The sequence below is a fragment of the Calonectris borealis genome, chromosome 6 (assembly GCF_964195595.1).
Source record: "Calonectris borealis chromosome 6, bCalBor7.hap1.2, whole genome shotgun sequence".
In the NCBI taxonomy this organism is placed as follows: domain Eukaryota; kingdom Metazoa; phylum Chordata; class Aves; order Procellariiformes; family Procellariidae; genus Calonectris; species Calonectris borealis.
In genome coordinates this window covers 13,390,608-13,461,997 of record NC_134317.1, presented here as the reverse complement: position 1 = coordinate 13,461,997, position 71,390 = coordinate 13,390,608, and the positions used below count along the sequence as shown (strand labels likewise).

General features: G+C 44.6%; 1 protein-coding gene across 1 annotated transcript; it reads left to right on the top strand.

Annotated features, from left to right (window-relative positions):
• The first annotated feature begins 18,861 nt into the window (after nucleotides 1–18,861).
• SLC15A2 (solute carrier family 15 member 2) lies at nucleotides 18,862–61,735 on the top strand. The gene is made up of 22 exons (XM_075152871.1): nucleotides 18,862–19,191; nucleotides 22,458–22,545; nucleotides 23,170–23,311; nucleotides 25,155–25,247; nucleotides 26,353–26,452; nucleotides 31,587–31,677; nucleotides 33,850–33,927; nucleotides 36,584–36,666; nucleotides 37,898–37,984; nucleotides 38,297–38,386; nucleotides 38,736–38,780; nucleotides 40,991–41,023; nucleotides 42,103–42,191; nucleotides 44,220–44,301; nucleotides 46,247–46,372; nucleotides 47,159–47,323; nucleotides 49,968–50,014; nucleotides 51,741–51,851; nucleotides 53,238–53,334; nucleotides 55,809–55,955; nucleotides 56,981–57,085; nucleotides 57,959–61,735. Exons 1-22 carry the CDS (start codon nucleotides 19,060–19,062, stop codon nucleotides 58,133–58,135), a joined length of 2,208 nt encoding a protein of 735 aa, XP_075008972.1. The 5' UTR covers nucleotides 18,862–19,059; the 3' UTR covers nucleotides 58,136–61,735.
• The last annotated feature ends 9,655 nt before the right edge of the window (nucleotides 61,736–71,390 follow it).

The window sequence follows — 71,390 nt, the reverse complement described above, 5'->3', positions numbered from 1 at the left end:
ACTTTATTCTCTCTCTCATTTCTTACATAAAGACAATCTTCTCAATTCCTTTCCCCTGCAAGCCCACATTTTTCACCAGTCTAAGTGAATCCCTACTTTCTGCTTAAAAAAAAATCAGTTGGAATAATTTAAATCTGCTTGATTCAATTAGAAAGAGCTTTTGCGGAGCTGCAAAGTCAGGGAATTTCTCTCTCGAATGCTAAATGTGGCAAAGAGGTCACCACTGGACATAAAATTAACCCTAGAACCAGTTTTTCCTAGCTTCTAGCTCAGTTTTAAACGCTAATGATTCTGTCTTTGGTTTGAGTCAGGAAATCACAGTAAGAAGCCTCATAAAGCACCTAGAAATAATTTGATAGTGAGAGATCAAACAAACAGAGATGCACATCCACATGTTTTGCAGTCCTAACTGCAAGTGATTAACTGCTCATTCACTGGCAGTTGATTCCAAATCCCTATAAAGGGCTTTAAGAAAATGTATGTTCTTGAGATTTACCTTCAGCTAAGTCTCCCCTCATACTAGGGCTTGTAGCTACTTGACTAATAATGTAAGGGACAAGGGTAGGAGCCACCTAACAGCTTAGCACCACAGTAAATCTAATCACTCCTTGCAGCATGTCTTGGTTTTTAACTAGATTTTTCTCCAGCTCTGCGTCCCTAGCACACAGAACTGTCTCGTTAGTGAGAACCCACTGAAATCAGTGGAGTTACACTTATATCTGTGCATCTGGTCCTACAGGCTCCCCTTGGTTTTCTGCAGCCTTGAATGCCATGCCACAACTTCAGCCTGGTGTGTGATCTGCCATTGGGCCTCCTCCAAGGCCAGCATATTAAAATGTCTGGATCATATATTTGTATGTATTTTGATGATATATGGTGTCTGTAATTTTTTGAACAGTTCAGCCTGAGGAGGGTTGAACTGAGGTGCAAAGGAAGCACCCCTGTCTGGCCAAGATACAGCAGAGGAAATCTTTACCATAACCAATGATAATAAACCACACCAATTACTCAATTAAAGCTAAACCCATCTTTAATCAAGACAGTCAATTTAAGAGGCCCTTGGGATTTTTTTGAGAAGGATGAACTCCTAATCAGTGCAAAGGGAATTGTTCCTATTTATTCCAGGGTTGAAGTTGCCCCCAAATTTGCAGATGCTAATTTTGAAAAAGAATCAATCATTAGTTTTTAATAAGGAACGTGCTTCTTGGGAGGTGGGGGGAGAGACTGAAAGCATTTCCTCAGCTGGTTTGGAGTTCATTAGTGCACTGATCAAGGAAAGTGTGCAAGAAAAGTGCAGTCAGATGAATATTCCGTATTTAACCTCTGAACCATTAATTCAGAAAAAAAGCAATTTCTTCTAAATCTGAGTTCCACGTGACTGCTTTTTATCTGAGCTACATTAAATTATTCCCCTACTAAATTCTTATGAAATAGGCTGTTTGCTCCAGTAGCCATTGACTCCCTGAGATCATTTTGAAACCAAAACGTTCTGGTTTTATTAGTAATGATCCATCTTTCACCCTGGTGATGTGAGGGGCTTGAGGAAGGTGTCAACTTTCCACACTGAATCGCTGTTTCTTCACTGGTGTGGGGACAGGCTGGGTGAGCTGGTTCCTGCTTGTCTCCCTGGCTGTGGGTAGCACTGGGGTACAACAGAAAGACGTGAGAGCATCTGGCAGCGGTGCTACCTCCAACCAAGTCAAAAGGCAGTATCCTCGGCCTCATGCTCACTGCACAAACTTGTAGCTAGATCCCTCTCACCCTCATTCCCACCACAAGGTCTCCTCTCTTCAGTCTCAGTTATGATAATTTCTTCCTTCCTTGGTTGCCGCATGTGATTCATCCCCAGGGTTTATTTCTGTGTGGCAACCACCAGACATAATTTTTCTACAGTCTCCTGTTTATTCTGGACTTACACACTGCAAGTTCCCTACACAGCCCTTTTTAAAAACATGGATTTATTTAGTTTTACTGACTGTGGTCAAAGGAGCTGTTCTGAAATCCCATAGGGATGGAGCATTAGTGGCAGACAGATGTGATGAGCTGGGGCTGCTCCACATACCAAGTGCAGCTGGCTGAAAATAGCCTTGACCTTTTTATAAACTGAAGTATTGTCCAGCCCTGTTTTCACTGACCTGACGTATTAATGTGCTGAGGGGCCTGGGCAGGAGAACTGCCTCAGCATTTCCCAGGTGGTGTTTGCTTGGGGCACGTTTGCCTTGACAGATTTCTTCCTGTGCGTGAACTCTGAGGCAGAATGAATGTTTTATAAAGCTTTTTATATCTCTGTCTATGACTTCTATGGCAAATTGAGCTCCCCTCATGTTGTATTGCTTCTCTTCCTTCCTCTCCTTGGTGACTTCACAGTCATCAGTGCCTGAATTCCTACCCTTATGTACCTCATTTTCTCTCTCTGCTGTCTCTGAGGAGGGCTCCATATCCATGACCCGGCATATGTGGCTTTGATGCTAGCTGCTAGGGTCTGAAGGGCAGTTCGCATGGCTTGAGCAGACTTGGGCCTCTCTAGGTGTGTAGAAGACCCCAGAAGTCCGGAATTCCCTGCTAGGAGCAGCAATGGGAACTGCAAGCTTGTTGCAGGGCTTTCAGGCTCCTGCCTCTGCCTGGAAGCCCCCAGATCCCAAGGGTTTGCAGGGTCCTTGCTGTGGAAATGAGCTGGGTTCCCTGGGCAGCCAAATGGTACTGAGGTCTGGGGACCCAGATGTCCTCACTCCAGTGTAGTCCTGCCAACACCCAAGGAGGAGATTCTTCCTATCAAACCATTTTACTACAGGTTTAGCTCCATAGACAAGGCAGCTCCTCCTGCTTCTCACCAAAATAGGTGAGAGGAGAATCAGGCTCTTAATCTCAAGGGATCCAATGGCATCTTATCATGTCCTCTGAATTATTCTGTCACAAGCATCTTGAATGTCTGGTTTATCTCCTCTAAAATGATCAGCACACTGCTCATCAATCAGCCTTATTTAACAACTAACATGCCACAGGTGGTTTAGCAACCTGAGCATTGGGGCTGAAATAATTGCATTCTCTGGAGCCTCGTGCCTGAACCGGGAGGGAGCTGCTGGTGCCTTCAAGATGCTTGGGTGCTGTGGGGATGGGGGCGCGGGGTGCCTGCGTGGATGGCCAGCCGGCCACCTGTATCGGGCTCTGTCCTTCTGCAGCATACCAACTCTCAGGAGCAGCAAATTTCAGTTTTACAGTGGATTATGAAGGCAAGGCTGAAGAAAGTGAAAACTTCTTTTCTCTCTCGGGCAATTAAAGAACCCAGGTTATTTTGCCTTAGGAATACAGCTCTACCTGCCTGACTTGCTCCTACTTCACTGCAAGCTGCATTTGAATGACAAAGTGATTTTTGCATGTGTAGAAAGTGGGGGTGCCTGAGAAGCGTTTGACACTCACAGGAGGACTGGCTTTTTGGAGAACTGAGTAGTTAGTACAGTGAGTTTCCCTCCTGCTTGCCACTCACCAAAGCCTAAATCTAATTTTAGGCATTAAGCTGAATATGAACTTTTGAAAACATCATATGGCATCAATTCTGATTTCTGATCGCTTTTGGTAAGTTGGCTTGATACAGCCAAATCGTTTGAGTTGCTTTCCGTTCCCCAACAGGCAATGTGAAAAAAGGAGGAAGCTCTAGGGCTGAGAAAGACCAGGTCTGGCCAAGCTAACTCCAACACAATTCCTGTTTTAGCTGTCTGTCCTCCCTGTAGGACCAGCTGTTTCTACAGGAGCCCTGCTCTGGAGCACGTGCAAGTCGGAAAGAGACCCCACCAATAACTGTATGCTTACAAAGGCACTGAGCGGTACAGAAAATACAAAAGACTCCCCTGAAGTACAGGAATGATGAATTAAAGAGTTAATGAATCCTCAAGAAGCTTTAAGTTTGCATGCAGAAATCAGAGAGGGGAGGTTCAGTACATTTCTCTGGCCAAACCCACAGATGAAGATTAACTGAAAGCCTTCAGGGACAACAAACAGAACAATGTTACTGTGAGGCCAAGAGCTTGTTTCGCCATTTGTTCTCTGTACGACGCCTTGGTATACAAGTGCTGCTGTGGGTACAAGAAGAAATAACCTTATATTCATTTCCTATATTCATCTCAGACACATCCTAAATTTTAAACAGTTCATAGTGCTCTTTTTTTGTCTTGGACCACTTCACTGCTACCTTCATGGAAATCCCTCCACCTGGGGACACTCCACCGACACGTTTCTTTGAGACTTGCTGCAGATATTTCCGTAAGTAACGTGCTTTGATTGTGTTCCTGTTCTTTCTGTGTTCCCTGGCTGGGAGTGCTCGAGCAAACAGACATCGTGTGAAGAACGGTTGTGGGAGTGGGCTGTTTTGAGGCAATCATCCAAAATATCCGTGAAATGCTTCAGAATAAGACTCGTGCAAATCTGCACTGCGAATCCGTTTCTAAGATGTATGTTCATCCAGGTGAAAAACTCTGAAGTGTACCATGTAACCTATGTGTCCTGTTGTGCCTGCATATATTGCGGATCACTAATGCTGTCGAAGTACCTGAAATTGTTTGCAGAAACTACTTGACAAATACTTCTGAAAAACAAATAAACCTAAGAAAAAACACCTCTGTTCATAGGGGGAAAAAAGCAAAAGGCAGAAAATGAGCAAGCTACTATTATTTTTTGTGAATTAATCACCCATCTTCAAATCTGACAAAATAACTCAGAGGAGGTTGGAGTCTCTTTTTGCTCTATTTTCAGCCGGTGCTGGAAGCAAAAGTGCCAGAAATCTCTCTGCAAAGCCTGTTCTGATGAGATTTCCAGCCAGTTTCATGAATCAAGTTGGTTTGGATTAACTGTGAATAAGCCTTTGGGCAGAACTAGCAAATCATGGGTTCATTGATCACAGACACTTCTGTGCATGGGGTCTGACCCAACACGCAATAAAGGCAGTGAGAAACCTACTGGGGCCGCTTATCCGATAGCTGTGGAGCCTCTCTGCAGTTCTCTCCACGGCAGCTGGAGTCAGCTGTTCCCAGACACTGGAAACTGGATGGGGGTGAATTTTGCTTATGGTCCATTCACCCAATTTATGGGGGTTTGCATCAGGCCCAGGGACAAGTTCTTTCCACCATACACTGCTCATTTAAAAAACTGGTGTAGCCGATGAGACCTGGTAAGAATCAAGCTCATCTTTTCCTCCTGCTGCTCTCATGCTTTGTTTCCTAGCAGTAATTAACAGGGATGGATGCCTACTTCTTCTGGGATTGTTTAACTGTGGGGACAGTTTCAGGGCTGTCCCTGGAGGCTGTCTCCACACGTAACATGTTTTTTAAGTTATGCCCCTCTATTGATCCCCTGTCTGAACAATTTCCAGTGATGCGTGCTCTGAGCCCAAAGGTGTCTGCAGTCAACCCTGTAACATTATTCGAGGAGAGCACTATTTTAAAAGTCTGCCTCTCCTGAAGTGTGCTGTGTGTTTTAAATGTGACAGGCTACATGAGAGGACCTGAAACAGACATTTGAGAAAGCTTGGGAACTTTTAATCCTTGGGTGTGAGCCCAGCCATACTTTCTGACTTTGGTTTGGGAACCTCTGATTCAAACACACCCTTTTCACCTGGCATCTGAGCCTGGAGCTGGCCATGTACCCTCTCCAATCCAGAGGCTGCTAGAAATCTTAAAAAATCAAATTCTATCAGAAGCTTTTGCCTCAAAATGAGTTCTCCAACATGGTAAGAATGACTGATCTTGTGAGATTTCATAATGGTGGAAATCTTGTGAGACTGTCCCCTACCTTGCTTTGAAATGCCCTCCCCTATGCCTGGGTTCCTCCTGTGCACCCAAATCCCAGCCTTAGTCTAAGCTAAGCAGAAAGTTGCAACCACCACTTCAATACATGGGTAAAACCTTTCATACCTCTCTGTATCTTAAGGACATTTCAAAAATAGAAGGTAAAATATCTAGAGAATCAAGCATGGGAAGAACTTGATTTGAGATGAGGAAGAGTGTGAGTTAATGAGATTTGAGTCTTCACCAAGTAATTATGGGATAATTAATGACATACATCTGTGGACCCAGCTGAGCTGTACTTGTGTGGTGATGGTGAGTTTAAAAGGCAGTTTAAAAGGCAGCATGTCCCAGTAGTCTATTTAGGCAGTGTTACTGTGGAGGTTGGATTTGCTGAATGCTCCTCAGGGGTGAAGCACCAACCTTATGGCATAGGGGTTAGTAGTTTTTTCTCAGGTTTGTGTGTAGCCACAATAGTGCTGCTGTAATGGGATTGCAACATGCGTAAGAGCTGCTTGCTCTCTAGCTGCCCCTTATCATACTGCTGCCCTCCTGGTTGTATTTGCTGTGCTGCCCTCAATGTATGCTGCCCTTGAATGCAAATACTCTGAGTTCTTAGTAGCCAGGGCATCCTGAGGTCTTTGCTGTTTGTTTTTTGGGGTTTTTTTGCTTATGAACACAACTGGAGCATGTTTGAAGGACTGGTTTGCATCATAAAGAGGGAGAGAATATAGGTTTCTAGGTTCCCCTTGTATCACAGCTTGACAACCTCTCCTTGCCTCGTAGTCCTTCTGAGGAATGAAAGAGTTAATGTGTTCTCCAGCATCTTTATCGTTCCTGCAGAATAATCACTGTTTTAAAGATATTACAATGTAATACTTTGCCTGACTAAACCCTAAAAATTTGGTGTCTGGTAGATAAAAATCATTGAGACTGATCATTTCATTTGAGGCATCAATAACTTCAGCAGAGCTGTTAGGACAATAGCTCAGCTGCTCAGAAAATGGCAAAGAAAAAATTTGTGTGTCATGTAGCTCACTTTGCTTGCCCTGCAAAACTCCAGCTGAGGCTCCTGGGGGTCAGATTTTCTGGAGATGGAAATCCAGTATTGAATGTCTGATGGGGCATCAGGGCTACCAATCCTGCTTGTGAGGCTGTGTGAAAAGGTAATATGTGCGTTGAGAAGTAAAAGCACTGACTGAATGATCATTCAGGAGTTGTGGCCCCAGTTCTTGTTTCTGTGGCTGGTTTTCTGCACAACCTTGGGATGATTGCTTTTTTTCCTTGTCTTTACATCGGCTCAATTGCTGGACCAGTCTTGCAGTAGGTGGGAAAGAGTAGGAGAGGTCAGACCTCCCATCTGCTTCTTCAAGCAGTCTGGACAACCCCACGGCCAGCAGGGTTTCTGCCTGGAGTGACTTGAATCAACCAAGAGCCAAGGCAGCAGGGCACTATGATCCCTATCTCTATATGGGCTGTCACTGCGCTCACGAGCAGCTGTAGTGCCAAACTGTGCTTGTGGAGCCAGATGCCCTGCTGGAGATGGGACTTGCAGGGAATATCCTCGAGGCACTGGTTTTCCTTCAGAGCTTTTCTTTCAGAAGGTGGATAGTCCTGTGTCACTTCTTCCCAGCCTGGTGGCAAAGTTACTTGGGCTGACAGCCCTTAATTTGGAGGCTAATGCAGGAAGACAGGTTGGAGTGAGCCTGTGTTTGAGGGGGTCTGTGCTGCATAGGGTCAGATGCTATTACCATAGGGGCAGTGAATTGAGGGGGTATCAATAGACAGCAGGCCATCTCTCTCTCTCTCTAATTTTCCTTTCCTGCCTGTTATTTAATAAAACTACTGAGAGGAAGGCTGCATTAACTTTACTTTTATCTTTAATTCTGTGACTGCAGTAAAAGCCAGTATTTGAGAAGTCACTGAATACAGGATAGAATTGGTTTTGTAATAATAATAACAACTTGTTTTCCCTCTTTGAAAATAAATATGGTCCTTAGTAGAAAGATTTATTCGTTGCTAGCAGTCAATCAGCCAGGACAATTTGGGCTCTGAGTACTTGATTAGAATAACTTTAAGGAAAATTGCCTTCCTGAATCAAGTAAGGATCCATTAACCTGATGAAACAGGGTTTGCTTATCTGAGAGGTTAAGACTCAAAACACAGCCTGGGCTGCATTAGATGAGGCCTCTTTTAGAATGGCATAAAGGCGGAAAGTAATAAAAACACCATCTGTCACGTCTAGTCAATCAGATCTAGTATAAGAGAGGAATTATTCCTCTGACTTTACCGTTATAAGATCATCTGTTTGTTAACAATGGGAAGTATCGGGAATGCTGAAAACTGGTTTTATTGCCTCAAATTATTTCTAGCTGTCTTTATCTCAGAGAGAATGAATATTAATTTGAATTTATACAGCAAAGAAATATTTCTAGATGAGTACAATGCTAAGGCATTCCATGTTGAATCTCTTTTGTGATTTATTGTTACAGGTAAAACTGAATGAGAGATGGAGAAAAAGTGCCATGTACACTTTGCTTCTGAGAGGGATTATTTCTATAAACAAATCTCTTGCAAGTTCCTGAGTACTCAAAGGTTCTTTGAAGTCAATTGAATATATACCTCTTGAGTGGCCCTCTGCATCTTAAAGGATTCACATGGCTAGATCTTCTCATGTAGCCTAGGTATAGCTGGAGGTCATGGAAAAGGTGACTGCTTTTTTTTTTGCATGGGTTTATTAAAGCTAATAAATGTTGGCACTAATGGATTTCTCTGTCACCAAGTACCAGCGTGCTCTCCTCTGTTTACTAAGGGCTATGCAGGAGCACTTGGAGACATCTAAAGGCTGAATGCCAAACAGCAAAGACATGCCAGCTGTGGGCACAGGAGATGGAGGGGGTGGTGGAAAGCCGATACGGGCGTATCACCAGCCCCGTTGCTCATCAACTGGGGCGGAAACACCATCTGCCTTTGTCAGGCACCACAGATGAGACTGCAGTGGATATATTAACAGACCTGAATGGGCACATCTTCATCATCTAGCAACTCTTGCTGTAGCTGGTACATGCTTATGTTACCTCACAATCCACGTGTACCATTCCCATCTTGCTATTGCAGCTGATGAGCTTTTCCCCATTTGCCAGGGAGACGTCCTCTCCAGAGAAATAGGTTTAAGAGAGCAAGTGCTGGGACTAGTGAAACATCTGCTAGGGCTGGGCATTTTTCTTTGCTCAGATACAGATGGGATTGGCTGCTGGTGAGTAATAAATGTAAAGAAGGACCAGATCAATAGCTGATAGCTCACCACAGGAAGATACTGGAAATCTGCAGAGGGTTTGTATCCTTATAGTGTACGAGGAACTGCTTAGAAATAGATTAGGAAAGCAGAAGGGCCTGGAGGTGAATGTAGTAGCCTGAAGAGTGAACGTGGCTTAATCTGACTTCATTAAACCTCCTGCTGTTGTGTAGGGCTCACGCTCTGAGCCTGTATCTGCAATCATTCAAAATGCATGGGGCTGGCTCTGCTCCTGGTGAAGCCAGCAAAGCTCTGGTGGCCTGCAGGTGAGTAAGAGCAATGTACACCATTGCCTGCTGCTTGGACGTGTGCCGTGCTGCTGCCCTGCTTGTTCAGCACTGCTCTATAGCTCCTGGGTGGCCACAAGCTGGAAGACACCAGAGGTGGTTTTCGTGTGCCTGTGGGAAAAACATTTCTGTGTTCAGGGTTGCTGTTTGCACAAATGAAGCATGCAGAGTGTTTGCAGGTATGTGATGCAGGACTTGGCTGTTGTGTGATGGGCACAACCCCATGCAAGATCCCAGGAGGAAGGAGACAGGCTGGGGATAGAAGAGGAGGGTTAGAGCAAGTGCCTGATTCAGTATTCGATCAGAGCCAGAAGATGCACTCCAGTTAAGCTGCTGAGACAGGAGAGGTTATTTCTGGGAGACAGGCACATTGAGCAGAGGGAAGTTAACATGTACTGTGGGGGTGGCATCTGGGAAAGGCTGAGCACCCCTGGCCCACTCATGTCAGGTGGATCAGAGGCTACTCAGCTCCTAGGAAAAGTGGACCTCTTTGGAGGAGTTGGCATAAGGAGGAAGAGGCACAGATGATTTCTTCCTCCTACGCAAGTTTAACATTTCTCCCCGCCAAACTCAGATGGAATTTGCCACTAGTCCCAGTGGAGAGCAGACTGTCCAGGGCACAGGATGGTCAGGACAAAATTAATTGTGTTACAAAGTGTCATGATCCCTGGAGACCCAAAGGCTGTATGTTTAAAGCAACCTTTTAAAAAAAGCAAAAAAGGTCTCTAATTTTGTGCCTGTCCCTCTGGGACCTGATGCAGGGAAAACCCACGTGACTGGGCTTCCCACTGGAGCTGGTGAGAGCTACTCGCACTTGCCGTGTTAGCAGATTGATCACCATGGTCGCTGCGGGGGGAGGCTGAAAAGAATGGATGGCACTGCAAGCTCGTTATGAAAATGCAGGGAACCAAAGTTAATGAATCTTGGATGAGCCCCTGATCTGCCTGGCCCTTGGTGTGGCAACAGAGGGAGCTGGCTGGGAAGGATCTGATTAACATCTTGGTGGAAATGACAGTCCCTAGAATGCAGGAGGTCGTATCATATCTGTCTGTGCTTGCATCTGGGAGAGGTCACTGTCAGAGAGCTGAGATCTCTCTGGATTAGATGTGCAGGTTTTTTTATCAGAACAGAGATATTTTGGGGATTTACATGTTCTCTGTCCCTGGCAGCTTGCCCTGATGAAACACCGATTACACAATTGCAATCTAACTTAAGCTGTAGTCAAAAAATCAGCTGTGTGCTGGGATATGGTGAGAATACCCTCTCTGTGATGGCAAAGATTTGAAATTGTGCAGTGCCTTATGTCTCCTGACATAGAGAAGCTTACAAAGAATAAAACAATCAGGCTGTTTACTGTGGGTGCATGGAAAAAATTGGAAAAGCTGTAATTAATGTTAACAGATTGATCCCCATGGTCGCTGCGGGGGGAGGCTGAAAAGAATGGATGGCCTTCCCTGAGATACTCCCAGTCCTGTAGTCGGATTAATGAATGAAACCATTCGCCCCAGATGTACAGGAGATTAGTGCTGCTTGACTCTTGTTTTATGGCCAGTAGAGTTAAGGCTAGGAAACGTGAAATATGTGCTCAAGGTGCCTGACAAGAAGTGTAGTCAGAACTGAACCCTGGAGTCCTGCTGCCACATCCTGTAGCCCTGCTGCCTCCTTCACTACCCAACAGACCCCTCCCCAGTGCTGGGCATCCCTGTGCGCTGGCTGCGAGGACTAGAGTAGTTACAGGATTCCTGCTTTCTCATTACCAGCTGCCTCTCACTGAAGGAGAGGCTAGCAGTGAGTAAAAGCAGCTTTTTACTCCGGAGCTGGGTGGGAGTGGGTGCAGGACTCACCACCAGAAAGGAGCTACTGACCAGCTGAGGGGTTAGTGCCAAAAGGGAAATTCCCAAGGCGGTATCTGTCCCAGAGGCTGGAAGCAAGCATGGAGAGGAGGGCAACGCACCCAAGGGATGACTGAGACACTGGATGCGACTGTCTTTCAGCGTTCCTCCAGACCCAAGGCTGCTGCAAGCTGCGATGTCTTCAGTAGCTGAGCTATCCCTCAGAGCCTGTGGCAAAATAAATCAGTAGCTGTTTTTAATTTACTGTGATAATACTACAGGCAGGGGAGCTTAATGGATAGACTGCTGGGCTGGCACGCAAGAGATTTCAGCGGAGTCTGCCTTCATCAGGATGGTTCTTCCCTCTTTTGCTCATCTCTGAAATGGAGATACTGATATCTGCTCAGTATCTCTGCCCCGAGACCTGTTGCTGAAAAGCACTATGTAAGATCCTGCTTCTGATACCACCAGGGAGAAAATGTTCCTCAAGTGGAACGGTCCTCAAGTGCTTTTCCAAAATCCTGCCACACCTCATCCATCTTTCTTCCAGCTGCAGGGACCTCCCACCTTCTCACTCCATGAAGGGGACGACCCAGCCTCAGCCCCAGGCAAGTGAACCGGGTAAACCTTCAGATTTTTCTGTTTCCAGGCTCTCTCTGTTATTCGGAGGTTTTGAACAGAGAGCCTGAGTTATGCCTGAGCCAGACAGCTGTGGCGTTGGGTGTCTGAGGGACTAGCACACCTTTGCTAGGGGCATATAAAAGACATTCAGGATTGATTGCCTACACCCTCGGGAGTCAGACTGACTAGTGTGTTAGAAACTGAGCTCAAGTTCCCTTGCACACCTATCTTGGCTCTCCTTTTCTTCATTTGTTTTTTCAGAGCACTTTCTCTGACTTTACATACCTATGTGAACAGTAAAACTAACTATTATTTTAACTAAGGACTGTCTCTAAGAAGCGGGCAGCATTCCTAAAATGCTTTAAATCACTATAAAGGGGAAACAAAAGCAGGAAGGGCAGAACATAGAAACATCCCAGAGATTGGACATGTTCCCATGGGTCCAGACTGCCTGGGGCACCTGGATGTCCATTTCTCTATGTCTTGAACTTACTGAAACCAGTCAACTTGGAACTGGAGGGGAAAATACCTGGAAAGGAATTTAAGAAGTCACTTAGCCTGTGTCCTTACTGACAGCCTGAATAGTTAAACTATTCCTGATTTTCTATGGAATATATAGCTTCCTTGGTATTCACTTACTGTTAATCAGTAGCCTGTTCCGAAAGACCACAAATCTTATTCTGGAGCTGACTTCCAATTTTTTTGCAGTGGTTTTGTGATACTCCCATCTTGAGAGCCTAGAAGGTAATTTAAATTTGTGGTTGTATTTTGTTTGTGCTGGGTTTTCTTCATTTCCTGCCTCAGCTGATTAGCTCTGTCTTTCCCTGTGTTTTGCTTGGACATTCCCTCCAATGAAGAGAAAAATCCTAATTTTTCCATGCTATAACAGTCTCTTAAAAAGTTGTTCAGAAAGAAAAGCCCTGTCCTGCTGTGGTTTTTTTCCCCCTAATCTTCCAACAGAAGTCACAAGTATTACCAAGTAAAGCTTTTTATTCTTCCCAACAACTATTCTCCCTCCAGCTTTTCTTCCCTATTGCATTGTCTGGCCTGTAGTGCTCCTACTTCTTTTCTGCTTGTTTTTCACAGTGCTTGCCCAGAGTGTCATACTGCTAGCTTTGCCATGCTGTGCTTTGTACTTGTCTATTTTCTTATAATATGACTAACACTCCCTGGATCCTGGCCATACATCCTACATTCTGGATTTAAATCCTTCTTACCATCTATCTTTACTTTAATATATCTTGTGTGAATAGCCTGCTCTTTTGTAGCCATAATTAAAGTTTTGCTTCAATCCTCCTTTCACAAGCCACTTAGGATTTACCATCGTCTTTTTATGAGTTGTTTGTGCTGTTCTTCTTCCTTCCACTTCAGCCTGTGCATCCCTTGTTGCTCTATCAAATGACTCAACACCCATAGGAATTTATTCCTCATTTCATTATGGAATTTGATCTGCGATTGGCTTAGGCTGCTTGCTATTACACATATAAGTAATGTGTATAAGCTATTGCTGCATGTTTTTCTTCACTGTAAAGTTTGGATGTCTCTTAGTGTTTCCCTAGTGCATCTTTCTAGTCCTCCTGCCCAATTCCCTTGGGTCAACCTTTGTTCAGCTAATAGTAGAGTTCATTAGGAACTATGTATCTGTTTGCAGCCTTGACTATATTTTGTGTATTGAGGAGATGATGAGAGATATGGGGCCATGAAGCATGTGGGACTGGGATAACAGTGCAATGGGGAAGGATGCAGGTGGCTTCAGGGCCATAACGTATGGTGATGGAAACCCCATTTTGTTCTACTGCTGAACATACAGAATTTGACTGTGAGCGAATTCTGTACAAAATATCTCGGGCTTTAACTTGCAGAGGAGATGCCTTAGAACCTCTCTGAAAGGAAGTCACAGCAGTTTAGAAGAGGTTATGGGGGAAAGCAGAAAGAAATAAAAAGCAGAGGCACAGTAGCAAAAATGTTGATCCTCCTTCAGGCAGCTCATGGCTTTAAAGTGAAAAAGGGTCTGGGAGGACGGCACGTCAATGTTATGTCTGCATTCCTGTGTGACACGTGAAGAACCAGAAACTGAAGCCAGTCTGTCAAAAGGTGATGGAACCCTGTGTCCTCACAACCTTAACTACTAAAAGAAGTGTATACTTAAGTCCAGTTCTGTAGCTGGTGTACAGCGTCAAAAATTTGGATTTATGGCCAGCTGTAGATCCTGTCTAGTCACAGGTCCAGTCCCTGTTCTCATCCAGAAGTAGTAATTTTATTGAAAGATAGTGTAGCTGCAGCGCAAAGTGATTGATCATGAAGATCCAAGAAAGATGCCATGCAGCCTTAGAGGCTGTATTCAAGGAGAAAGGCAGATTCCTTATGACATTTGGGAGCTGAGCAGAGATTACTTCAGTTTGACTTCAAGATCAAAAATAAATGAAAGTTTAACTATTTTATTGGTGACCGAAGGATTGCTGTTGTGAAGTGAAACATTAACAACAGGGTGACGGCGAGCCAGGATTGCTCAACAAGGTTCATCTTCAGGCGCAACACAGCTGGGGTCGTCCAATGCGCAGGAAGCAGCAGGCATGGCAGAGGGGGACGGCATGCCGCAGGCTGCAAAGGAAGCCCAAGCTGGTGAGAGAATTTTTTAAAGATTTCTTGCTAATCATAGAAGAAACTGAAGGCAAAAAGGCACCAGGAGGGACAAGAAGTTTCTCTGATTGTTACAGGTTGACTAGTGACCAGGTGACAGGCTCTTAAATACAGATTAGGTGCTTGATATTGTTAGTGATATTAATCTAAATACCTTTACAATTCTGAGTCTATAAGGGCTGGTGAATGGAGGAGAGATGCAGGTCTGAAGACTTCTGGCATATTTTCCTGGTTGTTCAAGTGATTTGATACATCATTTTCTTAAATTACTTTGAAGTTTGAGAGAAGTCTGCAGGCAATGGAAACCAGTCTTGATCTGTCTAAATCAGTTAAGCCATCTTCTTTCCCATAATCAAAGAATTGGAGAAAATAAGCCAGAAGAGACCTGGAGAGGTTATTTTGTCCATCCAGGGCCAGGTCATTAAGCCCAAAGTGTTGCTGGCATACATTCATCTAGCTTATTATAACCTTATCTTGGAAAGAGAGAAAGAGGAGAGAAACACAGGTATGGTAAAAGGGTTATAAAAGTATGGCCAGTGTATATGAATTAAAAATAAGACTCATTATTAAGAGCTCAGTGTGGCTGAGCTGAAAATCAAGAAGGGATTGTACCACAAGATGAATGCAGATAAAAATGAAGAGATCAGTTGAGTATAAACAGATTAATGTGCACAGTGCTGCAGCAAGAAGCAGTGAGAATCTGAGGACTGTAAATGCAAAGGGAAAAATGCAGATTGTCTTCCTGTGGATTTGGGAACCAGAAAAAATTAAATGATGAACTGAAAGTCATAGAAAAATGTATTCATGGGAACTTCTGGCTATGCAAGGCATCTGGTAGCTGAATATTACATTTAAGCATGAATCATCCTGCAGATTCCCCACTTGCATAAAGGATAACTCAGAAAAGAGGACATTTTACAGAAAGCAGTCCTTGCTTTCGTGCTTACCAGTTGAAGTTGTTTAGCACATGATTTTCATAGAAATTCAGGAGGACACCTCATCCATCTGCCTGCTCTGGGACAGGACCCGATATTTAGCCAGTCCCTAATATGTTCTTATATAACAGACATTAGGGGTTGCCTGAACCCTGCAGCTCCAGCCACACCACCTCTGTTCCAGTGCTTGCAGAAAGGGAATTTGGCCAAAAGCAGCCCCGAATCTTCTTTACTGAAAAGAAAGTCCGTTATTTTTCTCATCTTATCCTTGATGAAAATGGAGAATAGTTGGTCTCTGTGACTGCTTTTCCTGTTAACGGGTAGAGGTAGCATTTGGTAGTCTTCCTCCTTGAATTTAATCTTTTTCATTCCAGAGCCGCAAAGTGGTTTCTCCCATTTAGTAACATCATTTTGAGTTCATACCCTGTTCTCCCCCAGGCTTGCTCTGTCCTGGTTTCAGACACAAACATGAGCAGCACGCTGTCTGTGCCGGTGTTCTCTTTGCTCATGGAAAAGCTGAGGACCTGCGTCTTGCGTCCGTTTCATGCTGTCCTAATCTGATGGAAAATCATTGATAGCTACTCTGAGAGGGATTTCCCAGTTGCCCACTATATGGGTATTTCATTTGGACCCTCTTTTCCTTGTGAAACATTAGAGAGACTAGAGTTAGGATATATCACATCCACAGCTGCTCTAGCTGTTACACCACTTACCCTATTCCCAAAGAATAGAAGTCTGGTTTGAGAGCATATTTTACAATCCAAAATGGCTGTTTTGTAATCCTTATTCTCCTTTTGGTGCTTAGAAGGAATTATCCGATCAAGTATCTCTCTGGCTATGGAGGAGCATGCCTGGGTTGTCCTAACCTGCCTTCTGAAAGGCAGTAGTGATGCTTGTCCTGCTTCTGCCCTTCCCAAGGGAAGAGGTTTCAAAAACTACGTTCAGTACTTTAAGGTGAACTTCATCAGGCTCTAATGATTTGAGCACATTTGAGGTATCCAAATATTCTTTACGCGGTTTTTGTCTCATTTCACCCATATTCCTACTGGTTCATTTTAATGGTGTTACTTATCTTGTTGCAATTTAGTTTTGTTAGTGAAAACAAACAAAAAGGACACAACTTTTCTGGCTTCTCTGGGTGAGCTTTTGTTTGGTTGTTTTCTAGTTTAAATAACAGATTTTCATTTTCCTTCCTCTTTCTCCAATATTGACAGCATTTCTAACACCTTTTCTTATTGCCTTTTGTGTCCCCCTGCTAGCTGTAATTCATTTTGTGCCTTGGCTTTGCAGCCTCTATCGCTCTATGCTTGATCTGTTTGTTTATACTTGTCTTCAGAAATGCCACCTTATTTCCATTTGTGGTACAATTCCTTCCTGATTTGCAGCCCAGCCGCACAGGTCTCCTTCAATCGAGTCTTATTCTGAATTCATTTGTATCTGAGGTGCTTGCAGATTTATTCTTTTTAACTCGTTTTTGCTGTTTGCCACGAGTTACCATTTATTACCAGACATTTGAATTCCTTTTCTTCCTTTCTGTCTCTGAAAAGCTTCTGGCAGCTAATGGCCTAAACATCTCTGCATTGTATTTTACAAGCAGTATGTTAATCCTACTGACTGATATGGTTTTTCATGCTAGTATTAAAAAAAAAAAAAATCATTTGGGTTATGTGATACACGTGGCTGTGTACACACCCTGGAAATATAGCTGCAGGATGCTGAAAATATTAAGGCATGACATTGCAGCAGCGTGGGACCCCTGCACAAGGGATGGTGAAACTGTTTCTGTCTTCCTTTTGTATTACTCCTTTAATAACTTTGCTGCTGCGTTTGCTCTGCTCGCCTGTGCATGGCAGAATACAGCAGGTTTCTACCGGGAGCTGTCTAGAGATACTTGGGGCAGTAAGAGAGACCACCAGAGGGCTCAGAAATATTCCTGCTGCCTCTAGTGCAGGATCAGACTTGCAGGACACAACAGTATGTGCTAACCTTGGTACGCAGGAGACAGGACCAACGTGGACAAGTCCTGTTCCTTGCACTGCCCCCAATGTTGGGTATGCCCATGAAATGGGCTTAACAAACCCTCGCTCCCTGGAGGCTGTTCGTGGCACCTGAGAAGTGACCCGGGTGAAAAGAAAGGTTGTGCAGGTGTGCAAATCACTGGGAGGGCTGAAGTGAGTAACACTCACTCCCCGGTGAGTGTTACTACGTGGCAGTATGGGGGAGGTACCAAGCTGTTGTTTTGCCACTGCTGTAGAAGAAAAAGGGAAGAAGAAACGAGTAGACCTTCCTGGCCTCATCTGAAGTTTGGGCTTCATGTTTAGCTGCCCGGTTGGCCCCATGTTTAGCTGTCCAGTTAGCAGGAGTGAAACGGGATCCCTGGGGATCTTCAGAGGAAGCAATGCCAGAGCACATGAGGGAATGTGGAGAGTAATTATGCTTCCTCTGGGCACTCTGTCACATGTGAGTCCCTTATCTAAGTGTTCTCCATGTCTTGTTAGCAATAACTGAAGCCAGATTAAGGACCTGTGGTGTGAGCAAAGGCCCGTTACCTGGTTTGTCAACTGCAAACCTGGTTCCTGTGATGCCCAAGCACTAGCAGCAACTCGGTACTGGAGCTAGGGATGAATTTATGGAGATTCCTTGTACCAACTGTGGGTGTGGTCTGTACTTTTGCTGATAAGAGAAGGGAGAAATATTTGGGAAAATTCTTTGAATATTTGCTTTCTAAAGAAGCCAAATGTAAGGGGAGGGAAAAAAAGCTTGCACTGCACCGAGAATACTGCAGAGCCACAGCCACTGAGAATGGTTTGTGGGAAGGTTGTGAATTTTGTTCTGTAATTGCAACTGGCACTGGAAGAGTACGGATTAAAAGCTCCTGTATTCCCACGGGAAGGAAGTACCCGCAGGGAGCTGAGCCCATGTAGCTGCAGGGGGAATCCAGGGGCTGCTAGCACAGCATAGGATGCATTTGCTACATAGGGAGCCCCAAGGTGGCCTTCTGGGTAATAGGAAGTAGAGACGGGGTTTGGGGCTGCTCCTGGGTGCTGGCTGTGCCCTCCGGATTAAACTGTCCCATAGGAAAAAGCAAGGTCTTTCCAGGTAATTGGTGCGAGAATGAACCCTGGGTCACTTCACTCCTGGGACAGCAAAGAAATGATTTAACACAGTGCAGGTGTCCGTGACATCCAGTGTCCAAGGGTTTGGTGTGATGAGCATTTTAGTAGTTACGACTTGGGATGGATGTGTGGCTTTTCAGTGGAATGAGATCCCTGCAGTTCCTGCAGAATAAACCTGTCATTACTGCATCGGCAGGGAGATGCATGCTCTGCTCCTAAATCCACAGGCTGTAGGGGTATCTGGGACCTGGGATTTTTATTCAGCTCACATCTGTTCAGCATAGAGTGATGTGCTGGGCTGGTGCACGTACGATAGCTGGGGGCACGCCAAGCAAATAGGAGGTCCGTGCCACGAAGTGTTGACAACCCCAACCTGAGAATGATTTAGGCTACGTTCCCTGACTCTTCTTGAACTCTGGAGTTGTCTTTCCTCGTAGCATCTCCCTCCCCTTTCTGCCCTGGCTGCACAAATGTGCTCAATTAGGGTTAACTCAAACTGAATCAAACTTCATGCCTGAGGTTGGAAATCTTCCCAGTCAACTCACCACAGCCACATAGCATGGTGGGAGACAAGGCGAGAGGGGAGATGAATGCTTTTCAGAGAAACGAATCCAAGGAAACTTTGTTCACTTTTATTTCTGCAGGAGATGATCCCCCCAAAGGAGATTTCCCTGTTCAGAAAAAATCCCCGGTGAGTGTTACAGCTGATTTCCTTTCCTTTTCTTTGCTTTCTGCTCAGCTTGCTCTAAACATTGCAAGATCTCTCTGTTCTTTCCTCTGTTGTGCTCTGGCTAGAGACAAACACCCTTTCTTGCAGAGAAATGCATAAGCATTAACAACTCAAGGCAAAAATCCCTCCGCTAACCTGATTAAGTTAAGAAAGGGCAGCTTAAAGGGAAAAAATGAACTGTCCGAATCTTCAGAAAAAAGAGTAAGGGTTTTGATTGCTGCCTTTTTCTGAACACTGCTTTCCTTCTGGGAAAAGACTTACTTCTCTGAAGTGGAGGGAGATGTTGTGTGCGGGAGGGAGGGAGTTGGCCTGTGCATTTGCTTAGTGTGGTGAGACCCACCAGGGAAGGGTCCCCAGATGCTGCAGAGCAGAAGGAAGGACAAGGATTGAGCACAGGCCACTGATGTGTGTTACAGAGCTCAACTATAGTGACAGAACCTCAGGTTTACATCTTTGGACCTGATTTAGAGCCAGATTCAGCTGCATATTTTCCTGCATTGCAGCTTTGAAGTTTGTGCAGTTTTCAGGCTAATTCTTGTTGAGTGCTTGACCCCTAAAAACTGTACACTGTATTGACTTTGGGGAGAACAGGGCTTGTATTGCACCTGCTTTGACTTGCAGGACAGTATGGTAATACTTGCTTTTAAAGCCTGCAGTCAGTCATGTCATTAGCAAGCCAACTCACAGTTTTAAGTACTGTTAACTATTTGATATGCAGAGCTCCTGTGAAGTATTAATCTTAGTCCCATTTTGCAGCTAGTCAGCAAGAAGGAGAGGTGAAAACAAACATCTGTCACTGGCACTTTAAATGACCTTTCTTTTTTCCGAAGACACAGACTATCAACTTCCACAGTATCTTTAAGAGCTCCATAATCCTGCAGATCCCAGGCTTACAGTGGTAGCTAAGCACAGCAGACTATCTGTGCGCTCATGAATCCAGGCTTAGCCTCTTTGCTTTCACTGGGGCTCTCTGCTGAGCAAGGTCCTCCTCCGCGAAAGCCAGCAAACTGCATCTGGCTCTCCTCATGGATGAAAGCTGCCCACTTTTGGATGTCCAGGCAGGCCACAGGCAGGTCAGTGATACAGTGGAGAAATACATGGGGTTTCTGCGTGTGCCGATGCCATCTCATGACATACAAGCCAGATGGAAGTACCCCTGCTTGTAAGTCGTTGCTCTGTGTTTGTAAGCACTTTCTCCTGGCTCAGGCGCTTGGGGAGGTTTAGCTGGGAAGTCACCGCCTCCCACTCTCCTTTCCCTGCTTGCCCCTGCTCATCTGTAGGAGGTGCCCGTCCCAGAGCAGGAATGGCTGAAATGGGTCACTGCCAGGTTTTCTGTCACTGCAGGTTGCAGTGTGGCATGTGATTTCTTAAACTGCTGCAGCTAAATCCAGCAGGGCTTGTGCATCGGGTGCGGAGGGGTGGGTTCAGGCAGCAGGGTTCCCGCCACCTGGCCATCTGGGTTTGAACAGTCACGCTCTGCATCTCCATCAAATGTTATTAAATCTCATGAGTACTGGTAGCAAGGTCTGTGAAAGAGAGGAGGAAAAATATCCCTGTTATACGATTTTACTTTCAAGTTTAGAAAATGCCTCCAAGCACCCACAGGAAACATAATTTGCCTCTTATGGCTTTTCTTCTTTATTATGAAAAACTTGCTGGAGAAAGGTATTCTGTGTGTGCATATGTATGTGTGTTTGTGCATTTACAGTTTATATATGCCACCATTTTTAGGCTAGTCTAAAAGCAGGAGGCCCCAGTGCGGTTTCCAAGGGAGCGCACTCTGTCTTATAAACCATATGCTGAGCATGGTGGTTTCAGAGTAAATAATAAATGAAATGGATAATTACATATTTACTCTAGTAAAGCAAAGAGGCCAAGGGTTTCTTAATAAAAAGGCAGCCCATAAATAGCGAGAGAAAAATATGTATAAGAAAGGACAAAAATATTTGTCTTCAGAGATGCTGGGTTAAGTAATGGAAAGAGTTTTTTGTTTTGTTTTGTTTTATTGTGGACAGCCAGTCTCTTCTCTTTTGTTGCTTTTGTATAATGTTGAGCAAGACAGCATTGTTAAGCTAGACTTTTAAACTTGATGTCATTGCTTTGGGAATCCAAATAAGCTCAGGTCTTTTAGTGGTGAAATAATCCTGAATAAACAGATCTATTTTGGTATCTGTATTTGCATGTGGGACTCTGGGAAGAAACACAGGAATCCATTATTTCCTACACGAGGCACAGAAATGCATGTGAAGAGTTCATCTCACTTCACTGGCCCATACCATGGCTGTTTAAAACCACAAATATAAATGCAGCTGTTAATATCACTCTCCCCTCCATCCCTCACCGAGTGCCTGGCCAGCCCCTCTCTCCCTCTAATTGGCAGAGACTGGGCAGTGCTGTGAAAACCTGCTTTCCCTGTTGCGAGGCAGTGGAGCTAAGCAGCTGGAAGCAGCTTAGCTTGGACCGCAGTGGGGTGGCAAGAGGGACGGAGGCCCGCGCAAGGTTGTGCCAATACTCATCTATTATTTAAATGCCTTATATTTCACTTGGAAGCTGTGGATTTTAGCTGGAGTAAAGTCAGATTCAGTGAAAGAGTGGCCACGCTCAGACAGGTTTGACAGTCCCATCGCTGTTTTGTTTAGTTTTGATTAATAAATTGAATTATCCATAGTTATGCCAGCGTTCTTGGAATACGAAATGGATGCCATGCCTGAGCGAGTGCTGGACATGGGGCTGACGCTCTGCTTCAGTGAACGCGGTGGCACAATTCGGTGCAAGTGAGGTGCAGAAATTGAGGGCAGTTGTCGCACGGGAGGGAGCAGCTTCACACAAAAGCAGACAGCAGTTTTAGGCCAGGGTAGTAGCTTTTTGTGAAGCGTAGGAGAAAAGGCGTCCAAAGGTGGGTTTTTGCATTGCAGCGGACAGGTGATAGGACCCTTCCGCTGGAGTTTCTGAGCTACAAGCATGGTGGGCTGCTGACAGCCCACGAATCCCTATGGTGGTCCTTACTGGGCCCATGTCAGCCAGGCTGATTCATTGGGGAGCCTTAACCAAAGCAAGATAGCTGTGGGGTCCCCTCTCTCCTTTGAGTCCAACCCACAGGGTAGTCAAGCAGCAGTGGGCAGCTGGTTTTTGGACTGGACTCCTCTCTACCGCCCAGGCACTGTGGCGATATGTTGCTGGGGTGAAGGCTTTCACAGAGCTGATACGTTCTTATTTGTCTCCTGCAGAAACTCTGCGGCTCCAACTACCCCCTAAGCATTGCCTTCATCGTGGTGAATGAGTTCTGCGAGCGCTTCTCCTACTATGGCATGAAAGGTATGTAGCCTGTGTCTGGGAAGCAGCTTTCCCATCCTTGGGTTTCTATACACACTGGCCTGATGTTCCAGGGCTGTGCTGTATGTGGTCTCAGCTGTCTTTCAAAGTAAATTAGTGTTTGGGGATGCAGGTATGAACAGTGTGCCCTACCATTGATGCTACACCTGCTCTGAGCAGAAGCTGGGACTAGAGAGCTCCAAATGTACCTTCCAGTCTAAATTTTTATATGATTCTCTGTCTCAAACACGGTTTTCCAGTGTGTGATGTCTTTCATAGTTGTGTGCAATCAGCATATTTGGGAATTGAATCATACAGGCACCTAATTTGCAAATAGAAAATGTGCGTAAACAGAACTACAGGTTATGGTAAGATAAGCTAGAAAATATGTTTTCCAGCTAAACATAAATGTTTATGAGCAAAGAACGCATGATACTCATATATCTCATTTTAGCTTTTCCTGTGTCAGGGATTATGAGGAACAGGTCTGAAAGCATAGATCTTTCCACAACAGTGCTCATAGCTGCTAGACAAATCAGTGGTTTTCTTGCCACCGTGATGTAGTTTCCTGCTTACCTGCAGAGATACACATTAATTATCTGATGTGATTTGCTTGTTTCCTTTTAGCTGTCCTGACACTATATTTCTTAAGCTTCTTCCACTGGGATGAGAATCTCTCCACCGCTGTGTACCATGCCTTTTCCGCGCTCTGTTATTTCACACCTGTCATTGGAGCCATCATGGCAGACTCATGGCTGGGGAAATACAAGTAAGTGAAAACATCTCTCTAATTCAGACAGCATATATCTACACCATGCAGCCTGTGCAAGGGCAGTGCTGTGTGTGCTCCTAGTTTTGAGCTAGCTCAGTGCAGCAGACACACTTGCGAAGGTCAGCTCCTCTCTGTTAACGGATGAACAGCTGATTTGTTTGCTTATGCTGTTCTGTGCGCCTCTTTCACCCAAGGGCCAATAGGCAATAAAGTTGGAACAAATTAAATGTCACAAGCACACTTTTCCTCCGCTGTCCTTCCCTACCCACCTTGAGGAAGCTGAGGTGTAGGGTGATTAACCCTCAGCTTGCCAAGATCTGCTTCTGAGAAGGATTCAAAGATGGTGAGGAAGCAGCGTCATCTTCTAGATCTTGCAGTTTCAGGTGAAATGTCGCTAACTATACTATACTTATGCTTTCACAGCATAGGGAGTGTGTGAGCACACCCATTTTTATGCCAGAGGAACCTGGGTTCACTCAAATCATCTTCCTCAGTACATAACAGGTAAACCCTCCCTCAGTAAGTTAGGCAATCTCCCCTTACACTGGTAAGTTGTGGGGCCACCATCGGCCTCAGAGTGGTGGTGAGCAGCTGGATATAGGACTTTCTTTGCTTGGCACTGTTTGTTCATTGTCTGAGGAGTCTTGACTGTCAGAGTGATGAAGTGTAGCCGAACCCTTTTTCTCAAAGACTAAGCACATCTGGCAGAAGAGTCTCAACAGGGGCCATATGCCTTTCCAGCAGAGAGTTCTTAAGGACATATTAATGTTCTTTTTTCTTTGTGCTTGATTTTAGTAATTCTCTTGCCCCTTTGAATGAAAAAAATACAGTGGGGGTTTATTAACTTCATTATTTAAGGTCACCTAGCAATGTTCATTGGTATTTGATGATATCTATCTTGCAGCATGACGTTGTGAGAAGGTAAATCGTTATGCAGACTTTTGTGCATTAGGCAGGAGACTTTCCCTGGAGTAATCCTTATAACTTCATGGGAGGTGGCTTTTGCTCTAGTAGTTGGGCCTTGGCCAATACAGAGGACAGGATAACAGATTAAAGAGGCTTTTAGGAATGACCTGATGTGGCTCTAAATTAGCTGTTGCAACCAGGGTTTGGATGCGTCGAGGACTGCTTCCGTGCTCAGAGCTCATAGGGTTTCTTCTAGTGCCTCTGTCCTAACAAGTCCTTCCATTCCCTCTGTGTGTGTCGTCTGCACATAAATACATGGACATCTCTTAATCCTGAAGGTGATGAAGGAATAGAATACACTCAAAAGCCTGATCCTCCTAGTCAGATTTCTTCTTCTCCCTCACCAAGACATGGGAGGCAGATGGATGAGCTCAGTCCTTCAGAGGTACTTGGGATCTAAAACAGACTTGTGATGGGGAAACCACACTCCTGATTCAGACGTGTTAGTCAGGTGGGTTGAATGTAGGCAACAGTCCCTATAGATGCCTTCCAGTCAAGGGATTCACTTAGGCACATGCTACAAAATGCCAGTTATTAGTAATCTGGAAACTGAGTTGGACCTGAACAGTACTCTTCTATTTGCACTCTTCCATGCACAACAAGACTGGAACATTTTTAATTTATTCTGCTCAGCAACCTCTGCAAAGAAAGCAGGGGCTATTCCTCCTTAATCTGAACCCATTTGCCTATCTCTTTCTTCCAGTGCACTCAGTGTTGAAACAAAACAGTTATAGCTGCCTGCTATACCAGTGATACGAACAAACCAGTTCCTTTTGTATCTGCCAAGTAGACTTGCCATATCAGGAAGCACACTCTGTTTTTGGATCGTACATCACCCAGCACCTTCAGTCACTGCTGTTTGCTTTCCCCACAGGACGATCATCTACCTCTCCGTTGTGTATGTGGTTGGCCATCTGATAAAATCAGTCGGTGCAATTCCATCCCTAGGCAACCAGGCGGTTCATGTGTAAGTAGCTGTTGAAGCCGCAGCGCTGTAGTAGGTTGCGATGGTAGTTGGTTTACCCAGGACTGTGATTTGTTTCACCTCCATCAGGCCAGCAGTTTGGGGGCTGTGCATGGGTTGCTTTTATCACGGAAGGGTTTGGCATATCTGAGTAAGAACAGAAGGGTGGATCTAGAGTGTGAATGCACCAGAAGGAGTTGGAAACCGCCACAGAGACTTTAAGCCCTTTGAGGTAGGGACCTCTGATCACCTCTCTCTGCTATACCATGCTACTGGAGTTTGGTCTTCTCCATCCAATTGCCTGCACCAGGCTCATTCCTCTCTCATTTCCTCATCAGCATAGCTGCCCACCTCAGCAAGGTTCCCCTGTGTGCATGGGAACACAAAACCAAAGATACATTTTCTGATGTGACAGGGGAAGTGTCTGCCTCTTCCATAGGATACTACCATTCTTACCCTCTAGATTCTGAACTGATAGGCTTGTCAGAGTAGTTCCTCAGCTGGCGTCTCTGAAACCACCGATCTGTTTTTGCCTAGGTGGTTACAGATCTAAAAATATGCACATGCAGGCAGGAGCACATCTGATTTACAGAACAGTTTCCTTTAGTCCCAGACCTGGACAGTCCTGACACTCCTGTTCCCTGCAGATGTAATCTGTTGGGCCAACAATGGTATTTTGAGGAGCACTGGGAAGGAGAAAGCACCCAAGAATGAGCCTACTTCAAACAGTTGGTCTGCACTTACCCAGGCTGAAAGGCTACAGAAAAAGGCTTTTTTTTTCTTTTTTTTTCTTTTTTCTTTTTCTCAGTTGATCTCTGCAATCTTTTGTTCTCATATGAGTGAAAAATAATCCCAAGGATCTTTGATCTCTAGTATGTCCATTGGGTCTCAGAACAGCAAGAAACTGACAAAACCAGTTTGGTTAATTGACTGGTACTGAATGCAGAATGAGGATAATTAATTTGTTTTTTGCACTTAGCTGGCTCATCATCACTACCCATGTGCAAAAGACAATGATACCAGAGGAATCATGGTTGGGTGACACTAAAATGCTCTCATAACCACTGGAAAGGTTCTGCAATGGTGATATTTTTGTTCTTGCATGAAGGATCCTGTCTATGGTTGGTCTGTTTTTGATCGCCCTTGGAACGGGAGGTATCAAGCCCTGTGTCTCTGCATTTGGTGGGGACCAGTTTGAAGAGGAACATGTAAGATTTATTTTCTTTCCTAAAATCTGCAGTGTCTGCTTACTTTATGAGGATGTTTATGTGATCAAATCCTGTTGTACTAGAATAAGGGCCAGTTTGCTAGCAAAAGATGTAGCAAGATGTGAGGTAGGATGGTTTGCATAAGACTTGAGAGAATCTGGATGCTTCAGGAAAGGAAAATGACAGCAGAACAGGACTGATATTGGGAAGGATAGGTCATAATTGCATCAAATCATCTAAATGTTAATTGGATGTGACAGTAGTTGGAAAATCCTGTATCATGTAACCATTTCTGAACCAGCTTAACAGGGGTGTTTATAACGTACTGCAATGGAATACGGCAAATGAAAGAGAAAATTGTTTCACCAGCCTATGCTTCCTTGGGAATTTTCCCTCAAATCAGTCATAGTCTGTGTCTTACATCCTGTTCAGAAAGAACTGTAGGAAATGCCAGTCTTTTAAAAGTAGTGCTGGTACCAAATCTACGCAGAATGTTTTCTAGATATTCCAGAATGGAAAGTTCTGAAGAGTTGGGAAAATATTTATTTTGTAGCTCTGTTTGTGCTCTGCATCCTGTGAATTGTAGTTCAGTTGCTTCGTGTCCCCATTGTCTATCATGAGTGCTTAGGCCCAACCTGTGCTAATCTCAAACTCCCATTATGCACCACAGTGGCTCAACCAGGGATAAGGTAGTGCTTAAAGAAGCGAAGCAGGTCAGGAAGTACTAATGCTCAAGCAAAATGCATAATTTTCAAATTGACCTGAAATTAAACACTTAGATTTATGTTGACCTAACACACAAATAAAAATGTCAGTTTTCTCAGTGACAGTATTCAAATCAGCAACTTCTCTGAGTGGCGTAAGTCCTCAAATATGTAGAAGTGTTGGGGTCTGTGATGAGTAGGCTTAAACTCAAGGAGGATTATTTAGGACTGACAGTAGGAAAAATTTTCCAGAAATAGATCTAGAGAAGTACTAAAAAAGATTAGGACCTTTGGGCGATGGAAATTCCCATCAATGGAGGCATTGAAGAAGGACATTAGACTAACGGTCTGTCAGGAAAGGCACTGGTAGAGTTGGACAAGAGATGGCCCCTTGGCCTTGGACAAGCTATGGGAGCCCCGTGGGGCAGTTTGCTGTTTGTCTTTTGCAATGCCCCAGCACATAGTCAGCATTTAATGAATGAATAATATAGACTAGAATGTTTATTTTAAAATTTTGGGAAGACCTGTGCTTTCTGCATGTGAACTGTGTGATGCTGAAAGTGATGAAGCTTATGGTTACTAAGGAGTAACAAAACACAGGATGTTTCACGGTCACTTGTTCAAAGCAGATCCTTCTGCAGGCATGTCCATCCTGTGCTGTCAGTTGGACCCGGTGCTTTACAGGATGCCGCAGAAGAGGGAGCAGCAATCATCTGGTGGTCACCAGCTTCCTCAGTTGGCAGCTGTGACCAAAAGCAGGCTGGCAGTACAGCACACGCGCTCTGGGAATACGCTGCGTGCATACTAGCATGTGGGCATCTCAGCTTGCAGTGCCAATAGTTGTCCCGAAAGGATTCTAACAGGTGTTACAGCAGGGTTTTCAGAAGTGCTACTTCTATGAATATTAATGATTAATAATGTTTATCCAGCATCTTTCAATTACCACCTAATTACAGTATAATAATATGTACCACTTATCTTCAGAGTGTTTTATAGACTTCAGCTAATGAATCTCAGCACCCCAGCCAGGCACATCCCAACTTAGAACCACAACTCAGTTACAGAGAAAAACCTGAATTGCCTGTGGTTGTGTGGGCCTGGGCCCATTCTCCAGCATTCAGACTACACCGCTCCAACAAATTTATCAAATACTAAGGCTTAAACATTCACCTGTGTGTTGCCTTCAAGAAAAACTAATTTAGAGAAAGAAAACTGTAAAAAGCCTTGTGATAAGGACAATGAGTTCTGCTCTATTCATTCTTTTCAGAATAGAAAGGTTTGTATTTTACCATTTTGAAATGACCTGGCCTTTCAGAAGAAAAAAAGGTTTTATGCTATGTGATAGGAAATTTAAGTCTTCAAAATTGGAATGAGAAGTTTTAATTTTGTAAGGAATGAAAGGCTTGGGGTCAACCAGAATATTTCTCCCCTCCAGAGTGGTGTTTGAGAGGACTTATCATGTTTTTCATCTTCCACTCCAGGTAGGGTGAAATAAGTTTTGAAAATTCCCAATGAAATGAAGCATTTGATTCCCCCTTAGTTTTCAGGACACCAATAAACTTCAGCTGAGCCCTTAAGTGCACAGGTTTAGTTGTTCCATCTGGAAACTAGGGATGTGGTAATTCTGTATATAAAATGAATAAATAAATTGTCCTTGCTATTCCCACGTAGAGACAAATTTATGTTTTGAGGTAAATGCACACCATCGGTCTGGTTTTCTTTTAAGTAAGTGCTTTATGAGTGTAATAGTCTTGGATCTGCCACTTTGAGAACAGTGCTAGTACAAACAGTGATGGAGACTGATTCAGCAGGAGGTCAGATAGGGAAAGTAGATTTACCTGCAGGAGATTTCCAAGCATCTTTGTCTATGGGATTAGGAGTCCAAGCTAAAAATGCCTGAACAAAATTATATTTATGATACGTTATATGAATGCGAAGGCTGCTGTGCATATTAATTAAAGACCAAAGCTGCTTTCAAACAGTGTGATATGGTCTTTAAGGTACTAAATAGCTTTCTCTTTGTTTCTGTATTTTCTGGTTGCCAAGGAGATCAGGATTATCATGTATAGTACCTTTTCTCAAATTAGCTAATCCAAATCATGTTGTTAATGTACGGCTGCTTCAAAGATTAAGAAAATAGGGAGGGAATTCTTTTTTCCCATCAGTGTAATTTGCAAGCTGCTGGGTCATTATTTTTGTACTCACTTTCGCTTTTCTCTGACCATTTTTTTTCCATCACTGAAATCTGAAAATGTGTGAAATAAGATGCTCCAAATTCTTTATACATCACTACCCTCTTCTCTTACCAGGACATTCTTTTTGTTAATTGTTGCTGTAGACTTTATCATGTCGAGAGCTGCATGCTTGAGTTTTTCTCAGCTCTCAGAAATTCTGAGTTGCTCAGATACGAAGGGATAGAGATATGGCATGAGAATTTGACTAGAAGAGGGCAGGACTGTGAGGACTGTACTGCACCACTCATGTCAAGCCATGGCAGGGCTACTCTGGGAGCAGGAGAGGTTGCTGAGGCTGTTCATTTCTCTAGATTTCCTTATGATGACAAATAACTAGTCACAAAGGTAGAAAGAAGAAGAAAATATACTTTTACTAGCTTAGCAGTAGAAAATTCCAGGTAATCAAAACCACTGGTAAGGGCAGAAATGGAGAATAAGAGACCCAGTGCTGTTTGCTATTAACCGTGGGAACATGCCATAGAGATGATTATTATAAGGCTTACGAATACTTTAATCCAGGATAAATCATTTACGAGTAATGTATGGATTAGATTGCCTGGGACATGCTAGGAAATAAAATTGTGGAAAAGTCAAAAGCTCAAGTTGATGGGGTCTTCATAACTATGCTGTGGCAAGGCAAAAAGCCCTTGATCCAAGTGAGGGGACCGCCAGACTCCTTGGTGGGTGGCAGTGGGAGGCGATGGGGCTCTCACCCTCACCTTCCCAGTACCCGCTTCACAAGGGGACATAAAGAGAAGCCTTCCCAACGCTTTCCCACCTGCCCACCTTCCCTGGAGTAATACCTTGTGATAAGAGGCTTCTTGCCATATGAAGTAGCAATATTTCCTGTTGGCTGCACCATCAGTCATGGGAAGTTTTGTCACATTTTTGGATCCCAGGCTTCATTGCTTAAGAGCTGTCCTCTTTTAGCTGCCTGTAGATCTTCACATTTTCTCCTGTTTTCTAGCCTTGTGAACATTATTGTCTCAGGGAGCAGAAGGAAGCAGGACATATTAGAAGGAGAGGGGACAGAACCAGGCCTGTGAGGAGCTTTCTCCCTCTCAGCTAAGTTAAAGCTTCGCATTCAAATGATGCCTAGTTATAGCGATGTGGTTCAAGGTGCTTGAAGGAGCTCTCTGCCAGGCACCAAGCCATGTCCCAAGCAATTTGCCCACTACCTTTACAGGACCTGATGACAGCTGGGGGCGAAGCCTAGATACATATGGAGTATATTGGCTGCTTGGGCTTGGGCTGTCCTTAAATGCTGGTTTCACCTACTCAGGTGTCCCATAGCTGGTGATACAGATGAGCATGGGGTAGGTCAGGTAGCCTGCTCTTCTTTCCCCACTCTGCTGGCCCACCCAGGCGCAGGGAGGAGGTTTAGCACTGTGTATGTGCATGCGGCTGTGCATGTATGTCTCCCCCACAAGGAAGGAGAGACTGCTCTTGGTTGAATGCACATTACTCCTACAAAAAGGATCAAACTCCGCATCCAGTTCTTGATTCCTTCCAAATTATGAATTATGCAGGAAGAAAGATGATCAACAGGAATCCTTTGACTGTATGAACTGTAATATGTTACAACATCAGTTAAATTCTGAACTCTTTCTCTTAGAGTTCATCCTTCCATCAGGCTCTCGAATTTGCTCCTGTAGATTTAATTTACCCTATTAGTTTGAGGTTGACTGGCCTCAGCTTGGTAATCTCCTGTCTGATGGATACCTCTCATCTGCTGGCACTCTCTCATCTATGCTGTCATTACCAGCTCCTCAAAATACACAGGTTTCTTTTTCTATTTCTACACAGGAGAGGGGGAAAAAAAAAAGAGCTCAGACATGGGAAGAAATGATGAGCTTGTCCAACCGTGCCAAATTGGATTGAATTAGGTGACAGAGGATCTGAATCATGCTACTTGTTCTGAATAAGTAAATGTTCTCCCCTCCTTCCAATCTCACAACACTCTCGAAGCAGTGACTTTTCCTCTGAAATGCCAAAAAGCCCCAAAGCACTTCTCAAGTAACATGTGATTGTGTGAGCATTTACCATCACCCGAACGCAAGCTTGTTTGCTTAACATTTTATGCACTGCATGTCAATATTTACCCAGCGTTCCTAACAAGAGAATTGATAGTGTTCAATTTGCAAGCCCAATGCTGTGCGTTAGCCGTGACATTGATATTGTGTTCTCTTGTTTTAGACCTTGGAGAGAAGCAAGTTTTTTTCCATCTTCTATTTATCCATTAATGCTGGAAGTTTGATCTCCACGTTTGTAACTCCTGTATTAAGAGGTCAGTGTTGATTTAGAATAAGACAATAAATTAGCTGCCCTCTGACTACTCCGCTGTGCATAGTTAGGCTCTTATGACAGCTGAATGGCAGAAATTACATTATCTGTGGAGTGGCCAGTGTATTGCGTTTACGCCTTGTTAATCCTCTGTAGCAGCACAACAGATTTATAGTACGAGCAGACAAGTCACAGAAACTATATTCCTGGTTGTATTTCAAAGCCAGCCTGAACTGTAGAATTAAAATATGAAAGGTGAAAGCACCTATACGGTCATCTAATCCTCCCTATTGCCAGTGAAGGATTATTCCCTCGTCTTGCCTGCAGGCATCCCTGAGGACGGGAACTGATCTCTGCTGTCCTGTGCAGGTGTCAGGGCCGAAAAACTTAGCAGGGCTGGTTTTGAAGTCCTACCGTCTCCCTCCCACAGGGTGCTGCTGACTTCTGGAGGGCTCTGTCCTGGCACCCAGGCGTGTCTGAGTGGGTCTGCTTGCAAGATTGCAGCCCTGAGCAACTAGCCTTGAAGACAAAGCACTGGCCTATGCCCCACTTAAGACCTACTTTACATTCTAGCCAGCTTGCACAACCCCTTTTAGTCCCTGAGTCTTGCTGCACTTACTTCATTGTATCGCAGCGCCTAGAAACCAAGGGGATTGGCACGCTCTAAATACAGACACAGAGGCAGAGCAGCAGGCCACAGGCGATGGGGATGGGGACAGGGACAAGGTAGCCTTCACACTTAGCAGCATTTTTTTTCATTTCGTCCTGTGGCCTCTAGGAAGCTTTCTTTGTTCAGAGCGGTTATTTTAACAGGCTGTTCATTTCACAAGGCTGTGGGCAATTGTGCTTGTCTCATATTTACAACATGCTTATGGGCAAAGAGAAATGCTGTATCTCGTGCTCTTTCTCTCGCCTGTGTCCCCAGATCAGCAATCTGTTGGGAGGGGGCTTTTGCTCAATATAGCCAGTGGGCAGATGAAAATCCAGTCCCCTTTGAACATCAAAACCTGTGCCAATATAGCCTAGCAATAAACTAGTTGCAACATGGAAATGAGGTGGAAAGGATGGGAAAAGAGTAAAATTTCTGCTAAATGTGAAAGCTTTTCTTGGAAGAGCAAGAAATGCAGTTCACAGACATTTGGCAGAAATGTGGAATATATACTTTTAGGTGAAGTCCAACTCATTTTGCATGTCAGAAGTTCAGTGTGCCCATAATGTCTTGCTGCCAGCTTTGTTGGATTTCAGCTAATTTGCTGAAAATAAGTAAATAAATGCTATGCATATACACAGCTATGCAGCTGACAGTGACTGCCCAGGGACAACAAACAGGAACAACTGAAGGCTTCATGGGTTTCTTGTTAACAGGGTTTCCTGTTAACTATGTTGGCTTATTTTAGCCATTTTGTTATTACTCCATGTAAGAATGCAGTAATTTGTAGCCACTAGCATACAAACACAGACCCCACAGCTGGCTTGCTGTTTGCAACTGGACTTCTAAATTCACATGGTGTGAGAACTAACCTGGTCCAAGAGGTGCAGGGTTTCAGTGAACCATAGCTCAGATCGATCAAAGCCATGCTGTAACAAACCTGGCTTCCTGATGGGTTATTGCAAGACCCGACATTTGGAGCAGGCTGCCTCTAGTGAGATTGGAAGGTGGCAAGAAAGGGAACTGGAGTTTTAAGACTAATCCTGTCTCCCGCTTACATATAGGGGTATTGTCTTCCGCTTTGTCCACTGTAGGTTGCTATGAAATCAGATTCAGGTTTTTAGCTCAATAACTCATGCAGCTGGCACAAATAATGTGGTAACACAGTACTGGTTATTTAGATCTAGGCAAATACAGAATGGCTTCAGGTTATTTTAAATGTTGCGGGTTTTTTCCCAATTACACTTCCTCTACTTCTTTCTACCTATTTGTCTGCCCCCTCCCTGCTACCATTCTCATCAATATCCCATTATCAGCTGCTTTTGCTGGCAGACACTAACCCTGCTTCCAAATTGTCTTCATCAAGGGAGGACAACTGTTTCAAGGAGATTCAATTCACAGTGTCAAGCACCAGCAAAAAAGATTTAAAGCCAGGGGAAGTGACTGATTTAGGGGAAGCAAATCAAAGGCCCTGGTAACATAAGTCTGACTGTAATGAGGTGCTTTTATTTCTGACTTCTTTTTCAGGGGATGTGAAATGTTTTGGAGAGGATTGTTATGCACTGGCTTTTGGTGTCCCAGCAGCACTGATGGTGTTGGCGCTTGGTGAGTGGAAACAATAATGCTTGTAATAGGAGTTACCATTTTTGAGTCCATCGATAGATGAGAAAATGCACAAATTCACTAGGTCTGGATGGATGCTGTGATGGGAAACTCAAGGGTTCAAGGTCATCCAACAATTCCACAGTTCAGAACAGCAAGAAAAATCACTAGTTCACTTAGTGGTGGGCAGACCATGGGTTTACTCCAATCCTTTATCGTGATACTGATGAGAGGGTGGTCTGGTGGATGTTTCACAATACAATTGCCTTGCTCTGTAAAGCAAAGGGAGGCAGCAAAATGATTCTCCTGATGGCTTGCAGCTTTGCCTATGAGCAGGCTTGGCCTTTGAACTGCAATCTGAGTGGTCCTCAGAGTTTTCCAGCTTATAGAACAGAAGCTTAGCATGCCAATTCTAACCTTTCCACAGGCTCTTTGCAGCTTGGGGCCATCTTCAACGGCTCAGACTTTTGCTTCAGAATCTATGCGCCACAGAAATCGCAGAAGGAGCTGAATGAGATGTTACTTTATTCTGAGCTGTCTCACTTTGCTTGGCTGAAGTAATTCCCACAATTACAGTGACAATTTATTATTATGTTGCAATAAAAAGCCCTTATTGTCCAAGTGTCAGGAGGCAGCCGCAATCACCTTGTTTCCTGAAGCTTGCATCATAGCCCCATTAATGTACTTGTCAAGATTTCTTCTTCAACCCTTATAAAATACTCAGCAATTTCCACATTCTTACTGTTACTCGTTTGTAGCCAATACAGAAGACACCCTGTTAGCTTTAGTTTCACAGTTGCAAGCTGCTGAGGGGAGCAGTCCCCTTATTACACTGCATTTGAGAGGTTTTGACACAGCATGGGGTGACTTCTCATTCAGCTTGTTAGCTTAATTGAGAGACCAAGCAATTGTGTGATTTCACCACAGCATCTGTGATTTGAAAACTTTGTCCCCCAGAGAATGTGAATGTTGCTCTCTCCCCTCAGACTTCCATCAGAGAGAAGAAACAGGACGCTGGAGAAATGTCATCAGGCCACAGCTAACATTACAGCAATTATTTTCAAAAAAGTGCATGGTCACGGGCCTGAGAAGCTTCTCTTTTCCCCTGTGGCCTGTTCCTATCAGTTTAAGGCAGCACAGGCTCCTCTGTGCGCCATTGTGTGATGAATGTTTCTAGCAGAGTAGTAGTTGCCCAGGGGAAAATGGATGTGTAAATATTGTCGTTTCGGTGAGGGCATCAATTGAAATGTGTTTTTAGCTAGTGTCCTGCTGCCAGATTGCACGGCCTGCCCAGCAAAGCAGCTCTGTGTTCTTTTGTAACATGCTAAAATGCTCTTGGAAGTGATATATTTGACTATGTGAGCAGCATGCACAACTGGAGAAAATACCCTTTCAGCCCTGACTGGCCCTCTCCCTGTGATGATGGAAAGCAAGGATAGATTTAGATGCAGAATGGAAATCTTATAGAGCAACATTTTCTGGACTGCTTCTGTTTCTGAAAGATGGGGGAGGATTGATACTATTTAATTCCAAATGCCAAACCTAATGCAGGAACCTCAGTTCCCAAAGGAGTCAATGGCATCGCCAGAAGGTATTTCTAATGAGTCACCTTTTAGAGACACCAACAGGTCCACAGGGAGATGCTAAAAATTAGGTAGTGCAACTACGCATTCTGGGTGACTTTGGACAAGTGTCTTTCAGTGTGACTTACCTAAACTGACTTCAGAGGTCTCTCTGACAGTTCTGCAAGTCAGGACTGGATGCGAAGGATCCATTTCATAGTGAGAAAAGAGAAATGGTGAGTTCCCTGCAGTGTCCCAGGCCTCCTGTGTTAGGACAGAGGTGCCCGCTTTTCTCCACTGGCTGTGGACTGACTCAGACAATTGGGTTAGTTTAAAAAGTTGAGGTTGGTTTGTTATATGGATTTCACGCTCAGCTTTTATTGTGCTTCTCCCTGCTAACGTCTTTGGAATTGCAATGTGCTCAGAGGCTCTCAAAGAGCAGGACAAATTATATGTAATCAGATAGCCCCATCTCTGACAGGATTTTGAAGCCTCAGTCCAATATTCCTTGTGCTTTGAGGGAGAAAACCAAGACAAAACAATATCTTAAATTGTATATCCCTTCGTGGAGACCATAAATGGAGGTAATTTCTGTTAACACCAGTGTGTGATGCAGTGACCTTCATGGCAGATTCCACTGAATGTGTGTGAGATGCAAGTACACAGAGCCCGTGTTGGATCTGGATTAATCCTCACATAGTTGCAAGGAGTCAGGGCTGATTTCCAACATCAGGTGCAGCAATTCAATGTGGATTGTATTTTAAGTTTAGCCTACAAAAAGCATAGATGGAGGGAATTTTCAAAGCTTTGATTCCCAGGTGAATCAGATGTGGAGGTGCCTGTTGTGCCAGAGCAGATCATGAGAAGATGACAGTGACTTCCTAGGGATCACACTGCCTCTTGTAGGATGTTGCATTTTCTTCCATCTGAAGGCGTTAAAGGAGTCTTGTATATTTATTTTGTTAAAAGTGCAATCCTGTAAGCCCCAAGGGCAGAGGATTTCTGTTGAATACAGGGGTGGGGGATCCTTCCCAGAAGCCAGTGCAGGATTGAGCCTCAGTCATCTGAGTTCCCATTTGGATTATAATATTTTTCAGTTGTGTTCATTGCTGGCAGTGGACTGTACAGAAAAACGCCACCACAAGGGAACGTCTTACTGGAAGTATGCAAATGCATCAGCGTAAGTGTGTGCCATTCTCTCTTTTTTATGTGTGACTCTGAGGTTGCAGGTCAGAAAAGTGCAAAGGGAAAGGGGAGGTGACACCTGGAGTTCTTCTGTATGCTGCTCCTGGATATCTTGCTGTTGAGCTGTAAGGAATAAGAAACACATTTAGGTCCTACTTTATTTTTTCAACATTTCAGTTGTTTTTCCTTAGCTCCATGAACTGTTCAGTTGATGTCAGTAGAACCACTAGTGGCAGATGCTGGTGGAAACTGAACTGAAAGGAAAATACAGAAACTCACAGAGTATCAGATATATGACTCAATTTTTTTCAGCTGAATAATTTTACTGAAGTTTATCGGTTCAGCAGACAGTAATAGTACACAGTCATATTATGGACATTCAGCATGTTCATGTAAATGCAAGAGACACCTGCTGAAGTTGCATTATAGCCTTATCAATTATTTTTCATAGTGCGTGAGCTGAATATAGTATGTGAAAAAATACTCTCTTATTATTAGGTGGATAATGATATTTCTTTTTCAGGAAGCTGTTGCTAACAGCAGACGTTTTCTTTTTATGTAGGTCAATCCTAGTGACAGAGTTACCTTGGGGAAACAATCCAGATCTTAAAGATAGGATTTCTAAGTGAGATCTGCCACTCTTTTTGCCAGGATGGCTGGACCATACAGCATAAACAAACAAGTTACAAATTCAGTGTTGCTGATTTCTCCTCCAGTGAGAAACCAACTTGAAAACTGGTCTAGGAGTGAATGAGGCATGGGCTGCACCAGGAATATGCAAAGAAAGGTCTACAGAACAAGAAAGGAATAAGAGTTCTGGTTTTGACATTGCTTTGGATAACGGGGCATTTCCTCCCCAGCGCAGTGGTCAATCTGACAGGTGCTTTTTGGAAAAGAACTGAAGAAATTATGTTTAAAGCTTTATCATGTAACAGGTTTTAAATCAAGCATGACACAGTCTTTGGGGGCTAGTGTCAGATTTGTCTCTGAGAGACAAGCCCATGAGGTAGTTCATTCCCACATCATGCCTTTAATCAACCGATGTCACAGAAATTTCCCTGCAGAGAACTGCTCATAAAGCATCCGATCTGAGATTTTGGAAGTGTCCAGCAAAACCCCCACAGTTTTCTGGCGCTGCTACATTTGGGGATGGGGAGGGCAGCCTTGAGTCGGGAATGTGACAAGGGCAGGTATGCTATGAGGGAGTTACCTTTTTTTCTCCCTAGTTTGCTATTAAAAACCGGCTGAAAAACCGCTCCCGTCAGATTCCAAAGAGAGATCACTGGCTGGACTGGGCTTCAGAAAAATACTCGGTAAGCCTGGCAGGTTTAGGAGCGGGAAGGGGGGAGACGAGCAGACAGACAGGGGAGACAGTAAGACTGGCCTGGCCACACCACTCCTCAGATGCACCGGGCTCTCATTTGTCCTGTCCCTTTCCACATCTGTGCTCTCCTGACCCTTAATGGACAGTTTAGGTGCTGCACTGAAATGCAGAAGTGCAACTATGTCCAATATCATGAATAAGGGCAATGAATAACTGCCATGCAGAAAGAAATAGGAGTTCTTATGCTTTGTGGCTTGAATCACCTGTTGGCTTTTCACCTTTTTACCTGTTCACTTTACAGAAACAGCTGATTAGGGAGGTTAAAATGGTGACACGCGTTCTCTTCCTCTTCATACCACTGCCAATGTTCTGGGCCCTGTTTGATCAGCAGGTACAGTACAGCGCGTTGCAGTCTGCTTGCCAGCCTGGGTTTGCACCCTTGTCCTTCCAGGGTAAGACCAAAGCATCCTGGACACAGAGCGCCACGCTCCTACCAGGTGTCCAGGGGCTTGCTAGAGCAGTACCCACCATCACTGCTGGCCATCCCCTCATAGTCCTGCCAGGTGTCTGGCTCAGGAGGGTGAGAAGGAAGAATGTGCCCTGCCTACTGGCAGGTGTTACAAAGAAGGGAAGGAATAGATGGGAAATAAGACTTCCAGCACTGTCGTCTTCTATGGCCCCATGTTTTCTAGTCCCATAGGACATCTTGAAGGCTTCACAGCTGTCTGTTTTCTCCTTAGGGATCCAGGTGGACTTTGCAGGCCACAAAAATGAATGCTGATTTTGTAAGTACTTAATGTCACCGGGGCTGGTAAGACTAGTAGTAACATCACTGCTCTTGCTTTTTAACCGGCGTCTCACAGTACTAAGAGCATCTGCTTGATGAGTCTGGGTGAGTTGCACTTTTGGTGATTAGAAGTGAGAGGCTCTGTGCAGCCGTGTTCAATTCGCCACAGCACATCTTGGCCAGGAGTGAGGGCTGGGGAGCCATCAGCAGCCTGCAAGGTCAGGAGTGCTGACCTACTGGCAACCAGTCACTCTGTGACCTTCCAGCCTGCTACCCCTACTGAAGGCAGAGAAATCAGGGAAAGTTGTAAGCAGCCCTTGTAAGGTGTAACTAGAGCTATTGTAGTTGTATATTTCTGCTCTGGTTTGGTGATACATTAATGAAGCCTCTCAAAACCAGCAGGAATCTTGTGTATAAGGCAGAGATGTGATGAGGATTAATTAGTTAGTCGACATAAAGTTCTTCAAAGATGTGAATGGCAAATGGTGCAGGGTGCAGTGGCGGATAAATGTGGATCAGCTATCTGCCTAAATATGCCACCATACAGGGCTGGTTTCCAGACATATATGTTTTGACAAGCCATCTAGATCTTACCTGTAGGTGCTCACATTAGAATTTAGGATTATAAATGCCCATTTTCCAGTTTAAAATTGACTTAAAGCCCAACATTTGAGCCCTTCTGTGTCACTCCTGTTAAAAATTGGGCTCTCAGCATGTGATACTCATTAGACTTAATTAATTCAAATGAGGCATGAAAAAGACTACACCTTGGGTAATATTTATCCACCTCAGAAACAAAACAATGAAAGTTCACATAGTCTTTGTGACGTGTGTCTAAAAACTTTGTTTTCTGCTGTTTTGCTCACATGCACTTAGTGATCCATTAGCAGAAGATCTAAGAATCATCAGGTGTCACTTATTAAACTCTCCCTGGTTGAGAAGGACATATTCAGGGCTTTTTTGTTACACCAACTTGGATAGATTTTTGGCTTGTGTTTCAATCTCATCTGCTCTCCGCTGGTGAGTTGTCCCAACTCATGAAGGTGGGAATTAACTGCAACATTGGGGTGAACCCAGCATTAGGCTTGTTGGAGTTCGTGTTTGTAATATTCCATGCTTTTCCCTTCTGCAGACAAAGGGCTCAGCTAGGAAGTCTGGAGTTAAACAGGGAATGATTTAATGTGGGATAAAATATTTGCAGCTTGTTTCCTAATGGCACGTTTGTATAGTGTGCACAAAGTAGCAGGAGGGGATATTTGCCTGATATTTTTAATTGTATGACTCCTTTGCAGTGACCAGTGGTTTCCACTCTCCCAGGAGGCAGCTGCTGGCAGAGACAAGCAGGCATTCTAGATTCAGCTCAGGACAAGCCTGGCAGACAGGAGACAAACCCCCGCAGCGCTTTCTTGGAAAGATACTATTTCCTTCCTAATTTTTCCCCCTCTTGTCTTCATCTTAATTTCAAATTAAAAGCATTGCGTGGAGTTCAGACAAACACCAGCCCCTCCCTGGAGACAGCTCATCCCCCTTTTGGGGACTGGGATCCCTCCGTCCATCCCTGTTGATCTTGCCTGATTGTGAGGGCTGGGTACAGTGATGCAAGGGTGAGGCACCCCTTATAGCCTTGAGGATTTTTGGCTCAAACCAAGAAGTCACATTTGACCAAAGTCCATAAGATGCCCTCAGCAGATGGAGGGAGGAAAGAGGTGTTTGTGCAGCCCACTGGCTCAGGGATGGTCTTTTGCTATCCTTTTGGGGTGCCTGGGAGAAATGCCAACAAAGCTCAGAGGGTCCTGAAGCTTGAGAGCACTCACGTATAGGAGTGGGCTTTTCCCGTTACAGAAGCAGGGAGGGAGAAAGCTCTAAACCCAAATCCCAGCTTGGGCACTAACATGCCCATTTGTCCCCACTCACCTAGTTCATGGCTCAGCCAGTCTGAAAGATGGGTCTCAGTACTTGTCATAGGCTGTGTCTCAGCTGCCATATATCAAGGACTGAGTGTAGCTTCCTTCTACAAAATGATTCTCATCAAACACTGTGTCCTTACACAACATGTGTCAAAAGCACTATATCAGCTGCTAAAGCCAACATAAAGCATTTGAGGAAGCCACCTTTGCTGCTAAGGCCTCTACTGGACTAATTACTTATTTCATATGCACTGTTATATTATGGTGTTTATGAATCACTTGGAATATCTTTTTGTTTCAGGGAATATATGTCCTTCAGCCTGACCAAATGCAGGTAAAAGATACTATAGGGGAGGAAATAACCCTTAGAAATGTATTTTCTTTTTCTCTTTCATTTTTATTTTTCTCATGGGACCAGTGGCCTTTCTCTGCTCCTTTTGAAGGTAATAGCAGTGCTCCTGCTGACTGCTGTGGTGTGGACTCTGCCTTATTGCTCTCTAGCTGTTTTGCAAGCTTAGTCTTGGGCTTCAGAAGACCCCAAGGATGTCCTAACACGGAGGTTGTATCCTACAGAATAGTGCAGAGGTGTGAGGAGACAGGCCACCATAATAGTTCTGGAACTAGTGCTGGCATGTGGAGGATACAAGCTGTGTCTCCTTTTAACATGCCCCTGCGCTAGGATGAGCGTTGTACCTGAAATATATTTCCTTTCTCCCTTTCTGCAGGGCAGATGAAAATGTGAAGGTTCCAAGATGGTGGCGTGTTGTCACAGTTGATTACAATTCTTATGCTGAACAGCTCTGGAGAAATTCAAAGCTGTTCTGTTCCCTGAAATCTTCCTTCAAAACTGAAACAGCATTTCTCTCTGCTTGTTCTCCATCACTCTCTATTTTCTTGCTCTGCCACTGCTGGCTGACAGACAAGCTCTGGGCCCCTCCCAGGAGAAATTTAGTTCCTGGGGGATTACCAAGCTATTTGGAAGTATGAGAAATTGCCAATCTCACAGAATAGTGCCTGTTCCTCTGGGATTTTGCTGAAGTGCCAAGATGTTTCCATTATTGCTGATTTGTTGTAAGGTCCCACCACAGCACCGAAGGTCACCTGCCTCTATTGTCAGTGGGTTTTGTACTCTTTAAAAACGTAATGCTTCAGTTCTTTCTTCAGGGAAGCTGGGCCAGCGATGCTTGCTTACCTCTTGGAGGGGAGAATATGAACAAAATGTATTCGTGTCTGTGAAAACTAAATAGCAGAAGCTGTCGAAGTGCAAACTATGATTATATTTTAAAAGGAGGTTTTTAAGTGTTTGTTCATGTCCTTCCTGTAATGGAATTATTTCTGGAGGACAGTGCTTTATGAGTTTAATTACTGAAAGTTGCTTTCTAGTCACTAAACTCCCATTCTTTTGTATTGCAGTTCTTAAATCCACTTCTTATTCTTGTCTTCATCCCCATTTTTGACCTTGGGCTCTACCCCCTGATAAACATGTGCAAATTTAATTTCACGTAAGTACTTGGGGACAATGCAGATGCCTCAGTGCTTTTTCTTTTGCAGCAAGTGTGCAGAATAGCGTTTGAGGAGGAGAAACACAAATTTCCATTCACCTTTCCCAGTATTGCCTCTACTTCAGCCCCAAGAGGCAGCATCACCCTCTTCCATAGGGCCTGCAAATTCCAGAGGGGAAAATTCAGTGATGTTGGATTCTGCTCTGTACAGATTTTTCCTGAAAGCAGATATGAACAGTCCCTCTTTGAATTTGATCAACACGTTCTTCAGCTTGTCTCCTATATTAACCCTAAATAATTCCCTCCCTGAGAGGTCTCTGTGGGGCCAAATTCACTGTCCCATGTGGGCTACATGTGGTATTGTGAAAGCAGATTCCTCACTAGGATCTGAGTCAGTGAGTACATAAGGGAATTTCCATATGGCCCAAGCATTTTATCCCTAGTCTATGTTAGCAAGAAGTGCAGTGTAATAGGACCGGACCTCCAAGTTGGTTCTGAAACCCACTTCTTGCATTTTGGGGGATTTTACTTCAGAGTATCTGCAGTCTGCCTCTGTGGACTGATGCCCTTTAGCAGTGGGAGTATGTTACGTGCACTCATGGAGTGCCTCTGCCAGTGGAGTTTCAGCTGAAAGGAACCAAGTTTCCATGCTCCAGCACCACTTCTCAACATGAACCACAGCATGGGAAGGGACGATAAGTGGGAGATGATTGGCTTAAAAAGCATGTTCCTAATCCAAACTAAAACGCTGGATAGACAAACCACATAAAATGGGGATGGAAGGAGCCTCAGAAGCCTACCCCTTCACCCTCCTGATCCTTTCTCATCATGCTGAATTACTTGCACCTAAAGACATATCAACGACATTGTCCAGCCTTGCGATGGTGCCCTTTGGAGGACATACATCAGAAACTGTACTTCCTCTGTACTCCAGGCTACCTCAGTGAGAGCCCATGCCCTGGACTGAGCCCTGACTGGACAGAGAAATTCCTGCCTAATGACCAGTTCACAGATGAGTTCACCCAGCAGCACAAACCCGTGCACTGGTCAGGACAGAGTGCCATGCTGTTCCTGCCCCCTGGATGTGGGATACTAACAGGCTCCTGTCCAGTTTAGCTGTAGAACTGGCTGTGGAAACACTGTAGCCTGCAGGATGTCAGCCTATGTGGCTGCAAAAGTTTGTGCTACAAAATCCCAATGCAGCATTGAAGATTGAAGCCATTTTTGTATTACAAGATGCAAGCAGTGAATATTTTCTTATCCCAGGGCATGTAACTGAGAATCAGAATTTGGGTTCCTAATCTGGATTTCCCACAGCCCAGTCAATCTGGAATGTGAATCCAGACCATTACAAAGAGTGGAGACTACTGAATCTAGAAGCAGATTTGTTTCAAATCTCAACAACTCAATCCTCAGTTTGGAGCTGCCATTCTGGACCTATTTTATTCTGCTTTATATCAGATTGTCTCATGTAACTCTGTTAGAGTTGCAATAGTTTTGCTCCGAGTTCAGAAGCAAGCTCTTTATTCTCTAGAAATGTAAATGTATTGGCACAAGAAACAACCCAGAATGATGCCACAGATGGTCAGAAACATTGATGACACAAACTACACATTTTTCTGCTCCTCATTCCTGCTGCTAAATAGCATACTACTTTTCTTTTGCCTTTCCCAAAAGGGACTTGAAGATATATAATTTCTAGTGCTCCTTCAAAATCACAGGTTAACATAATGCCATGAGCTATTCCCACTAGAAGAGCTAGGAACAAGATAATATGAAATTGCAAGCAAAGAGCTTTTTTTTCATGGGGTATCAGTTTTAATTGGCCTCAGTGCTGGCCTCATACAGAATAATAGAATAGTTTTAAGTTAAATGATTGGCAATTTAAACAGTGTGTCATCCCCAGTGCCACCTGTTGGACAGTTTATTACATGGTTTTGGCACATCTTTGCCTCTGAGGAATGGTATTCTATATTTTAAATTACTTTTTTTTTTTTCTTAATGGCACCTCTTTCATTTGCTCCATAGACCTATTAGGAAAATGGCAACAGGTATGATCCTTGCAGGGTTGGCGTTTGGACTTGCAGCTGTTGTAGAAGTCAAAATAAATGTAAGTATAGCACAAGGGATTCCTCAGAAATACTTTCTTTCCCTAGGATGTTTTTATTGATGCCTGTTAGATAATCCTTTTAACCATTGTGTTCCTTGATCATAATTTTTAATATGTTCTTTACAATTAAGCCTACTGATCCAGTTGCTAATGATAATTCTTACTTTGTCTACTTTTCCCTCTCTTTGTCTCTGTCTCTTTCTCTCTTTCTAGTCTTTGCAGTTGTGCTGTACCGGTCATCTGTATTGGTCTATATTCTAGATTTCCATCATCAAAGTGCTTGAAAGACATCTAGTTAATGCTAGTGATTAATTCTCAAAAGGTAGTCTGTCTCTCTCCTATTTCTTGCTGTAGCTTGCCTCTATTTTACGGTTTGGGTTTTTTTGTGTGTGTGTGTGTGCGGTGATTTTGTTTTTTTAATTTAATTACTTTCTTACTTTAGGGTGGGGATGTGGTTTTTTATAAGCCAAATTGTTTCTCCAGTGAGGCAGGTGAATGCAGTCACTTCCGTAGTCACAGGCATCCGGGACTGCCAGGCATCCCCAGACAGGATGGCAGCAAATCTCTTGCAAATTCGATGTTAGCCCCTGCAGATTTGTATCATTTGTTTCTGGCCCGTGATCAGCCTTGTGCAGACTTTGGCTGACCTTTGTCTGACGGAAGTTACTATAGGATTAATTTTTAAAGCTTCCATGTTTACTTAAAATGTTCTGTTAGAGTGGCTGGTGCACAGACCTGGATTAACATCTGCCAGTTCCTCAGGTGAATCCGCCGACAAGTCTCCCACTGAAATGAGACTTTGTGGGTTCGGGTCTTCTTTCTGATCTCTTTACATGAGCAAAGAAATGCTCTCATTGCCACCACCAGCAGCTCTGGCCAAGCACTGAAAGTCTGCTCTGGCTGTGGGTGACTCCTCTGGGCAGAGGCAAGGTGAGTTAGAGGTTCCTCCCTGCCTGTGCATGGAAATTTTACCCTGAAGGCCACTAAAAGCTCTAGCAAAGAGGGGGATAAGATGGCCTGCCTTGGCTTGGCTGTGGGTGGCGCAGGTGAAAAGCCACAGTAATGGAATTTTCTGGATAACATTAACAGGCCTGTTGGTCCGGAGCAGCATATGGGTATGGGGAAATCAGTGTTGCCCTGTCTTCTCTGACAGTGTGTCTCCCCACCGAGGCAGGTTCAAACTGCCCTGCCTGCAATACCCAAATTATAGGATGAGATAGAAAAAAATTAATAGCTCTGAAGTATTAATAGCAGCTATTTGAAAATAAAGTAAGAAAAAGAGAGAAGTTTTTTTTAAAAAAAAAATTCATCTTAGATCTGCAGGTAGTACAAGGATGACACTGATTGATGTATTCTTTTTAGGAAATTATTCTTGACAGAAAGAGATACCTCTGTGCTGCAGGCATCGTTTTGCCTTTCTCAGAAAACAGGGAATAAGATCTATACAGTTGGCTGTTAGATAGCATGGTATCAAGTGATGCAAAAGCACTGATTACAGACATGGAGCTGGACTGGACTGCTTAGCTTCTGGCCTAATTCTTTTCCCAGTCACTGACTGCAGTGGGAAATAATTATTCTGGTCACTGCTTTTGAAAGCTAAGCACAATTTTTTCCGTTCTGATATGGCAGTTGGTTAAATCCAGGCACTAGGGAGCTGATAATGAAAGCAGTGACATTGTTCTACCTACCCAGCAGTTGTGTAGCCTGTACGCTTAGCAGTGTGAAGAGCAGTTTTTGGGAGGGATGATAGGTTGGCTATTGAGCTACTATGAGGAAACCTCCCTAAATAAGATTTATGTTCAGTTTTCTCTCAGTGCAACTTCTGATGAGGAAGGGATGGAAAAGTGTCATTACAGAGAGGAAAACTATTATGGCTAAAAATAAAGAGATATTAAAGTGCTAATAAAGCATACAGATGGCACTTAAAGCCTTTTACTTTAATTAGGAAACCGATATGCCTCGACTTGTCCCAGAAGAAAGTTTAATTCGGGTCCTGAATTTGGCAAAAAACCCTGTTCTAGTGACAATCCAAGGCCGGGACCTATTTCAGCAGCCCGTGGAGGCTTTTCAGGTAAGCACGTATGCGGGGCTGGAAGGCTTGACTTGCATCCCATTGAAGAAAGGATGGGCTTTTTTTCAGGCATTTTTTAATAAAGCCCACAGATGCTAGAGCTTGTTCTCCTCCACCGCCTTAGAAGTGCATGGAACTAGCTTTAAAAATTGAGCATATTATCTCTGTTGATGAGACAGAAATGGAAAGTTTGGAGACATATTTCCATGGCAAAGGAGGAAATGGCTAACAACATTCACCTGTAATTAGGAATAAAGGATAATTGTCCTGAGATGAGCATGTAGAGACATTCAGCTCACATCTCAGTGCTCAGCCCAGGCATTGCTTCTGGGATCTGGATGGCATCTGGAAAGTATTTACCTGCAAAGGAGGAAAGAAATGGGAAGACAGTTAACTGGGCATGGGCACTGGGTTGTTTCCTATTTCAGCTTCCAGATTACTTTACAGGTCAGGCTAGTTTGGGACTCAGCCCAGCAGTCTGTTGGCCACCAGCAGCCTGCCGTGTTTTAGATGTGCTCCTATCGGGGCAGAGCAGGGCCAGGAAAAAGAGTAGCTGTGTGGGCAGGAGGTGTTCCCTGACCTTTGGGTTGCATCTAGCAAGGGAAGGTATTCCAAGCTCTGGCTTGACCAGCCCAAAGCATATAGGCCCTTTGCTGTAGAAGACAGCTCTGACTGTTAACCTCTCTTTACAGGCTCTCGTGAAGATAGGATAGGGTTGTACTTGGTGGGAAGAGCCAGATCCTTTCTCATCTGAAGAAAGTGTAACCAAATTTGTTTTTTCCACAGAACCCAGCTGAGTACTCAAAATTAATATTGAATGGAGAGCAACAGAGCCTTCGCTTCACCCTGCAACATCAAGGATTGTCTCTTGCTTTTAACTACACCGTGAAGGAAAAATCAGTATACAGCTTAATTGTTTTTGAGGCAGAAGAAAGCCTATCAAGCCGCTTAGTGAGTGTGGGAGTGAAGTGTAAATACAGTATTAATTCAATGGCTGTGTTGATACAATGGGGTAATAGACTCATTAATTCATTTGCTCAGTTGCAGTGTCTGTTTGATTGCTCTCAGATGCTCTAAACCTGACTTCTTAGCTAGCAGCACTGGATCTGTACGCATTTCTGCTGGTTGATTAATAGAGGCGTTATGGCATCTGAGAGTTTCTGGGCACACTTTAATCCAGTGAATGCTGCAGTGGGAGAGCAGAGTCATGCCTGCTAGGCAGCAGAGCTTGAGAAAGCTGAGGAAACAGAGAACTAGAGATTTTCCCCCAAAGATGGTTCTATAAAGCAGAGATGTTAAAGAGGCTCTAGGGCTGGGCGTGGAATAAAAGCATCAGAGGAATGATTCTGGGTTTAGTTATTGCAAGTGTTTAGTGAAAATGCACAGAAGGCCCATTTGTTTTGCTGAACAGAATAAATGATTAAGCTCATTTCAGGCTCTGCAGCAGAGCCAGCTGCATTTGGACTTTTGTGTATTGCTGCACAATCAGAGAGAGGCATATGGGATGTATAGGGCCAGATTCTGATATCTTTTACGTGTAGCTGTATCCTAAGAAGCCCTCTTGAAATGAATGGTGTTATTGCACATTGTGGCAGGTGTGTAAATGCCGTCAGAATCTGTCCTCATGCTAAAATATCAATTCTCTTTGCAGTTCCTCAGCCTCCTACCTTGCAGGGTTGCCACATCAAGCAATCAATATTGTATAGTAGAAATCACATAACTGTTTTTAAAAATGAGGAGTTTTAAGAATTTATTTTTTCCTAACATTGGGGTTTTTTGCTGCTTACGTTTTAGAGCCTGGGGCTCATTATCACACAATGTTGTTAAGTTTCCCTGTGACCCTGATGACGGTGTGCTGTTACATTAAGAAATGGACATTCGTACAGTGATTTTCATACAGTCCTTAGGAAGTGAAAGCCTGTGACAGGCTGGAGCAAAGCAATCTCTAAGCTTCAGTACATCTCTGTATTAATGCCCACCCTGGCACGGGCAGGCTCCCATGCACTGGGGAACAGCCGTGCTCTTGGGTGATGCTACTGACCTGTCATTCTCAGCTGTAGGTAAGGGAGGTGTGGAAGACAGTGTGGTACGTGATACTTTTCCAGCATTGCGACACAAGGAAGGCAATGCCACCATCACTGCTGTGTGGCAGGGCTTGCCCTGGAGTAGCCAGGACCCACACCAGCCTCCCTCGCTGCTGTGTTTGGCCCCCTCACTCAGGTGGGGGTGCGTTCCTGGAAAGATCCAATCTGAAATTGGTTTCTTCTCCTTTGTGGGCTGTTGAGTAGGCAGGAAATGAATTTGAGAGCTCTGGGGATCATCGATGAAAGTGAGTAATAATTTGACTGGCCTGACTGCAACGAACTAGAGTGTTAATCCCCATGTGTCTCCCATGGAAAAAAATGATGATGTTGTTTATTATTTATTGCTCTGACATTTATTATTCACTGTGGCTATTTATTATTTAGGGCATACTTTATTTGTGGGTCAGCACATCATACTGAAGTACAATAGACATTCTATAGGTATACTGAAATTCTGGATCCTTGGTCTCAGAAGCTCAGGATTTAACATCAGGAAGAAAGTGTGGAGGAAGGGCTAGAAAATTTTAAGAGAAAGCCAGTTTCTGAAGGTAAATTCAGTCTCTTTTGGCTTGCCTGGGTTCTGTCTGTGGGCAGCGCAAATTGAAATTGCCCTGCCAGCTTAAGTCGACGTGGCATAACTGTGGATTTCTACCAGCCAAGAACCTTGCTCTGTATTCTTTTTGTGTGACATACAATCTTCAGGGCAGGGCTGTGTCTTTACTGTCTTTTTTCAGCATTGTACACCAAACAGGCTCTCCTCGAATGAATGTAGATCATGTTAACTATTGAGCTGATGCTCTAGCTGTGATCTCCAGGAGAGGCATTTTCACTCCCCAGTGTACCCAACCAGGTGGCCTTTTCAGGGATGTGTCTGCAGAGACTGTCAGCGCAAACAAGCTCAGTGCATCTTGGTCTCTCCAAAATGCTCTCTACCTGCACCGTACAACAGTTTAATCTCTTCAGTATTGAGGGTCAGGGAAAATATGAGTGATACATCATGATCAGAATCGTAACCTAGCGGTTCCTCTTGGCTTTAGGCTTCTGTGAAGTCTACGAGTATGCCAAGAATCAAGGTCTGAAAGTTAGGCAGTTGCAGGTTTTGTAGGAGTAAGGCACTCATGTTTAATTGTAACTAATCATTGAAGGAGGCTAACGTGGATAATGCTCTCTTGCTATCATCAGATCAAGGCAAATACTTTTTTGGGGGGTGTTACATACCTCAGTAGAAGGGTGACTGGCTGAAACTCTGTAGCCTTTTTTACACAGGAGATGAGGAAAAAAAGGTATGATCTCATCTTAAGTCCTTGGTGGAGCTGAAATTTTGCCATTGACTTCATTGTACCAGGACTTCACTTCTGTGTCCTGATGCAAAGCTTATGTGAGAGTCCGTTCGATTTCCATGGGCTTTGCAACACATGTATAACTCCACAGACACTAGTATTTTCTGCTACACGTTGTTATAAGGCAGCATTAATAAATATGTTTCATTTTTTTTTTCTTCCCCTCTTTAGATTACAGACTTGGAAGCAAAGCCAGAAAACGGTTTGGCAGCTGTTAGGTAGGAATGGCTTTTTTTGAGGATTTGGAGGTGGTGGGGTGAGAGAAACTGCTTTTGTCTAATGCAAACTGTATGTAACATAACCCAGATGTTCTTAGGTTGGAATCTAGTCCACGCTTCTCATGCAAGACTCAGGTGTCAGCTGCGGAGGCTTGACAGCATGTCACCTCCCACGCTTGCCATGCAGAGCTGAGCATTATTGCTGCTTACTGCCTAGGATAGTCTGGCTTGAGATGGCAACATAAAAGATCTCCTCCCTTGGAAGAGTGGTAAATTCATGTCACTGTGTCCCACCTCTTTGGGAAAGAAAGGGAAGAAGCAATCTGGAAAGGAGCCATTGCCATTTGTCCTCTGCCAACGGGCCAATCCATGATGTTCGTTTATCTCACCCAACCTCTTGCACAAATGCCTACTAAATTGGATACAGCAACAATTTTGCATCCGATTTTACATCCTTTACATCAACTAGGCATTGGGCTCTGCTTAAACAGCTAGTGTACTTTCCTAATTTGAGCTAGTCCATGAACAGTCTTGTGCCAATCTGTGCTGAGATGCCATCTCACTGAGGTCACAGTTACCTACAGCACCACATCACCAGACCTATGCGAGGCTGCTGAGATGCAGAAGAAGCAGATTTACAAAAAAAAAAGAAAAAAAAGAGGATTCCAGCTGGACTTTCTGAAGGATTTGGGCAAGCTGCAATTTAGGAAAAAAAAAAACAAAACAGTCCCCTTCCCGCCCCCCCCCCCCCCCCAAAAAAAAAAAACCCAAACCCAACCAAACAAAAAAAACCTCAAAAACTTTAGATAGCATAAAACAACGTCCAACTCCCTTACCCGAAAGCCTGTGTTGAGAGAGCAGGAGAGCAGTATCTCTTCATAGCCCTGTGCTTGTGAAGGCTTCTACTGACTAAACAACATCTTGGAGACTTGACCTGACCTGCAATCAGGAATGTTTTATATTTTCCTGTGAACATTTTTGACAAAATCCCAACACTTTCCCTTCAACAGTTTGGGAAGAAGTTTCACTAGGAAGAAACTATTTTTCCACTAAAAAGTTACTTTTGTTAAGCACTTGTCTATCTTCAGGTGTTTCACCCCCATTTTAAGAACTGAAAACCAAAATATTTTAAAACATAGTCAGATCAAATGAAAAGTGTTGGTTTTGCTAACAATTTTTGAGTCAAAAGGAAACTGTCTTTTGTGTATGAAAAAGCGTATAAACACTGGGTGAGAAAAAAGCAAACCTGAACATTCCAATGAAAGTTTTGGTTTTGATGAAAATATCTTATTTTGCTAGAAAACTCTCTCCCACTGGTAGAAACTCTTTGGAAAGTATGCCAGCATGGTGTACAGGCTCATCAGGACACCCAACTTTATAGTTTCCTGTGGTGGGCTGGGGCTCTGTCCTCTCAAATAGCCATGGAACAATCTTTGAAGGTCTCTGAGAAGAGATATTGCCTGGAAGTCCTAACCCACAAAAAGTGAGGGTCACTTTTCACAGGAGAGAGAATAAGAAGGTAAAATTACACAGCAGGGAAAACTCAATCTTATATTGAAAAACTGGGCAACGAATCAGGTGATTATTTTGATAGCTTGCAGGAGAGGCTGTCATAACCTTATGAAGTTACGGAATGCTTTGGGAGAGAGAGCGCACTTCTGAAGTGTCTGATATTATGCTTCTCCTGCCCTCTCTGACAACCCAATGAAATATGCCTTCTTTGCAGATTCATTAATGGTTTGAGCCAAGATGTCAACCTCACCATTGACAGCAAACGGTTCATAGCTGTTCAGAAAAACTACAGCGCTTCTGAGTACTCTCTGCTAAAGAGGGACAAGTAAGTTTCCCTTGCTGCGCCGAAGGTCCTTGCTAAGGCCTTTCCTTGGGTACAATGGGGCTTTTCTTAGGCGAACAGCAAAACCTTCATTGCTATTGTCTCAACATTTGGTTGTGGGGGCAGATGTTTGTAAAAAAGCAGAATTATCGGCTCTGCGCAGAGCAGGTGCTCCGGTCCACTCGTGCATGTGCAGAAGCACCTCGCATTTAGTCTGCAAAGTGTCCAAGCCAAAGAACAGCAAATCAGTATCTCTGTGTGTAATATGCAGTTGAATAGACTCAGCCTCCAAACAGGGTCTGGGATAGCTCCCTTCCCATGGCTGTTATTGCTTTGGTAAGATAAAATCAGTAGGGACAAAGCTTGGAAACTTTATTCCTGTGACATGAGTATAATGACATCCTAATTTAGGCTATAATCTGAGTTTTCTCTGAGTCAGCTCACGGGAGAAGTCCAGATACAGCACTTAACTTTCTCTGAGCTTTTATTTACATTATGTGGGTGTCTGGAGGGAAGAGACTGGCCATTCCTGTGCATCTGTCAGCAGAGTAAGGTGGGACATAGTGAAGTCCCCTCTGCCATTTGACGCCTGCTCTATTTTAATATTCTCTCAGGCCCAAGCTCTTAGTGTTAGGGTGCTCTCAGGGAAAGGCCAATTCATATTCCACGCTACAAAGCGTTGGTATGTGGGCTGGTAACATCAAGTAACACTACATGGCTTTGCAGGCTGGGCTTGTTAGACAGGGGCTCCATATGGCCTTGGTTTGGCAGCATTGGAGTTGGCTCTTGTAGGGTATTTCTGGCATTTGCAAGGTTTCAAAACAAGCTTCGTGGCTTTTCTGTGCATCAGCTCCATCCAAAATATTTATTGCTGCAATTTAGTAAGATGCAGCAGCCATTGTGGCAATGCTGCTGAGCCTCTGTGCCATCTCACACATCCAAAATCAGAAGAACACATACAAAGGCTAATTTGCTCTACTGAAAGGAAACAAAGTGGCTTGTGGGTGCATATCTCTGATTTCCTGGAGGCTGCTTGAGCCTGGCTAACTTCTCTGGCCCACAATTTCTGAAGGAGTGGAGAAAAGTTTGGAAGGAAAATAAACCGGGGGGGGGTGGGGTGGGGAGGAAAATCAGTGCTAAGGAGAGGCAGAAACCATTTTAAAATGTTAGCAATACCCCAGGTCATTAGGTGAACTCCAGTCAGTGCCTAAGTGTTTCTGGAAGGGAAAGATGGCAAGAACTCTAGTGATCATCTGACATAAACATTATTGCAGCTTTACATCATACATCCTCCCTACTCCCATTGTAGGGGCATGTTTGATAGCTCTGCTCTGTGCTCTTTGTCTGTGGGACTAACTGGGAAATACTGTACTTCATCATTGTATCTAGATATAATAATGGAAAATGCATAACTGAAATGGGAGAATTCACCCTGGAGCTGGGGCTGCTTGACTTCGGTGCATCATACACCATTGTGATAACCAACGTAAGTGTCCCTGTGACGGTCCCAAGACAATAAGCTCCTTCTGTTCTAGTCTCTGGCAATGCTTTTGTTCTTATGTTTGTGACTCTCACTTGCTTTCTCCACCCGCAAGACCTGGGCAGTAACCATCTGAAGGCAGTCCATTATACAATGGCTAGTAAAAGGTTTTCGCAGCTACATAAGCAAGGTTAGTGGGTACTCTTTGCACCTTACACTGTGATCTTCTCAGATCTCATGGGTTAAACAAGAAGTGAGAACTTTTCTGTGATGGAAATTCTCCATGGAAAATCATGTGGTCCGTGGTTTGTGCTGGTCTCATGCCATCCTTGTTCAGTTAACATTGACGCAGCACACTGCAAAGAGCAATTACAGTCTGCCAACAGCTGACTCTGCTTATGGTCTTTAAAATACTGTACCTGGTGGTACGTCACACCTGAAAAACTGCAGAAACAGTCTGCTGTATCCTCACATTTAACTTACTGATCTTAAGGCTGATCTTCCAAGACCTGTGGATTATGTATGGGGGAAGAGGGACAAAGTGTTGAGGGAGGAGGTTAGTGAGATTGTGCATCTGTTTTTCCTCCTCTCACTGTCTGCACAGCTCATTTGGAGCCCAGTGTAAAGACAAGGCATGGTTTTCTGAACAACCTAGCCCTGATGGGGCGTGAGCACTGCTGAGAGGGTGGATTCCTTTCCCTGCCTGCCAGCCTCTTAGGCATACTGCTCCAACCCTGCTCCAGCTAGCAGGAGCCACGGAGATGAATGTGATCAGCTTAGTTCCCATTTTAACCTTTCCACTGCACAGGCACACAGACAAACTGGGTCTGACAGGACACACTGCTAAGCTGCCCTCTGAGACTTTGACTATTGTGTTGTGATGAGCAGAGCAAAGTGCTGTCAGCTACTCCCTGGCAGTAACATCTCCCTGTTGGGCAATTAATGGGAGCTGTTCATGTCTGCAGAGTCCAAATACGTAGGGGGAAAAATATAGCTGCAAAGCACCTGGCATTTTTTTTTAACTCCAGTAGCTGGAGTGGGATGCACAGTCTTGGAGGGAACAGGCAGATGCTGCCATCTCTGAGTGCAGAGATTTATGTACATAAAACACATACGCACTTGAAGTGATGTTGGCCAGACCCTTCCTCCATGGCTGCAAGCCTCTTTCACCAGATGAGAAACCAAGTAGAGAAGTTGCATGAAGAATATTACACCAAGAATATTGCCCCAGAGCCTCTGGTAACACAACTGAGTCAGGGCCAGTTGAGGTAGATGTGTCCCACGTCACTGTGGGCAAGGATTCCAGTTTGTGGTCCCATCTACAAAAGTCCCTGCTGTAGCCATGACTGCTCAGGAGTGGCTCTGTGCCTCAACCCTTCAGCACTTCTGGACCCTGTGCTAGTCCTTTAATCTTTTTGTCTCTCTGTTTTTCCATCTCTCTCCCTGTGGTTTCCTCCTTCTGTAGAGAATTAGTTTGCTCTAGGCCAAGATAATTTTTAATTATTGCAGTGATTTGTACTGAGCCCTGCTCCTCTGCCAGGAGTGCTATATAGAAGAACCAAGAATACTATATATTAGTCTGCTAATGTGGCTGAACTATGATACTTAAATCATGGGGATGCTGCCTCCCACCCAGCCTTCCTCAGCGTGCAGTTACAGTATGGTGCTTGTGACATTTCGTTATGGGCTAAAGAGCAATGCACAGCTCTCCTCTCACCCCTTTTAGCCTGCTAAAATACAGTCTCTTCATTTGCGTCCCTGCACGGTGATTAAGTACATCTTGTAAACATCCCTTGTATTTTCCCAAGTACTCTCCTTAAACACAGGGTTTTCTGCCTGAAGTCATTTCAGCCTAGTGTTTTCCTGGCTAAATCTCTCTCTGCCTCTGAGCCTCTGTGCACCAGAGGCAGTATTAATTACACCTGGGAAAGCAAACAAAAAGAATGAGGAGTACAGCTACCATAACTATCTGAATACATCTGATACAGGGCAGTCTCTGCTACATTTGGTGTTCCTGAACTGGATTTGTCTGGGTGTCATCATTATAGTAGGGGAGTTGTACAGTGCCGATGAAATGGGAGCAGTGGCCACACGGCTGCAATGAGCATTTATCCTCTCGTTCTCTTCTGACCCTGGTGACAGCAACAGGTCACGGGCTGTGCACAAGTACCACACAGGCTTTTCCCAACCCCACTAACAAAAGGCAACTTGTTGGTTTGCAATAACTCATGCAACTCTTGCAGCACATGAATGAGCTGGGATGCTTTCAACCTGCCACCTCTGCCCTGTGCAGCAGGAGCCAGCGCGTTCCCAACAGGCTTGGAAATGGCAGGAGTCAGACCCAGAGTTTTGCTTCCAGGGCAGAGCTTTGCTTCCACCTTTAATTAAAACTTCATTTTGATAAAGTTACTGTTGGAGTCCAGGCTAAGAAGGATCTGATCTTTGAGCAGCTAATCAATGTGCCTTTATTTTCCTGCTAGGTTTCTGGAGGTACTGTTGAGACATGGAAGTCAGAAGACATCAAAGCCAACAATGTCCATATGGCTTGGCAGTTACCACAATACTTATTAATATCTGCTGCGGAGGTGATGTTCTCCGTTACAGGTCTGGCCTTCTCCTATTCTCAGGTACTCCACTTAAAGATTAGACTTTAGATTAGGCTTACAATTAGACTTCAGGATTTATTCCTGCATCTGCCATTGACTTGTAATATGTCCTTTGGCATGACGCTTACTGACAATGTTATCTGTGGTTCAGCTAAAAGTGGGATTATTACACAGCTTGCTGTGTGCCTTCAAGCTAAATTAATTCATACTCTGAAGATAACTGTTCTCAATTATACTCAGGAAACTCCTTTTCTGGTAAAGCTGGGAACATAGAACAGAACTGGATAGAAGTTTATTTTAATGTGAAAGCTCTGAATACTGTAATACCAGGTTTTTCTCCCAGTGAAATATTTTGTGGTACGTATTTTCCAGTGATAAAAAGGCAAAGGTAACTCAAGGACTACAGGGTGGCATGGGGGCTTGGAACCTGCTTTAAGATGAGAGGCTGAAGTGGTCTAAGCCTACATGAGTCTGTAACAAGGGAGCAAGGGATAATGAGTGTGCAAGGGATGATTTGATTGTTGTCTGAGACATTACAGATCAAAAAGCTGAAGCTACTCAAATTTATCCTTGGAGTAAAGTGCAGATGTTTATTAATGAGGGCGATTAATACAGTGGGACCATCTGCCGTGGCATGTGGAAAATTTGTCATGAGCAGGAAGTTTAACATCAAGATCCAGTCTCTTTTCCAAAGGTGTACAGCCACATGGCACCAGACTGCAAGCTGCAGGGCTTGTTGTGTGGCTCCCTGAACTTCCTGATTGTACAATTTCAGATAATGCAGGTTGGGGATGAGATCAGGATCCAGCTCTGCAACAACATCATTTCCTCTTTCTTCATGTGTCCTCCTGGAGGAGATGTTTTAAAAGCTCCTTGTATTTAGCTGTTGAAATTAACCACAGAGGAGACTCTGCACAGAGGAAATTCCACCATCTCCTCCTAGGCTGAGCCCAGTGACACCTACACCAGGCAGGACATCACAGGGTGAAGCAGGGCAGAAAAGCACAGCACGATACCCACTGACCAGGCCCTTCTCCTCTTTTCAGTCTCCGGCCAGCATGAAGTCGGTGCTGCAGGCAGGCTGGCTGCTCACAGTGGCTGTTGGGAATACCCTTGTGCTCGTTGTTGCACAGGCTGCACCAATGGCACAGGTATGCTTTGGCTCTTATAACAGAGGTAATGCTTTAAAACAGGCCTGGATGGTGCTTCTGGATGTCCGTGTCCTGGAGGAACAGCTTCTCTGCACAGCCCCAGGCTCCTGCAATAGAGTGATGGCAGCCTGCACCGAGCTGCCTCCCAGCCAGGGCTCTGCGTTGCCCTCAGCAGTGTTGCCCTCTGGAGCAATGGCTCCCCCTAAGTCTCCCAGTGGCAGTAAATAATAGTGACCTGCAGTGCGGTAACGTTGCTGGAGCTCAGCTCTAGGCAAGCAGGCTGTATTTGGGCCTGGAGCCTGGACATGATGCCAGCCACGCGTTGCAGTTGCTTACCAGAAGCATCTTGCCTTCATCCAGCTAGCCCAGTGGGCAGGCAGCCTCCTCAAGCGTCGTTTGGGACTCCTTCAGAGCCAGCTGCCTGTGGCACCCCTGAGATGTCGGGCTTGCATGGGGAGGTTGTGGTGCAGAGCTTGTTTAATTCAGGCTATTAGACTTCTGGGATGACGGCATGAAGGTGTGAAATGGGGCTCATTTCTGGCTAACACGAAACTGCCTCTCCCAAAGGCATCTTGTGGGCAAAAAGCCCAGGTACGTTTGTTCCAGTCAGGACAGATTTGTAAGAAAAGATTTAATGAAACTAGCCCAATCTGACTGGTTTGTTTCAAGCTATATCACATATTCATAATTACATTATGTGTACATGAGTTTACCAGAAAACAGGATGAGAAAGTTTCTATCATCTTGTGAGCAATCTCAGAAGCTAAAAAGTAATTTTCACCCAGCTCTTTAAAAAGCACTTGGAAGTGCAGAGAAATCCTCTGGACTGAGAGTCTGGGGTCCCCTGACATGCTGTTCTTTTTTCTTTCCTAGTGGGCTGAATTTGTCTTGTTCACTGTTCTCCTCTTTGCTGTGTGCATTATTTTCTCCATCATGGGATATTCCTATGTCAGTGTGGATCCAGAGGACCTAGAAGAAAAGGAAGAGAAGAGAGAAAACTCAAGCAGAGGAAACATGATTAGTCTCGTTACTCAGAAAACAAAGCTCTAACACATGGGTTAGGATCTTTTTTTTTTTTTTTAACTCAGTAGGTGGGAAGGTAAAAGAAGGGTGGAGACAATGTTATTTTATTTTATAGCATTGCAATCTTTTTTACTCAAAATGTAGCCACCTTCTAAACGGGACCAAATAGCCCTCTATAAAAACAATGGGGGTCCTGAAATCAGAGCAAAACTCCCTGGGAAAGCTCCTCTGGTATTAAAAGCCCTTATAAGTAAATACAGTGTAATTTAAAACCTGCCCATCTTTTTAAGCATGGAATGCTTTCCTATGATTTTGTTTTAAACATATATTTAGGGCAGCAGGGAAGAAGGGTGGACGGAATGCCATATGACAGCAAAATTTGGAGATGTTGGGAGAAAAGAATGAAAACCTAGTATTGGAATTAGGGAAGAATAGATGTTACTGACAATAGAATTTTTAATGGTGTCATCAAGGACTGGAATTGTTACACACAATCCCAAAGGATTTCATCATGTAACTCTCCTTATGAATATTTCACCCCATTACTGCACGTTATGAATGGTCCTGATATATGGCTTTCACCTCCAGGCTCAGAAGTAATAACAGGGAATTAAATTCTGCAGGTAAAATATTCCCAAAACACTACTGAAGAAGATATGCATGCTACCATCTCTCTGATACCCATTTTTTCCTAGAAGTTTTTAGCAACTGATGGTGTTTTTTGATTAGACATGATTAGAGAATTGGTTTATGCTTTCTTATTTCAGAAATCCAGGCAGTTATTTGCCATCTTCCTATATATTAAGCCTTTATTGGGCATTTCTTTTTACAGCATCTGCCATTGCAAGTTAGGATATGGCTGATTTCTTATCTCATGCTTCAGTTGTTCCCCACTGGGAGACACGTTGCAGCAGTTTCTATAAAATTCCAGGCATCCTGCAGTGAGTTAAACAAGGATGCACTTTATCATTTTTTCAGTCTACAAGAGGAGACCATGGCATAGGAAATTTTTCTTTTTCCTCCCTGTTTTTGTGTCTCTCTACTAAACTTTCGATATAGCTCTTTTATCGGAATTGTGATATAATTGTCTGATTTTCCTCACTTGTGTGAAGCTGTGATTTCATGTTCTGCATAGAACTAATTCAACCATTCCTGACCTAGTAAAACTGAGAGAGTCCCTGCCTTCCTCTGTCGCTTCAAGGCCGCAGTTGTAACAGGTGTGGCCTAATTTACAACAAGGTTGTCAATAGGATCTTCAGGTTCACAGGGAATAGATTTTAAATGATGCTTTCCTCTTCCACCTTGGCATTGGCCATAGGTGGATGCTGGTGCTTTGATTCAGGAGATCATGAAATACATGTTTAATTTCATTCCGGTTCAGGACAGTGCTAGGGAATATGCTTAGCTTGACACCTCTGATACTTTGATGTGCTGCATTGTGTGTGTGTGTCTTCTTGAGTAAGACTGAGAAAACCTCACTTTTTGGTTTATAACTGGAAGACTCACAGCCTCAGATTGTTTCCTTTGCTTCCTGTCCTAAATGGTCATGAATTTCCACCACTAGTTCTGCATAAACTCCTGCCTGCTGTGAAATAGCATCTGGGTCTTGCGCCAGAGGGGGACCCTGGCATCAGATAAATGACAACAGGCTGCAGGTGTGCACATGGAAACACTTAATGTTGTTCAGTCGATGCAGAGCTATTTATTAAGCTGGGCTGGCTGGATCTGGGTGGCTGAACCCTGTGACGCAGCGGGGAATGAAGGGCATTGAAAGCCATCTATTAGGTCATCTGACCTGCTCCTCAGAAGCCAAGTGAGGATTATTCCTTGTGCTCCTTTTTGGTATTGTTATCCTGTCGTGATTCTTTGTGTGGGTTCTTTTTCCTTTGTGTGGGTTCTTTCTCCTCCAGGCATTGTTGTTTTCCTAATCCTGTTTTATGATACACTGCAAATCAGCTCAGGCGCTGCTGAATCATTCTGCTATGATGCTGTTTGACTGGCTTCCAATTTGAAGAACTAATAGAAAGCATTTTTCCTCCCCCCTGCAAACAAAACGAAAATCCCCAAACTGAAGGAATGGACAGGCTCCAGTAACACTGAACAGACACAATTTAGAATTATTGGAGCATTTAATTTTTTATAAGCCTTGAATTTGGAAGTATGTTGGGGTTTGAGGGCATATGTGGTGAAGAGACAATTGAAAATTATTGGAGCACTTTCCTTGGGAAGCACTTGGTACATCGCAGCTCAAAGCGGCATGAAGGAAAGCAAGGTGTCCAGAGGATATGATCTTTAAGACTACATATGCTCAAGAACCTCTTGATTTTTACGTTTTATTTCCTTACTGGCGGCACTACCAAAAGCTGTCACACACTGAGCTTAATTTAAAGGAATCATTCCAAACTCATAAAAGATACATTTAGGATGTCATCTGTATCTGCTTTTTAGACTCCTGATGCCAAATTGCCCCTTTCCAAACATCTCCATGTTCCAAACCATCACCATAATGCTGCGGGGAGAAGAATTGCAATTCACAGTTGGGAAGGTTATGAACAGTAAGGCAATGCTATAAATAAAGTGCTAACATGAGGCTGGGGGCTGCTCCTGCAGCCCCTCTGGGGAATTGCTTGCCCGAGGGAGTGTAAGGCTCTGTTCACGTTTCTCTTCCAGCTGACGCAGTTAGTTCTTCCCACCGACTCATCATCACCTATTGGAACCTTTGTCCCCCTCTGATCTGCCTGCTTGGTTGCTGGTATGATCCTTCCCCACCATTTCAGCTGCAGTCATAAAGCTTTGCTAATTGGACCCATTTATTCGAAATGCACCAGCAGTTTGGAGGGATTTCCACTGGGCATGCTGACAACCAGCCAGGAGCAGCCTGGGGGCTGTAATGAAGAGCTGCCTCTGCTGCAGCTGGAGAAGGTGGCAAAATAGCACATTCAGCATAGCACTTCTCCAATTTTAGAGCCACAACTCCATCCTCGGAGCCCTTTCGTCACTTTCAAATGGACTCAAGACTAGATCAAAGATTTAGGACCCGATTCTGTGGAGTATTGAAGTGTCCGGGTTTTTCTTCCATATGGTCAGCTCAGAGATGGTGCCATGCACAACTCTTAACACCCAATTTTAGAACAATATTCCTTATTCCTCCCGATTCTTTGATTTAGGATCAGAGGGAGAAGCCAAACTAGTGATAGTATATGTAAAGCTATGTGAACCTCTGTGGAGAAATAACAGCCTGCTGCCTGTCCAGCTTTGCCTGTCACTGAAGGGAGTCTCAGCTGTTGGTGGAGTTTGCCCTGGAGCAGGTTAGGGAAAGGTCACACCAGCTGTTTTGGAGGCTGACCTGCAGAAATTATCATCTCCAGCTAAGGGTCAGTAATGAGCTGGTGGGGATCTGTGAGTATGTTGCTGCACAACCTTCAGGGAGATTGCAGGGGTTTGGCTTCATTGTGGAAGTGTGTGTATTTATCTGTTTTTCTGAAGGATGCTTTCTGATAAAGTTTTTTGTGCAGCAAATTTCTCTTCAGTTGCACTGGCTGTTATTCCCCCATATCAGGTTGTAAGTGTGGCCAGTGTTTTTTTCAGCTTTGCATGCGATAAGCATAAAAATGAGATTTCAAACTCAGCAAAACAACTTCTTGGCTGTGGGTTCCTTATATTTACCTCTTCTTTCTGAGGCAGTCGAATGCCTTTAGGTAGCAAGCTGCTCTCTGCAGCTCAAGGGGCTTGCATCTTTCTTTTCTTCCCTCTTCCTTCCTCCATAGCCCCACAATTCCAGAAGATGAGTTTTGGAGGATTCCAGAAGATGAGCCCTGGGAGGGCTGCATGGGACTGGCTTGGATGTAGCTGGTGTGTGCTATTAGCACTGGCTGGGAGGCAGGAGCCTGGCCAGGCACAGGAGCTGGTTTCTCTCTGGAGACCCAAATGGGGCTGGGCAAGGTAGCCTGGGGCAGGGCTTGCCCTGGTGAAAGACGTGGTTTTCCTGAGCAGTGATCTGGATGTGAGTTTTATTGTGAAAGTGAAATGCGAGCGAGTGAAAGGAAAAGTTTTCGCTGGCCTTGGCTTTGGCCTGAGATGCTGTGCAAGGAGGCTGGAGACTGATGGGCAGGGAGGAAAAAAAGGGCTATTTGGTCAAGGTCTTCCCAACTCCTCAATGAACAACTGAAATTCCTCACATCGAATTAATTGGAGAAAAAAAATGAGATGGGAGGATTGGAAAGCTCAAATGATTAAATAATGGATGACTTCAGACCTTCCAGAAAACTGCTCTTCTAACTGATGGTGAAGGGCCATCGGGGGAGTTAGTCACCCATGGCTTGAGAACTGGTCCGTCGTTCCAGAGTATTGCAAAAATCAGCATACAGACCTGTGTCGGTGGGTCTGCAGTGACTGGAGGAGGAGGCGGCTGTGCTCCTGGCAATGACCCCATCATCCGTGGCAGCCACCACTTTGGTTTCCCCTTGGGACAGGAAAAACAGCTGAAGGTGTATTACAGATGGGAGTAGGACAGGAAGGAGAGCTACGGTTAGGGATGGTTAATGGGCAGTTTTAGCCAGGGTCACACACAGAGGAATAATCTCTTCTTCTCTCTGTGTTGAATTTCTTTGCCTAGCTACAGGAAACTTTCTAGCACCAGCAGCTTAACCCTGGGAGTTTAGCTGCATGGCAAATACCACTGAATTTTGGATGGTACCAGACTCTGCATTTCATTAGCACTACATTTGTTACTGTGATATAATTTTAAAACAGCATTTAAGAGATGTTTCTGGTCCCAGATGTTGACAGATCTGGCCACGATTTTGCATGTTGATAGCTGGATTTACCCTAGACTTCCATGTTAACATGTGCAATAAACCTGTCCTGTACAAGTAGATGTTGCAGGGCCTTTGGATTTCCCCAGCAATTTAGAAAAAAAAGCAAAATCGCCAGCGAAGCTGGCTAAGCATGAACTGTGGCGTTGCTTCCTTGTCGGAGCCCACATGCTTTGTAAAGCAGGGACCTTCATCTATCTCTTGCAAAGTGCTTCCCAGAAAGACAAAAATGGGGGGACACTATTAAACATTTTGCCTTTGCTCATGCCACATTACAGAAATTGCATGAAGGAAAATAATTTCTTTGCTTAAAAACCCTCTTTCCTCACTATCTCTGGTGGTCAACAAGGAACAAAACAAGTTTTTAGTGAGCTTTGGATCTTTGGATCAAGCAGCAGCTGCTGCATCTTCTCAAGGTCTTTCCATGCTGTGTTTTACCAGCTGATCAACATTAATCTGTCTCTAGTATCTGTAGATCAGAAGATTGCCAGGATGCAGAGCAGCCACACTGCAGGCTCCCACTGTCAGCTGATCAGCTCTGAACTCTTCATTTTTAAGGAATAGTTTTAGCAGTTATCCTGCAGGGCTCCGCCAGAATTGGTCTAAATTTAGGCCAACACTAAGGACCTGAGAGACTTGTAATCAACAAGATAAATAGCAAAACTGTCAAAAAAACTGCTAAAATACTGGTCTAGTGTTTAATTAAAATTTTTAATATGCTTACAGAAAGTAAAAATGTAAACCAGAATGTAGCAATTCAAGTTGAGTAATGAAGAGCTCCAGTTGGAATCCAGCAGTGTGGCAACTGGCAGCCAAGCTGAAGATACAAAAATCAAGCAAATACCACTTCTTAGATTTTTTCTGTCATTGCATATGTTGTTCAGTCTGCTTGGCCTGTCCTGTTCAATCTATCCATGTGTGTAAGGAAAAAGAACTGACTTGTGGAAGACACGTACCCTTCCCAAGCTGCAGCTTGGTTTTCCTTTTGTTGCAGACTCCCAGGTTAGCTCCAAATGACTCCCTTCGCTAGCAGTCGGCCCCCTCAGTTCCACATGCTGATCTTCCCTCCCCAGAAGTCACTCAGACTTCTCCCCGATGACTTTGCCAGCCCTCAGCACCTTGCTTGTTCCTCCTCTCATGCAGCCTCTCCGCTGCCAGCAACAGCGTGTCTTCTTGGGGGTTGTCCTGGGTAACGCTGCCCACTTTCCTGCAGCCAGAAAAGCTTCTCACCCACAGGACTACCATGTCTGGGCAGAAATCATGCAGAGCCAAATATCTGGGTGGTAACAGGGCATCTGCCCTGGCTTGCTTTGGCTCTGGCTTCTTGTCACAGCCTCATATGGCCCGATGCATCTTCTGTAGGTAAATCAGTTCAGAAGCAGTGGGGTAATCCAGCATCTCTGTGTGTCCCTCTGATCTATCCTGTTAGCTGCCTGCAGTCAGCCCTTGTGTTGTGCCATGTCAAGCTGCAGGGATTTCTGGACTGAAACACTACTGTTACCGGCCGTGGGGGTCCGTTTGTGCTGCCTGTGGCCCCAGCCTGCTTTAGTTGGCCTTTGTTTATACATTATTTACGGTCAGACTGCTCCTTCCAGTCTCCCTCTTGTGCTGGGGGCTCTGGAGCCCTCCCCTGACAGTCAGTCTATGAGTCTTTCTCTTGTAGAGAAGTAGGAGAAAGCCACTCAGGTTGTGTTCATCACAGCACTAGTGATGCATCTGCAGCCACAGATCTCCCACCGGTGTGGACACAGCAGCTGGTGAAATGGGGCCGGCTCCTCTGCCAGCAGTGCCGGCACAGGGACTGCTGGTGTTGGTGGGGCTAGCTCTGTGGCCTTCCTAGGCTTGACAGGGATGTTTTAAAAGCCGTGTCAATGTTTTGCTGGGAGACCTGTGTTATTACTGTGGTGCTGCCAGGCTTCAGCTTCTGAATCTGCTGGGAGAGGAGCAGCAGGCTGCGTGCCTGGCCAGAGCTGCTCTTCCCGACGCAGGGACCTGTGCTAGTGCTGCTCGCCCATGGCGGGGCACTTTCTGATCCTTCTTCGTCTACTTGCCCAGCCCCAGTGACCAGCTCTTGGGTAACTGGCATCTCCCGGACCTCCCTGTGTTATGTGCCCACCCACAAGGGAAGTTTCTTCAAGTGGAAGTGGATTGGTTGCTTTGAGCTCTAACTCTACCCAAATCCACTTGGAGCTGCTTGGAGCCCTTGTTCGGGCTTTCTCTGTTTAACCTGTGCATCAAAACACTCTCCATGTAGGCCTTCATGCTATCCTCACCAAAGACAAGAATCTCTCAAAGGCACTGTGCCAATATGGATTTTTCCTGCCCAAGTTAGAGGTGAAACAGGCCAGCAGGAATTCAGCAGGTGCCAGGAGCTGCTGCCTTTCAAAAAGTCTAGCTGCTGTCAGTCACGGCGGCTCCCCACATGCGAGGCCATGCAGCCCGGCTTCTGCTGCACCCAGAGCTCAGCAAGAGGCCAGTGGATGCTCGGACACCTCTCAGGGTGCTGCAGCTCCCAGGTTCCAGGATCTGGCCAGCCCACCTGTGTGCCATTTGTGGTCTGTCAGCACTGGCTTTGCTTCCTGACACTTTATATAGCCCAAAATCTGCAGAGCAAAGAGAGGAAAGTTCCTGCTTTCCATAGAGTGTATTTAACTCGCTTTTTCTCCTCCTTTCTCAGTCACAGCTGGTGGCGTTAGCTGCCCTGTTATTCCAGGGCTGGCCAAGGGAGTTGCGCAGTCCCTCCATCTCATCGCTGCCTTGGAGTAAGGGGAGGTCAGGGCTCTCCTTCTCCGCTCTCCTACAAGCACCTCCCTAGAAGCTTTCCTCAAATTCAGGTCCCCCACTCCTCCAAAGAACACGTCCCTCATGAGACCAAGGATTTGACATGTTTTTAACCCAGTGAAGGGCATTTTCTCCTGCCTGACAGCATTGCAAGTGGTTTCTTTTGTTATACAGCCGTACGCTGGGTTCAGCCAGTCCTTTTCTGGGGATTAGCTCCTGGGTAATGTTTGCATTTCACCCTTTGCTGTCTGCTGGCTGTGGCTTTACTTTTGGAGCTAATGTCACTCTTTTTCTTTCTTTCTCTCTCCAAAGAGAGAAGCACCTGCACTCTCTGTATAAAATAAATAAATGGCCTTGCCTGTTTGCAGGCAGATGGTCCATCCATCTTCTGTTGAAACTTTGATAGTGCCACGAAGAATCCCTCTGAGCTAATGGTGCCAGTATAGTCCTTTACATCCTTACCGGAGGACTTCGTTGGCCCTTCTTTGCACCATCCTTTTGTACATGCTGGTTAAAACCAAAGGGCTTGTGCTTCATTTCTCACAGCCCACAGCGCTCTCAAGCTTCTGTAATGCAGGCTCTGAGTTCCCTCTTCTGTTTGAGCTGAAAACTATAAAAAGCCATTGAATGCTTCAGAACCAGCTGGTTTTGTCTAGTAAAGTTCTTGTTTTTGCAGTTTTTTACTGTGTTCACATCCATCACTCACAGCTATGGAGTGAAACACTGCTCCAGTCTTCTCCTGTCAGCTTTTCTGGAGAAGCTTGGGCTTTTAGCTTTTCCATAAAAACCTTATCTTCGGTGCCTTTACTCCTAATGCTGTGCATTGTTCAGCGTCCCTTGAAGCCAGGGATTTGGGCTCCTTCCTTTGCGTTTTCACTTCTGTCTGTTCCGTGTTTCTTCGCTGGTGTCACTGTATTATACCTCTTGGGGCCCACTGACCTACTGGGCTGAAAAGGAGCAGAGAAGTCATCCCAGTGGTTTTAAAAGATGCACCTAGACTGAATCTGCTCAACTCTGAAAGTTTTGAGCCCTTTTTTAGCTTGTTAGAGGAAGAGAAGGCACTTTTCCGTGTAAAGGTGTGCTCTCATGCCTACTGCATCCTGCTGTGGCTGGGAGGGGACGCTGCCAGGTCAGAGCAGCTCTGCCATCCCCAGCACTTTGCTCCTGCTTTCCTCTGGCTCTGCATTTCCTGGCTTGGGTTCATCTGCTCTGGTCCTCTCCTTGGTGGGTCTCTCGCAGTAGTGATATTCACTCCAAGGGAACTGTTGCCTCCAACAATTTATTTGACCAGTCTCATGATGTGACTTGTGGTGACACCCATCACAGGGTTTATTTTGCCTTTTCAGTCTCCACTGTTGTTCCAAGCTTCTGCTGTGGTTTCTCTTGGTTCAGACTGTCAAGCTCTTGCCAATTTTGTCTTCCTCGTCATGGCTTCCCATTATCAATGCTGTGCTTGGAGTCCAAGTGCCCTTCACGCCACAGATCTGCAAGCTAAGTAAACTTAGCAAATCATTAGGGCAGACTTTGACCGCTCCTGTCTCCATCAAAGACTGGGATTAAATTAGGTCCCTTTGATAAACTGAGCTGATGGGCCAATTTGGATTGCACATGTGGTATTATGAGCCTCACGGGGCTTATGATTAAAAGACATAAGAGAATGCAATTATTTAGAGAGCTACCGGGAGATTGCTGTAACTCACTAGTCACTTCTCTATCAGAATAAAAGAAGAGCCCAATTCTGCAGGGTGACAGGCAGCTCCTGGGAAGTGTCTAAGAGCCTCTAATTGCTGGGGGAGGCGAGAGTCACGTTTGTTTCCTGCAGGTTTTTATGTGTGTGACAACACTGCAAGGGCGGGGGGGCATGTCACTCCAACCATTTCTGTCACCAAGGCACTTGCTCCAGGAGTGAAACCTTTCACACAGGTGCCGGCTTTATCTCTTTTTACAGTTGCTTGGGTTTTTTCCCCCATAAACTACAGTTGTCTTTGCAGCAAGATAGAGTTCAGCTGGGTTTCTTTGCTGGACTTTAATAAAATCCTGACCTGCACAGGGAGCTCAGTGCAATCTAGGCTGACTCCCTCCATCAAATCCTCAAGCCTGGAGGAAAAGCTCTGTTAACTTAGGCTGTGCATCAGGCCCTGAAGATGAGAAATGTCTGACTGGACACAAATACAATTTTGCCTGTTTTTTTCTCTCAGGTTACTGAGTCAGAGCTGGATGGCATATGTAATTGTAGTAGGGCTGTTCTTCTCTCTTTTTTTTTTTTTTTAGGAACATTCATGCTGCATTTTAATTACAACATTTAGAATATGTCCAAATAGATTGAGCTCAAATTGATCTTGTTTTTCGGCCAGGAAGCTTGTTTTTCATCTATTATAATAATAAATGTGCTATTGATAATAGTTTAGGTGCAATACAGCAAAGATTTGTGTTATGCACCAGCTCTGGAGGGCCAAAATTTTCTTATTATCCGTTATTGATGTGACAGTTTGCAAATATTTAACAAACAAATTACCAGGTTTTCCTTGTTCCCCTCTTGGTTTGCAATCTCAGTCTTTGTGACAGCTGAATTCGGGATTAATGATGATCTTGTTTAAGACGATTCTTTGCTAGCAGGTTTATTCTCTAAACCTACAAGTGCAGTAGGAGAACTAGCACTGGCACTTTGAATTACATCTCATCCTTGAAGCAAATTTTTTAGCATTATTGCCTCCAATTCTCCTAAGTAGAAATCGGATTTGCCTGGTAAAGTGCTTAGACCTGTTATTAATTTCTTAGTTTATGTAGTCATTTTAAATATAGAAGCTTACCATGAAGGGCTGGCAAAAGGAGCTGTTTTTCTCTCCCAACCCTGAGCTTGCTGGGTCTGTTCAGATTGTAAGTTCTTTAAGAGACAGGTCTTCTCTGAGCACAAGCATGGGAGCAAGGAGACCTCCCTGAGCCTCCGTAGAAAAGAGATATCCAGAAGGACATGCTGGAATTGGTCCTTGGTAAAGCACTGGAGGCAGCACTGGGAAACATTCAGTCCTGGGACTGGTGAAACACATCCATGGTCTGCAGCAGCTTCCTCTCTGCCTGCTCCAGGTCTGAGCACAGGGTAAAGGGTATGGAAAGGGCTGAAGCGCCAACGTCTGCCTGGGAAGGTTGTTTCTGGTGTAGATGGCTGCAGGTGAAGCAAGGAGGGTGCTACACTCCATGGGAAAGCCTGACGCCTCCCCCAGGGGGATCAGAGGCATCTTCTGGGGGAAAACACAGCACTAGAGTAGAGGCTCAAAGAAAGCCTGAAGCACCCCCTTCGGAGCACGTGCTGGGCACTGCGCCATTTCTACCCTGCGGTTTCTGACCGTGGGCTCTGCATACACAATACGGGAATTCACTAGTGTGTTAGCCAGGCTTTGGGGATGAGAAGTGAATTTGTTCTCAAGGAAAATCACATTTTGTTAGCAGAAAATCTGAGTTGGGTTCCCCAAGGGAATAGTGTTTGAAAATCACAGATGATTAAAAGATAACACATTTGAGGTGGGGGGGGTGTTGTTTGGGTTTTGTGGATTTTTTTTTGTTTGTTTGCCTTCTGGGTTTGGGAAGCTGGATGCTGCACATAAGTTTCTCCACTACTGACCTGGCCACAAATTTTTTGTTTTAATGCAAGAAAATCTGAGACTCTCCTTAAAAGAGGAGCCCCCGGGAGTTCTGAAATACCAAACGTCACACCAGCAAAAATGACTAAAGTTGGCAACTCTGAGTGTAGCATATCACATCAGTCTTAAGCAAAAATAAGCCAAATCAAACAAGATTTGATGGAACAGAATAAAAGGAGGCAAGCGCCACAGCTTGGCTTGAAATAATGTGTTAATAGAGAGTGTTTCTTCATTACTTTTTATTTGATAAGCAATAAAACCACAGACTCGCGCTGAATACACTTTGTATGTGCCCTCTGTTAATTGGCCATCCCCATTCGCAATGTAAGAACTCATTACTCCTTTGGAACTAGCGGTGGCCAGCATGGAGCAGCAGGGAGAGGGCACAGCTGCGTATTTCAGCATGTCTGCACATGTGTTTTCAATCCTGGAATAATCCCCATTATATGGACATCTTAGCCTGGTACTTAAGGCTTCATCTGACTTCTTTTTAAGGCTTGCTTAACACTTTTCCAGTTGATTGATGCAGCATCCATCACAGTAATATGTCAGCTATGATGTTCCCCTTAATAACTACCGAGAAGCTGGGTGGCTCAGGGCCCTGAGCTGAGCACAGGCATTTTCTCTGCAAATGCCGGGGGGGATTTGCTGACCCCAGCAACTTGCAGATGTGCGGGGCAGCAGCAAGAAACTGCCCGTCATTCGGTCCCCAAGCATCTCCCAGCTTGGGAATACGGTTATCGATGTGGTTACGTTTGCAGCCCTCTTCTGCTGCTGCGGGTTAATGCTTTGAGAAAGAACAGCCTTACATGAAAGTTTGTGAAGTGCAGCTACCAGCTGGACACACCAAGGGTAAACTGGCTCCAATTACCTGCTTTGCTTACACCAACTGCCATGTATTACAAATCAAACCAGCCACAAGGAACCAAACTATTAAGCTGCTTTCTCATAATCATTAATTATGAAGATACCATCACTCATGTTTGTAATCTATGAACTGTCCTGTGATAACTGATTTATTTTTTTTAGTTCAATGAATTGTGATGGTGAGGCTGTAAACAGTGTTGGCAAGCGATTCCCGCAGGGACCCACTCCTGCAGGTCTGAGCTGGTGAAACCCTCTTTTTGTGACACAAAGCCAGCACAGTGACCTCGCGGGTACAGACTTACATTCCCCCCATCCTCCCCTGGGCCACCCTGCCCAGTCTCTGGGAAAAGCCCAACCCAAATGTGTCCTGCTTAGATGGTCTGGCAGGAGAAGGTCAGGCGAGTATTTGATACCCTGACTGCCAATTTAAGGAGAAGCTTTCAGGCCAAGAGGATGTCACCCCAAAGATTTTCTCTGGCATGTTGAACACCCCAAAACTTTGCGGGGATCCATCAGTCTAAGTACTAATTTCCCCTCTCCTGCTTTGCCATCTCTAACGTGTTTATTCTCAGCGTGGCAGCGCAGCGAGAGGGGCTCTTATGCCCCTCCCAGGGCAAAGGCAGCAGGTATGGGGCAAACCCCATACTTCTTCATCCTGCTGGCGTATGGCCCTCCTTACACATCTCTGCCCTTTCCTCTTGCTGGGAAGGGCAGCAAAATGGGTCAGAAGAGGAAAAGCCCTCCAAAGTTGCTCATCCCACCAGCGTCACTTGCTGCCCAGTTGGCCATGGTCTGGAGACTGACTTACCAATAGGACTTGCTACCAGAGCATCTGGGACGGTCTTGCACTATTTTCTCCCGTAAGTGCTTTCCGGGCAGATGTCTCCCAGCTGGTCGGGCTCCTCAGATGTGCACATGAGTCCATGCGTGTGATCAGATCACTGATAGATGCTCCGCAGCCATCTGGATGTAAGGAAGAAATGACAAATCTCCCCCCCATCAACCACACCTTCCATGAGATATTGATGAATGAGATCTTTATTGGCTGCTGGGCTAATTAAATAGAAGTTGCATCAGCTTCTAGCTGACAGGCTCTAATTGCTCCTGAGCAGATTTTGAGAGGACCAGATGAATAGGAAAATAAAAGGAAAGGCTGTGGATTGGATCCAAGGATGTATCTGA

Coding starts and splice junctions, on each gene's coding strand:
- SLC15A2 (XM_075152871.1), top strand. CDS start 19,060: ATGGTGGGAGACAAGGCGAGAGGGGAGATGAATGCTTTTCAGAGAAAC. Junction 26,453..31,586: donor ACCAGTTTGAAGAGGAACAT/GTAAGATTTATT, acceptor CTCTTGTTTTAG/ACCTTGGAGAGAAGCAAGTT. Junction 50,015..51,740: donor AACGGTTTGGCAGCTGTTAG/GTAGGAATGGCT, acceptor CCTTCTTTGCAG/ATTCATTAATGGTTTGAGCC.